This window comes from Acipenser ruthenus, chromosome 7, assembly GCF_902713425.1.
Source record: "Acipenser ruthenus chromosome 7, fAciRut3.2 maternal haplotype, whole genome shotgun sequence".
Taxonomy (NCBI): domain Eukaryota; kingdom Metazoa; phylum Chordata; class Actinopteri; order Acipenseriformes; family Acipenseridae; genus Acipenser; species Acipenser ruthenus.
The window spans coordinates 8,652,551-8,724,639 of NC_081195.1; the positions used below are offsets into that span (position 1 = coordinate 8,652,551).

The 72,089-nt window shown below is 43.5% G+C and overlaps 2 protein-coding genes across 13 annotated transcripts in view; both read right to left on the reverse strand.

Moving 5' to 3' along the window:
* Positions 1-5,420: 5,420 nt before the first annotated feature.
* Positions 5,421-36,558, reverse strand: opn4a (opsin 4a (melanopsin)). 4 transcript variants are annotated; one of them, XM_059026281.1, is made up of 11 exons: positions 36,191-36,558; positions 17,088-17,230; positions 16,667-16,800; positions 14,715-14,918; positions 13,323-13,494; positions 13,028-13,189; positions 12,618-12,725; positions 11,939-12,125; positions 11,450-11,596; positions 8,287-8,355; positions 5,421-7,727 (listed from the first exon to the last, which is right to left on the reverse strand). In XM_059026281.1, exons 1-11 carry the CDS (start codon positions 36,332-36,334, stop codon positions 7,500-7,502), a joined length of 1,698 nt encoding a protein of 565 aa, XP_058882264.1. In that variant the 5' UTR covers positions 36,335-36,558; the 3' UTR covers positions 5,421-7,499. The 4 variants fall into 4 exon arrangements, with proteins under 4 accessions (XP_058882264.1, XP_033881642.1, XP_033881643.1 ...); XM_034025751.3 differs by having other exon boundaries at positions 11,402-11,596; XM_034025752.3 differs by having other exon boundaries at positions 17,088-17,233.
* Positions 36,559-45,034: 8,476 nt separating this feature from the next.
* LOC117415421 (inactive ubiquitin carboxyl-terminal hydrolase 54-like) overlaps positions 45,035-72,089 on the reverse strand; it is a 62,672-nt gene continuing 35,617 nt past the window's right edge. For 6 of the 9 annotated variants that reach the window (XM_034922022.2, XM_059026275.1, XM_034025744.3 and 3 more), the window contains exons 4-22: positions 69,560-69,694; positions 67,246-67,359; positions 66,882-66,964; positions 65,178-65,283; positions 64,759-64,905; positions 64,099-64,248; positions 61,999-62,167; positions 61,411-61,581; positions 60,452-60,628; positions 59,704-60,235; positions 59,389-59,516; positions 59,085-59,243; positions 57,881-58,000; positions 54,397-54,562; positions 51,364-52,367; positions 50,430-50,554; positions 50,158-50,298; positions 49,056-49,227; positions 45,035-48,690 (exon numbers count right to left, since the gene is read on the reverse strand). In XM_034922022.2, coding sequence (XP_034777913.2) covers positions 48,017-48,690; positions 49,056-49,227; positions 50,158-50,298; positions 50,430-50,554; positions 51,364-52,367; positions 54,397-54,562; positions 57,881-58,000; positions 59,085-59,243; positions 59,389-59,516; positions 59,704-60,235; positions 60,452-60,628; positions 61,411-61,581; positions 61,999-62,167; positions 64,099-64,248; positions 64,759-64,905; positions 65,178-65,283; positions 66,882-66,964; positions 67,246-67,359; positions 69,560-69,694 — 4,473 coding nt within the window. In that variant the 3' untranslated portion in view covers positions 45,035-48,016. Of the gene's footprint in view, positions 48,691-49,055; positions 49,228-50,157; positions 50,299-50,429; positions 50,555-51,363; positions 52,368-54,396; positions 54,563-57,880; positions 58,001-59,084; positions 59,244-59,388; positions 59,517-59,703; positions 60,236-60,451; positions 60,629-61,410; positions 61,582-61,998; positions 62,168-64,098; positions 64,249-64,758; positions 64,906-65,177; positions 65,284-66,881; positions 66,965-67,245; positions 67,360-69,559; positions 69,695-72,089 lie in introns of those variants that run through there. The other 3 variants (XM_059026277.1, XM_059026278.1, XM_059026279.1) reach the window with 3 other exon arrangements.

The following is a 72,089-nucleotide window of genomic DNA, read 5'->3' on the forward strand; positions in this document are numbered from 1 at the left end:
TAATGAATGTTAAAGTGTGCTACAGAGGGAGTTACACATCTTAATAAAAAAGTCAAATAAAAAATGCACCTATACGCTGATTACACATGTTTACACTGAAGCGCAGCGTTTTCTCAGAACTATAAGTAACCTCAAGTACACATTTGTAAAATTATTTTGCTAAATCATTAAATCATTATTATTATTATTATTATTATTATTATTATTATTATTATTATTATTATTATTATTATTATTATTATTATTATTAATACAGATATTTGCCTGGTGTGAGTTCTGATACTATTTGTCATGTTGTTGATATTAAGTTTGAAAATAGGTTATGTTAATTGTATTACATTATTTTAGTTATAGCTACCAATGAAATTTTGGTACAGGTATTTTGACAAGGTAGCAGATTTTGACAAGTTAGCAAAATTTGACGTTTATACATGTCATTTTGCTACCGGTAGCAAATTTTGAATAAGTAGCAAAAAATTAGGTTACACCGGTACTGTTGTAGTTTGCTACCTCTGAACAAACAATCCACTGTCCCGTCACCCTCTCCCCCCTCACCCCCCTCACCCGGGGAGAAACATTTCAGCAACTGCTCGGTAGCCTCTCCAACATGCTCTCGCAAAAAGTTGACGAGCCCAGTAGCCTACTCTCCTGCTTGCCTCAAGCAGTGCTACACACATCAACTGCTGACCTATCATATCAGCTTCACACAAACCAGCTCACTGACTAAAACATCCCAGCTGGTGCTTTGAAATAAAAAAGAAGCTGGTATTAATCCCCTCCTACACGCAGTCGAGTAAAAGCACAGACAAAAAGAAATAGTTTAGTTTTTTGTAGTTTGTTTGTTTGTTATTTTATTTATAAAGAATATCATAGCATGCACGGTTGTATCAGCTGGAAAACAGATTTATCCGTTCAGATATGCTAGCTACAGAGGCAGTAGTACTACTGGCACACTGCAGGTTTTCATTGCATTATTAATAGCGCCGCTCGCCTCTCCACTGACAGTGCGTACCTGTTCTACTTGTTTGAAGAGCTCCTCTCAGATCCTTCTGTGTCGCGCTATGGCCCTTAGGTGGCCTTTATCCGATCCCTGCATGGGACCCCGGTGACGTAATCCCATGGGGGGGAGGGGGTGGGCACTTAAGGTGGAATTATTAAAAGGGAAGTCTACCCTGTATTTTGTAAATACTGTACATTGTGTTTAATAAAAAAAAAGTTATATTTAATTTCATTAATGTATTATTAATAGGTTTGCAACTGATTAGCCCACTACAAAATACAGTGCAAAGAAGATCCCTACAAAACCATTTCCATCCCGTCACTTCCCTTGTGATCACAGACGTATGGTCAGATAGGAGCAGTTTAAACACTGTGCAAACGCGCTGTCTAATCGTACCAGCGCGGTTAATTGTGGCTGTCAACGGCGACCCTACACCCTGTTGACAGTGTTATGGCAGGTGTTTCGCATTTTGTGCCTGCTCCTCTATAACTACCCAAAAAGAAAGAAAGAAAGAAAAAAGTCTTCAGTCTGACAGGTAAAGACTGCAAAAATAAACAAACCAAAACGTCAAATATTTACAGTTGTTGAAAAAGAAAACGAGCGTGTAATCTACAACACTGTAGTAGCTGCTGTAGTATTTCACTCTGCACTTGTCTCAAAGTGTCTTTTAACGAGTACTAACCAAGGGTTAAAAATCGATTCCCTTGACCCCGTATTAACAACATCAACATTATGACTGGCCCTCTTTTAAAGGAATGTTAAGATTTCTATTTTGCGAATTCAGGACCAAGGCAAAACACTGTTTTGTTTTTCTTTGATATTTTCTGTGTTGAGGTTCTTTAAGCTGAGTTCAGGAGCTGCTCATCTGTTCTCTATGTCAGCCACGGAGATACTGCATGTAACCCAGGCTAGATCTATCTATTCTTCTTGTGTAAATTCACTTTGTATCATGACTGCTAACCTGGAGTTTAACCCTACAGCCACAAGCTGTCGGATTAGACGCAACACAAGTAAAGTAATTAGCAATCATAAAACAATGATTACCAGTTTATTAAACTGGAAGATTTAGGCGGCAATTGATTTTGCGCTTTATTTTAGTACAGATTGATTTTAAGAGGAACGTTTTTTTTTTGTTTGTTTTACTTATTTCAAAAAATTAAACAGTATACCATTTAGGGTTTAACTACCGTACATTTTACCTGAATTGGACCTGCATGCCACACAGTGTCTTATATTGGAATGGAATCTGTACTTTGAATTTAAAGCCCTCTCAATGTCTAAAAGGATATAAGCAGGCACCAGGAGTCAGGTTTTTGTAAAGAGTATATGTCACTTGTTTTCATAAGCACTTGAGGTGATTTACCATCTTTTTTCTTTCAACTAAAATCACACAGCCATTAATATCATGGTGTTAGCTCCTGACAACTGAACCTCTTCTGGGCGGAGTTCTGACTTCTCAGTGAGATAAAAACATGAGCCGCGTCAGAAGAGAGGGCTCGCTTGAAATACACCCCCAGCACTTCCACCCACTGCTGCTGCAACTCAAAGCAATACTGGGAACTTGAGTTAAAACTCCCAAACTACCAAAAACAAGTATACATACATACATAATAATTAGAACCCTCAGAACTTTCATCCACCATTGCAGGGCACGCCCACACTGTAGTTGACCGTGGACCATTCAGACAGAATGCTTTAAAAAGGTGAAATGGAAGGAAAGCAAACCAACAGAAAGTAGTATTTATTTATTTTTTTGGTGAAACCATCCAACTGTAATTGAGGAAACATCATTGTTCGAAAAAAACAGAACCAATGCTACTTTTATACCAAAAAAAAAATAAAACCTTGAAAATGAATTAATAAGCTTTTCTGAGCAACAACAAATGACTATTACTTCAGCACCTTGGATAGCTGAAATAATTGTTATTTAATGTTTATAGTGCAAAATGGGGTTGGGTGCAATGCCAATAGCTAACAGCAGGAGACAGTGCAGAACAGGAAGAAACTCAGCAGGGAAAGGCTGAACAATGTGTGAGTATTGTAAACATGAGCACTGCGCAATGTATAAAATATTTCACTATAACATTAAATAAAAGGCTAGGATGTGAACGTAACCAGCAGATGATGAGAAATTTTATACATTGCGCAGTGCTCATCATAATTCAACTCCGGAGATCTCTACAGAGACCAGATATCTCCCATGTCATTCAATTGTGGCCTTACAGGTTTGAGAATGGACTGACTGTAAAACTACCAGAGTGAGAGACACCAAGTGTCCTTTGTGAGTGCGGGGTAGGAAGACTGCATATATATATATATATATATATATATATATATATATATATATATATATATATCGAGATGCCTCACGCCAAGTTACAGCAAAGCGCGAAGACTGTGCCAAGGTTGAGGCACATCAGGGGCATGAGTTTCATCTGACTGCAGCAGTAGAGAAGGAAATATCAAGCTGTCTTCAGGTAGCATAACTATAGCAAGACAATGAGTTTAACTAATAGTACTTCGGTCATAAAGTAGCTCAGCTGTGACAACATTATAGCCCATATGTCAGATTAGTCATAAGCACCACTGTTAAATATTAGAGTACAAGTTAAGGACTTGATACAATTTCTAATCTGTTTATTTACGGAAGATGATCTTGAAGAATATGTAAGGGCCAACAACATTAAAAGCACATTTGCTAACCAGAGACCTGGAAGAAAATGGTATGCAAGGTTCATGAAAGATCACCCTGAGCTCGCAGTCAGAAAATCTGAACAATTTTCACGTGCAAGAGCCCAGGCAACATCGGATCCCACCATCTCAGTTATGTAGTCCTTGCAAAGGCACTAAACGAAAGTAAGGTACATGATAAACCAGAAAATATATATAATGTGGATGAGACTGGGTTCATCACAGACCCTGCATCTGACAAAATCCTGGCTCCCAGAGGTTTGAAACATGTCTACCAAATCAGTGGAGGTAGGGGTCGAGAGCAAATAACTGTATGCATGACTGGCAATGCAGCTGGATTAAGTCTGCCTCCATATATCATATATAAAGGCAAACACCTTTACAACACGTGGTGTCAGAATGGTCCGAAATCAGCAAGGTATGCTGTATCGGATCATGGCTGGATAGAGAGGTCACTGTTTGAGGACTATTTTGCAAATCTGTTTTTGACTGAGTCCTCCAAGGTATCAGATATGAAGTTTCCACATGTCCTTATTTCTGATGGACATGCTTCACTTGTGTCCCTGAAACTGGCTCTCAAGGCAAAGGAAAACAATGTGATGCTAACCCATATTTTACAACCCCTGGACAAAGCTGTATTTGGAGAGGTAAAGCAACAATGGAGGAAGAAGCTTCGCTGCCATGCACGTGTAAGTCGTGATAAAATAAAAAAAAGATTTCCCATCGAAGCTGAAGGATGTGCTTGATGTGGCTTTGAAGTCACAAAACCTAATAAGTGGCTTTGCAAGCACTGGGATATATCCTGTTAGTCCAAACAATGTGGACAGAGCAATATCAGAAGACTATACACATTTTACTGATGCACCAACTTATCCAACCTGTTCAACTGAACTAGGTCCAACTCAGTCACCTGCTCCTGCTCATTCACCACCACAATCTTCTTCCAGTTCCGTCACATCATCACAACCAGCAGTGGTCAATTTTTGTCTGTTGCATACATGAGATTGATGCTTTGTTATAGTCCATTCAATGTTCTTGAAAATACAACTCTATGTTTTAAGTTACCAGATGATTCTCAATGTAAATAGTACTTTTAATGATTTCTTATTCAATGCAGGTCATGTAGCCTATATGAAATGTATGTGTATGTATATGAAATTCATTTGTATTCTATTAAAAAAAAACATTCAATGTGTAAATGTTATTGACATCTAGTTTTCATATATATACATATATATATATATATATATATATATATATATATATATATGATATGATATGATATGTATGATGCACCTATTAAGCCCAATCTAGATTTGGCTCATATTTTGGAAGATATTATTATTTTTTTAAGTATAATTTGTTTATATAAAGACTGGAAACAATAAATGAAAGATTAATATTTTATTTTCACTACTTTGTACTGGTAGAAAATCTGTGCTACATGTCTAAAAAATAGAGCAAACTAGATTTGGTGGGCTTAAAGGGTACATTTACCCTACTGTTGATGAAATAATATGAAATCATGATCACATTTGGATATGTCAATTGCATTATGATGAATCAAATATTATATTTATAAAAAAAAAAAAAAATCACTTTAATTTATGTGGCAGGTTGCTGCTGAACATATGTAGCACCCGGGAGGGGCACTCGTTCTTTCTGATCAGGGTGGGATCAGCCAGGCAGAATACCAGAAGGAAGATATAAACTAGACCACACTACTATGTCGGGTAATGAACATCATTTTATTAAATACAGGTGGTAAACTATACTTAACAAACAGGGCAGATCTCGAATACACAGTCACGGGAAGCGGTTTACACTGCCCATTAATTAAAACAATAACTAAACACAGAATTACAGTTTCAAACTAAAGGGCAGTGAGGCTCAATACCTGCACAGAGACGGGGATCACAAATAAAAAACAGCAATAAAACCAATACAGCCCATCTCCAGCACTCCTCTAAAACCCCAATGCCTTTTAAAATACTATTTAAAAACACATACATGACAAAATGGAGACCAAAAGCGCAGGCAGGTAGATACGCCTTTAAATTTGACGGCTCTTTCTTTCCTATTTGTCTTCCTACCACCCGCTGAATCAGAGAGCCCCGCACCGGATGAGTGGGAGAGAGCACAGCTGGGGGTGCGGAGAGAGAGTGGGATCGCCACCCTAGAGAGAGTGCCCCACGCCGTCGCTGCAGCACCCAGCCCTCGCCAAACAGCAGTCAGGTTCCAAGGTTGCTGTTGGGGCTGTGCTAGCTAGCCTCTGCCCCGCTGTTTGGAGAGGGCCAGCGGTCCCAGGAAGCCCAGACCCAGGAGGGACTGCCATCCAGGACTGGCACAGGGGTCTGGGATTGGTGACTGCCCTGAAGCCCTGTGATGCGGCACAGCCCCTGAAGTGGTCGTCACATTGCGTCACCCTCAAACATGCCGCCAGGACCCATCCGTTGCTGTTCTCCGCCCTGACAACCACACTGGCTGCCACACCGGGACCAGGCCAGTGTTTGAGTGGGGGGCAGTGTAACAGCGGGTCAATTTGGGACTGCTTGGGACTGGATGCTGGGGTGGGGTAAGTTGGTGCCGGAGTGTTAGTGTACTGCTGTGAGTAGAAGAGCGTTTTGTGTCTAGGCAGTGCTGGCACGGTGCCTGGGGCGTCACATGCACAGTGCAGTTGTGTGTAGATGGGGTCTGTGTTGGCTGCACTGTGATTTGTGCTTGGTTCTGCCAACCAGCTGTTTGTGTGGGACCGAGGGTCTGAGCGATTGGACAGTGTGTATGTAAATGCCAATAGGGCAGAGGGGGGGGATCACTATTTAGGGGTGTACCGGGTTCAATGTATATATATACTGAACCCTAACTAGTCATACTTTCACTTCAAGTACATAACCGCTATGCTACACAGATTCACATCTTAACCCTTTCAATAGACTAGGCTACTATTTACATTTACCCTATCCAAACGGCAATACATTGCCTCAATATAGGATGAACAGTTTTGCTGTTCCCATAATGTGTGTGTGTGTGTTATAAAGTGAAAAAAGAAGTGATACCTGAAACAAAAACACATTGGAAATGTGAAAAAACGCCAAGTTATCAAAAGTGCCCAGCCATTTAAAGTAGAGATATCAAAAACACAAGCTAAGTTTCAAGAAACCATTGGGGAAACCTTACCCAGCACAAAGCAAATAGGCACAACTGTAAAACTGATGGGGGCCAAGGTTGCCCCAATTGTTTCTTCTCACTTGTATCCAAAACACAAGCTAAGTTAGAAGAAACAAATCAGGGAAACCTTGGCCACCACCAAACAAGTAGGCACAACTGTCAAAGCGGTGGGGGTCAAGGTTGCCCCAATTGTTTCTACTAACTTGACTTGTGTTTTTCATGCATTTCATCTGCTTTTATTGTGCCTGAAAAACACAAACCAAGTTAGTAGAGACAACTGGGGCAACAGCCGGACACTGCTATGCCATTGTTTTCTATGGAGGTCAGCCATTCTGTTATTACTCAATAATGGGCAATATTGACTCAAGAGTTCCATTATTACCTGGTAACACTCCACAGCAATGCCATTAACTCTTTAACACACTGTAAATAATGGGAGTGGTTAACTATTTTAAAACGTTGCCATGTCGGCATGGACAATTTTGCTGGCATATAAAATAGAACTTGTGCTAAGCTGACACGTTACCAGCTTTGACAGTTGTATAAAAATGGTATGCTGCCATTAAATTATAGACTTTAATACTATTATATATACAAATCAAATCCTCTCTGTGCTCTACTCTGTGATTGCCTGACGCGTTCAGGTGCTGTCCTCAGGGGGCGGGGTCTCTGTAGTGTGGGCGGGGAAGACTGCCCCCTGCTGGAGCCCTCCAAGTGCTTCCACGGTGATGGGCGCCACCCCCACACTGCTATTTGCTGTTCCAACTGGGGAGATGTGGCCACTGGCCCTGAGGGCGGGGCTTGGCTCTGAGGTGATGACAATGCTTGGGATCTGCCCACCAGCACGCCCCTCCGTGACATCACCTGCCTTCAGAGTTCAGGGGTGGGGGGAGGGGGGGGGGGGGGGGGGGGAGAAGGAGGATGATTTGCAAGATGGGGGATTGAGAAAGAGAGTGGAAGATGAAGAAGAAGATGAAGAATGAGGGAAAGGAGGAAGGAAAACAGAAGGGATAATAAGAGGTGAAGAGGGTGGGAGGTAGAGAGAAAGAGAGAGAATTGCTTTCAGAATTACATATTCAGTAATGTATAGAGATAGTACATACCAGTATTAAAAACGTCTTGTAATAGATCCTGCATTTTTCAAAGTACAGCCATTCTTTTGGGTGTATTCGGGAGGAGGGGGAGGAAAGAAAGGGAAGTGGTGGGAAGGGTGGAAGGGAGGGAGAGAAATTAGAGGAGAGAGGTGAAGAGGAGAAGAGTGAGGGAGAAGGGGAGAAAAGTGGTGAATCATGAGGAAAATGAGAATTAGAGAGAGAGTTAGACTAGTGGTGAGGACTGGAGAGGGGGAAAGGGGAGCTTGTCCCTCACCTTCCATGAGCACTAAACATGATAACAATGTAACTAAAAACAAGTGAGTCTTTACTTACAGTGGTAGGGGAGCTATGTCCTGATTGGCTGACTTCCACCATCGAGATGTCATTGACGTCAACAGAGTTCTGGGTGGGACGATGGAGAAGAGGGTTAGTTAAACCAGCAGCGGCTTCACTTCAACTCAGAAAAGAACAAAAACACAGCACTCGAACACAGTACTCGAACACAACACTTAAAGTCTTTCCTTCACGTGAGCTGTAGTTTCCACAAATTCATATGAATTTCAATAGAGCTTCATAGGATTGCATAGGAGTAACGTCTGAAAAATTAATGTTTTGTTGTTATTTTGTAATGATTTTTAGTTTTTTAATGGGCACAAATTTCTAAAGAATTCAAGTGGAGCAGCGCAGGAGCAGCAGCTAATGCACTGGAAATCCAAGGAATCTGCAGCCATTATTTTAAGAGTAATCAATTTTATAGTGTTGTGAAACCAGCATTACCCTGTCTGTTTGTTTACTGCCGGCAATGAGAGAGCAATCCTTATAGCCCCGGTAAGCATTGTAAAGCACAGACATGTATGGTAAAGCAAATTAATCAAATATGGCATTGCAAACTACGGTAAATGCGTAATATAATCATGGGAAAAACATGTGATTTTAAGGATCCCGTAAAATATAAATCACACACACAGTAAATTAAGGAATTAGGTCTTTCTTGCAGGGTGTTGACAGCAGCGTCATAATGCCTTCACCCTCTCATTAACTTATTGAAAAGCAGATTTTAAAAAACTGCTTGTGTTGTTACAAATGTCGCAAGCACTAATAGGATTGCTGTGCCCTATTGACAAACATGGCCCTGGAGAGAGTCCAACGAAGAGCAAGTAGACTAATCCCAGGTCTTAAAAGGAATGAGCTGTGAAGGAACTGAACTTATTGATCAGGGGGAGCTGATTGAAGTCTTTAATATCTTAAAAGGCATTGACATAGTTAACCCTAACCAGTACTTTAACACGGACCAGAAGATACCGTTGGAAAGTTGAGATATAGGACAGAGAGAAGGAGACACTTCTTCACACAGAGAGTGAGTCTACCTAGTCATGTTGTTGCTGCTGAACCACTGGGATCCTTTTGAGACCCAACTTGACAAAGTTTTGAGATCAACCAGCTGCAATGAATCGAACGAGAACTGATGTTCCGAATAGCCTCCTCTCGTTTGTAACCTTTCTTATATTCTCGTGTTCATACAGTACGTGTGTGCCTAAAAGCTCCTTATATTGAAGTTGAGCCCAATAAGATTGCTGAATGAAAAATCAGATTCCAATCCGCAGTGGAGCTCCCTATCGCACCTCGGCTCCACAGAGAGCAGCATGTTACTACTACGTGACCATTTTATTTGTTGTGACGTAAAACATTTTCACATTGTACTAAAAAAGAATCTTAATGCAGGAAATCCGTCCCTAAGTGTCCCTCCATCCTGCCAGAAGAGAACAAGAAACAAAGAAGAAAGTGTAATCTGTTTCCGTGGGTACTGGAAGGGAAAGTGCCCTGGACAGATTATCCCAAAGATCATGCAAGATTACGCCTGAGAATTACACTTCGCAATAATCTCACAACAACGGAATTTCATTTAGATACAGTACTGGCCTCGGGTGGCCTGGCCTAAATATGGTAATCACCTGGGACAGGGCTGCTGTATTTAATTATCCAGATTGCGGGTGGAATTAAAACTCAAGGATGGTGCTGTATCTTACTGAACCGCGCTATTCTTTAGAGTTTGGATTGGACTGCTGGGTGCTACAGCTTCTACACTGCCATGTGAAACAGCCCTGTACTTCTTTTAGTTTCTATTGGGTTTTGTTTGTTATATATATAATTATTTTTTGCAAGTCTTGTCAGAGTTTGTGATTGTGAGTGTCTGTGAGGGTGAGTCGTAGTGTGCGTGTGTCAGTTTGTGTTTATGTATCAGCATATTTGTGTGTGTGTGTGTGTGTGTCAGTATCCATACATGTGTATGCATGTGTGTATGTGTGAATGTGTGTATGGTTTAATATGGTTTCATTTTTAATTTCCCTGCTGCTGCATGGCACACTAAAATACTGGGTCTGGTTCTGGCTCAGCAGCATGACTAGGTAGCCCATTCCATGCCCTCACCTCTCAGTGTGAAGAAGAGTCTCCTACAGCAACATGACTAGGTAGCACATTCCATGCCCTCACCTCTCAGTGTGAAGAAGAGTCTCCTACAGCAACATGACTAGGTAGCCCATTCCATGCCCTCACCTCTCAGTGTGAAGAAGAGTCTCCTACAGCAACATGACTAGGTAGCCCATTCCATGCCCTCACCTCTCAGTGTGAAGAAGAGTCTCCTACAGCAACATGACTAGGTAGCCCATTCCATGCCCTCACCTCTCAGTGTGAAGAAGAGTCTCCTACAGCAACATGACTAGGTAGCCCATTCCATGCCCTCACCTCTCAGTGTGAAGAAGAGTCTCTACAGCAACATGACTAGGTAGCCCATTCCATGCCCTCACCTCTCAGTGTGAAGAAGAGCCTCCTACAGCAACATGACTAGGTAGCCCATTCCATGCCCTCACCTCTCAGTGTGAAGTGCCTCATACCCTCTGTTCTATCTCCACTTAATTATTATTACCCTCCCTGACCAGGTCCTAAAGCACTTAATCATTTAACTATACCCAGTAAACTAGGAAAGGAATGGCACTCCAGAGTTGTCTGCCCCTGGTACAAGACTGTCTTTAGATTAGTCATCTCCTTTGTCAGAAATCCTTCAGGAACGGCCCCTCACTTGCTTTGGCCCCAGTTGTAAGCTGCAGCGTGGCAGATGCAAATTTGTGTATTTGGTGTAATTGTAAACATTATTGTTTAAGGCCTCCGGTTTGGTGTCTGGGTTCCCCTTCAACAGGCAGACCAGCCAGCTATGTGGGAACAAGGCTGGACTGCTTACTGGAGGGGAATATATGGTCAGGCTAAATTTGATGCTTAATTGCAAATTCAGCTTGCCCACATATATAAAAGAGGAGCAGGGGGACAGCATCTCCTCCCACTAGCCTGCCTTGATTGCAATGCTACCCTCCCACAGGGTATATATCCAATCCACCCCTCCCCCCTGGCTTGGTGGTAGAGTGGCACAGTTGCTGTGATTTCCGCACACGCTCACGTTTTCCTGCCGGTAGCATGCTGGTGCAGAGGTGGCCGGGCCCGTTACCTTCTCAAAGATTCCCGAGTCGTGGCTCTTCAGCTTTGTCTTGCTGACCAGCACAACGGCCGTGTCCTTGCTGATCTCACAGGAGACCTGGCGACTGGCCAGCCGCGAGTTCATACTGGACAAGTCCGCCTCTGTGTCCGTCCAGCCCTGCCAGGGAGACAATACACACAGAGACACACGCAACAAACATTCAGCTGGGAACAAAGCATTGAAGAATCGCTCATTAGAAAATACATTTATTATTGTTATTATTATTTGATTATGACCGAGTTTCAAAAATTTGGGTCACGAAGAAAAACTCTGGAGGTCCCTGAAAACAAACAGACAGATAGACAGACAGAGTGATGCCGTGGTTGTGGTGCATACACAGACAGAAATTACAGTGATTGCAGACAGTTATGATGTGTTCGTACAGACAAACAGACCAAGAGTGGTGGTGTGTAGAGAGAGACAGACAGACATACAAAGACAGGCAGTTACGGCACGTACAGACTCGCTGTCCGAGGCGGAGGAGAGGCGGGTCCTGCGCTCACGATGGTAGGTGGAGCTCAGATTGGAGGACTGGCTTGTGGCGGTGGAGCGGCGGGTCGAGGGGTAACTGCTGGAGAAGTGCATGTCCTTGCGAGACACCCTGAGCAGCACCCTCAGAAACGGGATATACTTAGCAATCGCAATCCTAAGAATGCAAGGACACACTCATTAAGCCACCCCACACCCCAATTCAAACCCTGTTCACAGGAACTTCAATAGGGAACCCAGAGGGGTAACCCCAAACAAGGGATAAACTTAGAAGTCACTACCCTGGGTCTTTCCTCCCTAGATCTATACCATGCAGTGGAAACCAGATACCGCAAAGACTTGATCTGCTCAGACGTTTCGTGTCCAATGTGAACAATTATGTCCCCTCACCACACCTACAAAGCTAATCGAGCACAAGGCAGTGAGCTACTGGCCCCTGGAGGTCAAAGGTCAGTCCTGCTGTAGCCAATGCAAACTTGTGTTGCTGTGACTGTATGACTTGCCCTGCACACCACATGGCTGTGCCTTTATCAATTAAGTTGTCAATGAAACAGAGTGCGATTACCTCAAATTAGCAGCACGCAAATATAGGGATTTACAGCAGATAACACAGAGGGTGCCTATATTTATAGAGGGTGAATGTGGCTACCTGTATTTGGGGTGGGTGATGGCGTAGATGATGGGGTTGTGGATGGCAGACGCTTTGGCGATCACTGCAGGCACAGAGTTCATGTAGGGAGTCAGCATGTCAGAGTATCTGGAATACAAAGAGAGGAGACAAGATATCAAACCCCTGTATTGGCACTTTACCAAAGACGAGAGTAACCATGGATGGAAATAAGACTCCTATTGCATAGCAGTTTCACCCATTCCAGGTTTTACTATGAGCTTAATTAGCCACAGTGTATAGGTAACAAGCTCAGGTGTATCCAATTAAACTCATAGTAAAACTAGGAATAGATCAAACTGCTATGTAATGGGAGTATTGTTTCCATCCCTGTAAACCATAATGAAAACATGGTTACTCAATGATGCATGCTCTGTATTGCCACGCCCTACCCGGCGAAAGCGGTCAGTGCCACGACGGAGTAGGGAGACCAGGAGATGACGTAGAGGAGGATGACGATGAGAGCGATCTTCGCCATCTTCCACTCATTCTTAATGCGCTGGTACTGCTTCATAGACTCCTTATTGTCATCAGAGCTGATCTTGTGCACCGCCCTGAGGAAGTGATCCGTTAATAAATAGGTTTTGTAAAGGATGCCTTATTCTGTATAAAAATATATCAGGCAGACGCCCAGTTATAATGGGTCTGGAGCTGTATGTCAAGCAGCTGTTAGCCCGTGTGACTCACTTGTTGGTGGAGCGGATGGCCCGGAAGATGAAGAAGTAGCAGTACATGACGATGATGAGGGGGATGAAGAAGATGAAGATGAAGAGCAGCATGGTGTAGGCGCGCACTGACGGGGTGAAGGTCATGTAGTCCCAGGTGCATGAGGTGAGCAAGCCCTCCGGGACGTAGGCACCTGCGGAGCAATCAGACAATCAATCAGACAGGCAATCAACCAGGATCTCTGAAGCTAACTGAACACTAGTCTAGTCTAGCAGTGGTTAAACAAACTCTTTTCTTAGACTGGACCTAATGCAAACATTTGGATGTCAGGTTTCCAGTTTTTAAAAAAATATATACATTTAAGATTATATTTGTAGACGTTTTCATGTTTTGTTTTACAGTATCTTAGGTGCATGAGGTCAGCGAGTCCACTGGGATGTAGGCACCTGCAGATCAATCAAACAGCCCACCAATCAAACAGTCAATCAGTCTCTCAGGCTAGCTAAACAGATTGCATTAGTTAACTATCTATCTCTAGTATCACTGTCTCCGTTTCATTAATGCTTCCTCTGGGATAAAGGGGTTTGCCAATTTTGTGCCCCAAAGAGATCTGTTTAAACAAATTGCCGATGAATTAGATTTTTAATCATTGTGTGTCCAGGTTCCAAACAATCAAGACTGTTAAAAAAGGTAAGATAATATTTGTAGACGTTATTTTTTTATTTTTTTTGCTTGGTTTTATGTTATCCAAAATGCTAATTGTGAAATTGACTGATATTCTCTGGTTGATTTGTTTGTTGAGAATGATGGTTCGTTGCCCAGGTTGAGTGGAAACCCTGAGTCTTAATGCTCTCACTTCACACCCCACTGTTTAAACGCTGCCGATTTCACTACAACACGTATCCTGCAAGGTCATTTGCTGACAGCTCATCTTTCTCATTTTCTCAGTGCTGAACACCCCACTACACTGACATCACGCAAGGTTTTCCTGAAGGATACATATCGCTAACACAACTGGAGCATGCTTTTACTATGGGGAATTGTTATAAGGGAATCCCCTTAGCACCTGTGACAAACCTGTGCATACTACACTGAGGGCAGCGACGTAACTCTTTTTAATCACATTCACGTTTGCTCTCTGGTGGCCAAGCGGTACAGATCTGAATGGGAAAGTTACACTTGAATATCCTGCATGCCCCTAGATCAGGCATGGGCAACTCTGGTCCTGGAGAGCCACTCTGCACCAGGTTTAACAGGGTTACTGAAGTAGCAAGGGACTGCTTTTGGACCTGGCTGGAGATTTAAGAGGTTTACAGTACATGGTTGGAACAAAGACCTGGTCTTGAAGGGCTAGAGTTGCCCATCCCTGCCCTAGATCTTCAGCACTATGAATAGCTACTCCTCCACACTCACTCCATCCGAAGAACGGCGGCAAGCTCCAGCCTAGGGAGTAGAGCCACGCCCCCGAGAGAATGAGGAGGGCGCGCTTCCGTGACATCACCCCGATGGAGGCCAGCGGCCGCGTGATCACGAAGTACCGATCAATAGCAATCACCATCAGCGTGATCATGGAGCAGATGCCAAACAGAGCGCCACAGAACGCATACAGCTCACAGCCTGGGAGAGAGGACATATACCATTTAATAATCAATAATCTATCAGGAATTGCACTAGACACTGGCAAAAGCCTCAATCATCTTGCTCACATGGTTTATGCAATACCTCAGTCAAGCTGCTATAAGGATATCGGTGTCATAATTCAAATGGTTTGAACTGCAGCTAAACAATACAATTGCCTTTTGGATCAGACTCCTCACATAACTGTATTACTTAGTTTATCTTTAGTATAACTACCAGTGCTTCAAGTCACACTACTGCAGTACACAGCTCTGTTTGTACAAATGTATATTCCTTTGACTAGTTCAATTGTTGCTTTTCCTACTCTGTGGAAACACACGCACATTAGCAAATCACACAGAAGCCGGTTGTAAACGCAGTCTGCCATGTAATCAATTAGAGGTGATTGGCCCTTGATCACAGAGCCCGCAGATTAGCAAGCTGTGCTGGTTGCCTCTTGTGGCACAGGTTTTGTTTAGGACTCTGGGTGGTGTTCTCTCTCAGATCACTGTTGACATATTCATTAAGTGCAAATCCGTGAATGTATAAATAGGTGTCTGTGTTCAGTTGTCACCTGAATCAAACCAAACAGAAAGAAAACACAGGACCATAAAAACTAAGTTTATGAACGAGGAGGAGGCCATACGGCCCATCAGTGTGCATCCAGGTCCTATAGTAATTAATTGATCTTAAAAATGAAAACTTAAAGGATCTCAATGATTTAGCATCAAGAACATGGCGAAGTATCCAACGCACTTACAGCAAGCAGGTATATTTCTGAAACACTGACACGCTCACTGCTGCTGCCTGTGTCCTGTTATCAGTCTGATTGGGGCGGCGAAACCACTGATTAGTCTTACAACATTAAGTAGTTTAATTGTACAATGCAATAGAATACAATACAATAAATACAAAGCACTGCCACAGGGTGTGGTTGTAACGCTGATGAAGGCATTATTGTATTTTCCAACTAAATCTTAATTGAACTGGACCATCTGTGCATATTTTCAAAGCTTTCCCTCAAGTCTTTAAACTCCAGTGTTTTTTTAAGAAAGAAATAAACTATGTTAACAAAATGCAAGGTCTCATAAGTTGGTTGTGTTCAATTTTGTAAAAGTCTTGTGAAACTTTCTGCTTTAAAAAAAAGTTAATTAAGTCCAAAAAAGCATTTATCCCAGCGCTAAAGTTTGCCCCCTTTCATGGTAAAAGGATAATCAATGTGTTTGGATCAAAGGGCGACATCATCATCATGAATCAGATCTTCCTCAACGACCCATGATAAACTAATCATTCTTAAAAACGTTCTGCGCTGTCCTTTACTTTTGTTACGACAGTTCCCTCAAGCAGCAGGCATGTAAATTCCTTTTTAAGTTAAATTCTGTTCACATCAATTGAGTCACAGCTGCTGCCACAAGTAATGACCATCCTCTATCAATCATTCTGGGAACATTTAGTGCTGATAGGGGTTCCATTATCTTGTATGCAAAGTATTACTGTGGGGAAATAATCAATGTCCATTTTGCCATCATCGATAATGAGTTGTTTAACCAGAAACGACAGAATAATCATTAATTCCAATATCAGAGCAACACCACCAAGGTAGGAGCTCTGACAAAACCTATTCGGGAAATGCTGTGTGCTTTCAGCCCATAATCTCTGATAGGTTTACCTCGGATAGGTTTAATGCCTAAAGGTGCAGTGCTGTTAAGCCTATATGCAGAGTGAACCTGTTTACAAATGCAGCTCACCCTTCTCTCCGAATATCCATCTCTTGTGCAGGCTGGTCGTGAAGAAGATAGGCGCTTGGGTGACTGACATGAGGAAGTCTGTGATCGCCAGGTTTATAATGAACATGTTCGCTGGGGTTCGCAGACTCTTACACCTGCACCACAGAGAACAGAGAGAACAATGAGTAAGAAAGAGAGATCAAGAGCGAGTGAACGTGCGGTAGACGGTGTGAGAGACAGAGAGGGTGGATGGGAGAAGTGGGAAAGGAGAAAGAGAAGCATGAGTAGGATAGATAGAGAGAGAGGTAAAGGGAGAACGAGATGTTGTAAAAAAAGTGCCTTGGTCCTTGTTTCTTTTTTCAGGTCAAAAAAGTCCCCAGGGTTGACATTGTCTATACCTTTTAGGATTTTGAATGCTTGAATCAGATCAAGGTTGGCTTACCGGCTAAAGGCGTAGATGACCAGAAAGTTTCCCAGCATGCCCGTGATGCCCACAGCGAGGATGACGGCGCCGATGATGTAGTGGGCGTGGTCTGGAACATCCACTGTGGGGAAGGGGTGTGTGGTCTCATGCACTGTCGTCACCTGCTTTTCACAGATCAGAAATACAGAAGATTAGAGATGCAGCTACTGCAGCACAGTCTTCAAGTACTGTACTACAAAGAGTGCTCTCTCAAGATGAGCTAGTACTAGTGTCTTGTACTGTGTGCTCAATGTTTAAGACCTCCTTTTGTACTCTACAGTGTACTGTACTATACATAGTTATACTTCTCTCACTGTTTAAGATCTCCTGTTGTAGGCAACTACGTCACCCTTTCACAGTCCAGTACTCTCCTGTACTGTACAAAGGGAACTCTAGGTAAACTCTAACCAGTGACTTGACTACATAGTAAAATGCTAATGGTCTCTTGTTGTAGGTGACTACCCCAGAGTTTTAAAAGTACTTTTTAAAGACCAGTCCTGCACTGTACGGGTGTCTCGATGTGATCTTAGTTTCTTGTACTGTACAGTCATACCTGTGTTCAATGGTAAAGACCAGATGTGTCAGTGTGTACTGTTGTAAAAGACATCCTGTACTATAAGCATCTCAAAGCAGTATCTTGGGCACAGGGCTCTCTCTCTCTGAAACACTTAGATTGAGACTGACAGGAACCAGAGGAATCCTTCAGCTTCCACCCTTGAGATTAACAAGGAACGCGCAGCTACAAAGGATTGCTATTAGAAATCCAAGGAGGTGAACCGTAAACATTAAAAGTCTGTCACGTCTCTCCGTTGTTTTCCCTGAATGAGAAGGATTGATTTTCACTGATGAAGCCAGTGACCTAGAAACAAGAGGCTCGCTGTGTATTGGTCGATGGGACAGAGTCCAGATTCCCACTCAGTCACAATTCCCAATTAAACTAAGCCTTAAGGGAATAATCCCTTGTTAAAATAAATGTGAACTATAAAATCTCTCCTGGAGACTGCGTTACTGCAGGCAATGATGGGGGCACATAACACACCCAAATTGCAGATAACAAACCATTACCCCAGGACCCCCAACCACTGGCTTTTAACAACAGATCTATGACATAATCATCTTTCGTGATTAGTAAAGCAAACAGCATTCTTTTTTGTTTAGCGTAAGTATAATTTCCACAAACCACAGTGTGTGGTTGAAAAAATCAGCGTGCAGTAAACTCCAGCTCCACACGAAGATAAGCTTAGCAATCTGTCATTAAGTCCTGGCTGCTCTGAGGACATTACATTTACCAGGACGCCATTTTTAAACACTTAGCAGGAGACAGCAACGCATGGTGTATACTTTCTGCATACTGCATACTTTCTTTGTGTACTTTGTTTGCGTTGTTGTTTTGTTTGTTTAAACCTTTTATCTTGCTTTGTTAAAAATCGTGGTTTACCCAAAATCAGCTTTAAATATATATATATATATATATATATATATATATATATATATATATATATATATATATATAAACATTTTAAGAATTAAAAACAAACTTGAATAGAAACTGCACGTCTCTTTCCTGGGTGTCTCGAAAGTGAATCGCTTTATATTAGAAATTAAACATGTTCAGCTGCGATTCCGGAATAAATAAACCTCATGAATATCTTAGACATCTGTGAATGAAAAGGACACATGTCAACAGTGGGGGCTAAAAATAGCACAAGACAAGAGAGCTGGAGGGGGCAAGCTTTACTTAGGTAGACACGGGGACTGAGAGCCACAGTGCTGGGGATCTATAGGGGCTGTCCCCCTACTCTATAGGGACACTGCTAGGTGTCTATAGGGACTGTCCCCGTGCTCTTTTGGGACACTGCTAGGTATCTATAGGGACACAACTAGGAGTCTATAGGGACCATCCCCCTGCTCTTTAGTGATTGTCATATTGTTCTACAGGGGTAGTACTGGGTATGTACAGGGATTTGAGTATAAAGAAAAACGCGTTTGATTCTCAATTAAAGAAACCTCAGTTACAACAGATAATCACCCGATTGCTACTAAACCAAAAAATTATCTTGTGGCAGGGTGACAGCCCTGTGTGTAAATAGCCTGTTGTGTTTAAACAAAGATTAATTATTTTGAATGTTGGCTGGGATGGGTTAGTGCCATCCCTGCCAAATACACATGTGGAATGTGTCTGGGTGTTGACTGAATAATCAATCAAGTCCCAGCCACATGGTATAAAAGGGATGCTAAATCCTTTGTTTGGGGAGGTAGTTTAGAGAAATGCTGAGAGTAGCAGGCAGTGCTGTCATCTATTGCAGCGAGATAGCAATGCTTGGGTGCAGGTTTCTTTTTGTTTGTGTTGTTGTTTCGTTTGTTTAACCCTTTTGTTTAGTTTTAATAAAAGTGTGCTCTGGCGCTTAAACTGCAGCCATCTCGTTGCCGAATCTCCTTCCCGAGGGCAACAAGCCTTGCCCCCCGCGCTATCCTTTCACAGATCCCATTAGCAGTGCATGTGAATAAAAGAAGGTAAAATGAACTGCATATTTTTCACACAGGAGGTTGACCTCAAAGAAGAGAGATGTCAAGTGATACACTTATTAAATGTCAATATTTACAAAACACGCTCAGTAATTCAGGTAAAGACAGACCCACAGTGCCTGTATTACTTTGGAATCTGAAGAATGTGTATTTCTTGAGGATCAGAGCTGTGTAATATAATGGTAACGTGGAAGCAATTGAACTTGGAGGCTGAAGCTTGCCCAAGCATGCATGCATGTGAGCGGTGCGTCAGCATCACATGAGCCCTGGTAACAAAAAGAAGAAAAAGCCAAATAAAGAAACACAAATATTTTTAAATGAAAAGAGCCTAAAGTGAGAAGACAGCGCACAATAATAAGGCTACATTACTTCAGAAGTCACTTAACAGCCCAGCGAAGCACAACAATCTATCCCACTCAGGTCCTCTGGTTTCTGTTTTGCTAAACTAAATATTTCTGATCGATTTGGTTTTCAAAACTGAATGTTATAACAACAAGTAATTCCTGTTGAGCTTCATTCCCAATGGGAATCCAAAGAAAGCGAGAGAGCGAGAGATAGTGAGAGTGAGAGTAACATACAAACAGACTGGGAATTATTAAAGATATTAACCGTATCATCATCATACAAGCAGGTGCACATGTGTGAAATGGCCCATCACATACAGGGCTACTGTATAATCCATTTACTTTCTGTGATGGGGCACCCCCGCCGCTGGGTGTATTTTTGGTTCATTTGGTATAGTTTGGTCATGTATCATGGGGGAGTTAATGTATGTATATTGGTATGTGAGCATGGGGGTGTGGGTTTGTGTGTGTGTGTGGAATAATGTGGAGCAGTTTTATTCCCTCCCTGTAAAAACATGTGGGAATGTGACTGGAGCCGTAAATTTAATTAATTATTAAATGATTACTTAAGGATCCATCACAACCTTTACAAGCATCCTTTCTCTTTGGGGAGAGGGAGCAGTTCAGTCACCATGCCTCAAGCCTGCCCTGGACTGGAGGGAGCACCCTTTCTCTTAGGGGTGAGGGAGTAGTTCAGTCTCCATGCCTCAACCCTGCCCTGGACTGGAGGGAGCACCCTTTTTCTTTGGGGAGAGGGAGCAGTTCAGTCACCATGCCTCAAGCCTGCCCTGGACTGGAGGGAGCACCCTTTCTCTCTGGGGAGAGGGAGCAGTTCAGTCACCATGCCTCAAGCCTGCCCTGGACTGGAGGGAGCACCCTTTCTCTCTGGGGAGAGGGAGCAGTTCAGTCACCATGCCTCAAACCTACCCTGGACTGGAGGGAGCACCCTTTCTCTTTGGGGTGAGGGAGCAGTTCAGTCACCATGCCTCAAACCTGCCCTGGACTGGAGGGAGCACCCTTTCTCTCTGGGGAGAGGGAGCAGTTCAGTCACCATGCCTCAAGCCTGCCCTGGACTGAAGGGAGCACCCTTTCTCTTTGGGGAGAGGGAGCAATTAAGTTGTCATGCCTCAAACCTGTCCTGGACTGAAGGGAGCATCCTAAAGGCTAATGTCTTATTTCCTGATCCTATAATTTCTTCCAAAGCTCTTATTAAATTGCAGCTTGTTTTCAGGAGTGTGGGCTTGATTCTCAGTTTCTATACGATGAAGAGGAATAAGAGAATGAATCACAGCGTCCTCGTTCCCAAGGTCTGTCGCAAGGTAACACTGGGAGGGGTGCTGGCATTTGACAGACCTGACCCTTTCATTATGCAGCAAGTAAAGACTGTTAAATAAAAGAAAACTGGAGCTATTATGATGCTCAGAGTGATGCTTTTCATGAAGTCTCTGCACAGTGTGAAACCAATTAAGAACAAAAAACACTTTGAAGCATTCTTAGTAATCAATAAATGGTTTCACCTTGGTTTCCTACATCAGTCACGCAGACAAAGCTTTTCCTGCTGTAAAAATATACGGCATTGAGGTTTACTGCATGGTAACAAAAATAATGTAACAAGAGGTACCATGGCAAGTCACAACGGTAGTACATACCTGTTAATTTGCCGGACTGATAAATTCAGGAGACGGGAGGCTCTGTTGTATCAGCTTGGCGGTGTCCCCTTGTTTAGCAGGTGCTGGGTGGCTGCCTGGGCTGGTGCTGTGTGCTTGGGTCCGGGGGGGGGGGGGGGGGGGTCATCTCAGACTGACTCTCTTAATTCCAAGCAGTGCTGTTGACCAGATGACCAGAGTCCACAGCCTGTGGACTGTGTAATGACCTGGCATCTCAGCTTATTGAACTGAATGGAGAGGCAAGGGCTGGACACAAATCGCTAACCTTGCGGTCCCTAGTTTCCCACAGTAAAAGCATACCGTAGCAGTGTAATAAAGCACAGTGAATGCGTAGTAAAGCATAGTTAAGCATTGTAAAGCATAGAGACCCAACACACCAAACCACCCACACACTGCTTTATCAAAACAAGACATCTGATGCTGCAAAATACCCTGCATGCAAAACCAAGGCTTCAGCTGGAAGGGGAATAAAATGTATTTCAAAGTCTTGCTTCATATCACCCCTCGAAGCAGCGCACTGAAACAAATAAAAGCGACCCGCAGAGTTGGGAACGCTAGAACACTTGTCATTTTTTATTATCCACAGCGAGGTCCTTTGGACACTTCTCTTAACTGAACTGGACTGAACTGAATCATAGGCTGAGAGCTGAAGTCATTTCCTAACATTGAGCGTCCTTTACGGAGATAGCTAGATTAGAGATTCTAGCACTTCCAGCTCATCTCCATCTCTCTCTCTCCCCAACCTCAAAATGTTCATCCACAACTTTTAAAACACCCAGTAAAACCCTTGCTCTCCAGGGGCTCTCCAGGGGCTCTCTAGGGGCTCTCCTGGGGCTCTCCAGGGGTTCCTGAGTGGCACATCCGGTAAAGGTGCGCCACATGGAGTGAAGGATGCCGTGGACGGGAGCTCCCAGGGGGCGGCACACAATTGGCCGAGCGCCGCCCAGGGGGACTAGGGCTTAGGTCGGCCAGGGTGTCCTCGGCTCACCCCTGTAGTCTGGCCGGGCACCTTGGGATTGCCTGTAAGCTGCCCAGAGCTGTGTTGTCCTCCAACAATTGGTGACTACTAAATTTATAAAAAAAACTCTCTCTCTCGTCTCTCAATCCGGTGGTAAGGAACATGCACGCAGCCATTATAAAAATCACAAAAATCTAACATTAAATAGTTTTGTTTTTTTTTTACTATCAAAATGTGTTCTGGTCATGGGGAGATTGGTTGTTTTCTTGTAAGTGATTTGTAGAACTGTTTATTTCCACCTCTCATGCAAATTCAGGTGAGCTTTTTTTCTGTCTATTTACATACCAAATTTACCCCCCTCCCCTCGATAAAACCCTAAAACCTGGGAAAACATGTAATGGCACAGAGTTTCACTTGCTTTTATTTATTTATTTATTTATCTTTTTAAATGAACAGAAAAATCATAAATTCCCGAAAATAAAGGCCTTATACTGTATACTGGATTTTTCATGATATCATGTATCCCAATGCACTGATACACAACGAATTGTAACATGGATGCAGTTTGGGGCTGATCCTCTGATACTCCAGTGCAGAGACTGTGTTTCAGTGATTCCACTGTGCCCTGTCACACCATTCCCTAATCTTTGCTTTGTGCTGTGAATGTGCCGAGAGTCTGACTTGCGTTTCCATGCCTCTTCAGAACAAGGTCGCAGGAATTCAAAGCAAGGTTCCAGACCAGTGTTACAAAAACCCAGTGACTGCAGATCACTGGAGAGATGAAATGCACTTTCAATCAGCCAGACAGCAAGTAAGGACTGGGAATCAGCATATATCTGTTCAGCATAACTAGAACTTCACCAGGGTTCGAAATTTCAAAATATACGGGTGAAGGGGAGGGGAGCTATGGCTCCTCTGTTAAAAAAAAAAGCAAAAAAAAAAAACAGGTTTGAATTAATTATTGAGGCTTGAATTGAATTACTGAGTGCTTGCAGATCGCTGGAGAGATGGAATGCAATGTCAATTAACCAGGCAGCACGTGGCGTCAGTGGATATCTGTTAAGTATAACTTGACAGGGGTTTGACATTTTAAAATTCAGGGAAAGGGGGTGGAACTATGGCTCCCCAAATAGGATTGTGTTTTTAAAAAATCTTTCATTTCTGAAAGCAGGCAAACCAGGCCACAACAACAGTCAATAAACAGCACTTAGAGGATTAGATATGTTTTGGCCTTGATTCAATAAAATAAAATTAATTTCTCAAAACCAATACATCTTCTATCCAAACAGTGAGGCAGGTGAGGTCCTGGGGTCCCCTGAAGGGGTTTTCAGGGGGGCACACCTGAAGATAGACCAGGTTACTCAATGCTGGCATTCAGTATGTAGTTTAGTTTATGAGTGAATATGTAGTTTGCCTTCTCTTAAACCATAAGAGGCTGTGTGGAGGAGGCTGTGTGGTCCAGTGGTTAAAGAAAAGGGCTTGTAACCAGAAGGTTCCCGGTTCAAATCCTGACTCAGCCACTGACTCATTGTGTGACCCTGAGCAAGTCACTTAACCTCCTTGTGCTCCGTCTTTAGAGTGAGACGTAATTGTAAGTGACTGATGCATAGCTCACACACCCGAGTCTCTGTAAGTCGCCTTGGATAAAGGCATCTGCTAAATAAACAAATAAATAATAAAATAATAAGAGACAGGATCAGCTGTACACATTGACTTAATATAAATCATATTATGATAAAAAAAATATATATATATATATATATATATATAACACAAAACATAGTTAATGCCATTATCCATGGCTTTAGACTTTTTTTTTGCTAGTCGATAGACATTTTCCTATGTTCTTATATACCTACACACCCCAGCATGGTACCTTAATGTAATTCTTAACAATTTTGCAGATTACCATTCTGTTACCTTACCTACAAGCGATTAACCTTGCTTGCACGAGAGCATCGCTTTGCTTCGCCATGGTTTACTACACTTTACTATGTTTGTACTGTACCGTAGTACCGTATACCCACACTAGTAAATTTCAGTCAAGTCCTTTAGAGAAACTAATTCCTGTTGCTGGGGATATTTTTTATATTATTCAAAAACATTTTTCTCACGTGCCGTTTATTTTTACAGCAACCGTACCTCATATCAGAGGCCGCAGAAATCAAAAACATCATAAACATCTTAACAAAAATATGCAAAACCCCACAATCATTTTCAATTAAAGGCCTTATGGGAAGGAAGTAAGCTTGTTAATAAGTTTATAGCTTAGCAAGCGGGAGAGCGGGTTGGAGTTTTGGGTTTTTTTGGGTTTAGTGAGGTAATGCTAGGACTAGCCCATCAAAGCAATGGATTACACAAGAACCTAAGAAATGCGACAGGGGGTAGATAGGTGGCACAGATGGATGATTCATGATTCAAATCCGGTGACTCAGAACACAAACTAAACGAGTTTGGTGGTCCTAGCTTTGAGATCATTGAGGGTTGCCAAAATAAAGACATTAGAAGCTGTTTGAACCACGTATGTTTTTAGTGTGTTGTTTGTACTTTGCGATTGTCGATGTATTGTTTTCCAGGATCTCCTTGTGAATGAGGCCTTCAGTAAATCTCCTGATTAAGTGAATAAATAAATAAAGTAATAAAACACACAAAGCATTCCGATGTGTTTTCTTCTTCACGCATTGACAGATTTTTTTACATGTATTTTGTAATTACATACGACAAGATTTACTATTAAATGAAAACGAATGAAACAATACCGGTAATTCATACTATTCCTAATTCACACCTTCTAAAATATCACCAGTATGAGTATTTGTGTTAAATGTATCAAAACTAGATACTTACTTCCAATAAATTAAGCAGGAAATATGTTAGTTCATAAATTACATCATTCAATCAAAATATTTTGGAAGCTACCAGGCATTTTTGTGAGTATTTTGATTATAAAATAAGTCAGCTGTAAAGAGCTTCATCATTAAATGTGATTTTGGATATAAAATGAACTGAAGCAGAACTTCAAAGAGCAATGGCCCTTCTTGGAGCTGGTTTACGAGCGGTGCATCTGAGGACACCTTCGATCAATTCGAAACGGCAGATTTGTGGAGATGGGGGCTCAAATCAATGGACTTAAAGACCACTGCCAATCACTTTCAAGCTTAAAACCACCCATTCAAATTAAATTGGGGGTTCCTGAATGAGTGTGTTATGTACAGTGCGCGCTACTGCAAAAGCACTGAGAAATAGAAGGCTGTTTGCACATTCCTAAACTGAACTCCAGCAGACAACAAAAACAGCATCATACCAAAATTAACAATTACTGTAAAAGGCTCAATAGACATTCATTACTTCTGCTATTATACAGTGGCACTGACAATGATGCAGGGAGTTATCCTAAGGTTAATAAAAAAAGTGTTCCCAGGAAATCTTGGTAAATAGCTAACTTTAATTACTTAAACTAAACTAAAAAAGTGAAAAAAACCCAAACTAAATCAATGACTTTGAGAGTCTTGTTTAAAGACTACATTATAGGGATATGTGCAATATTAAAGTGAAAACAAAAGCCTTTATCTTAATAATATTCTCTTTTCCAGATACATACAGTTAGTACGCCTAACCAGGTGAACTCACCTTTAGAGGACTGGTCCCAGTAAAAGTAATTAATACTTGAAAAAACATTCTAAAACTATATTGCACACTTCAAAACTAAAACAGCAAGCCTGCTCAAAATTGGTCCAAATTTGAAAATGTTTAGCACGTTTAAGAGAAACGGTTCTGCCTTACAGTTATCTCTTTATAATACAGTAAATATTTTGCATTGTGTTAAAGATCTATTTCTGCAGCCTGACCAACCCCATCCAATTCTTTTCAAACCAAAAAAAAAAATCCTATCCAGGTCATTCTTCTTTTAAAGAAAGAGAAATGTACTATAAGATGATTAGCATGAAAAGTATTCACTTCAATCGAGCCAGCAACACTTTTTGTTCTGAAATAAAACTCTGGACGACTTTGTTTGTCAAGTTTACTGGACGGAATCCAACAGGCGGATAAACTCCAAAATGTTAATTTAATGCAAAAGTATTTTAAAACGTTGTCATCTAGTGTGCCTGATCAAAAAAATACAAATCATTAAAATGTGTCAATTAAAGGCTGTAAACACTTTAGAAATGCCTCCGGCTCATCTTTAATTAAAACAGAGGAGATGGAGACACAGGAGAGTCTACACTCTATACAGCATACACTGTACAGACCCATCCAGTATCAGCACCTCTCCTGAGTAACTCGGCAAGGCAGAGTCTCCACAGATCTCTCTGTTAGCCATAATTGGTACTGAAGCAGGGAATATGTCTGTTTAAACAAGCTGCCAGTTGGAATGTGTATTCTGCATTAGATTAGCAGATTACGAGCCATCAAACCCTTCAGTGTAATTGAGGCTGTGTTCAGTGAGCACAAAGATCAGTGCAAAGCTCACTCTCATTCCTGAAAGAGACAAAGAAAACACACACGCACAAAGTTTAATGTTGCGAAACTTTTTTAAATAAATGAACAAATAACATGCTTTACAGGGGTGTGCTTATACGCGCTCTGAATTGTTTTTAAAAAGTATTTTAAAAATCGGCAGGTCATCAATAAAGCTGCTCATTAACGTATTGATTTCAAAACAAGAAAAGCTGTCCTTCACTCACGTTTACAATTGGGTAGTGCCATACCGAGGTAAACTGAACTCTGTCTCCCCCCGCAGTGAGATTTTCTACCAACATTGCTGTCTGAATGCAATAACATACATTGGAAACAGTTCTGCGATAGTTTGGATTATTATGATGCGAATTGCCCTCTTCCGAAAGGACCGCCTTCAAGTGATACCGCTAGAAAATCTGTGTTTTTAACAGCATGGTTTTTGTGAGCTAATCTATTTCAACAGCAGAGTTTTACAGCAGCCAGGTATAGATAGATCGATAGATATATGATAGAGATTGATAGTTAGCTAGATAGATATTAATTTAATTCTGGTGTTCCGACTTAAAACCAGCTCCCAGCGTAACATACAGGATAAATTCGGTCGAAATTCAATTAAACTCTTTTTGAAAAATTGCAACTCTGTCTTTTGCCAGGTGCACTGTCTGACTGTCAGCAACTCCCAGTGGAATGACATGAATCAGTTTTAAAACACTTTTATCACCTAGTCTGGCAGGTTTATATGAATGCAGTTTTTTTTTTTATTCTTATACCGGGTTAGAATCCCAGTGAGGTTTGTATCTCATTATCAAGGTTGTCCCAGAAGACAGTGAGGAAAAAAAAGTTTGTATATAGGGGAACAGAGAGCTTTGCAATACCAGCGATACACTGCAGTTTGCTAACTTCACACAAATCCAGGCTGCTTGATTTATTTTTTCCCTGTGATTATAAATGGAAAGGAAGTTTAACATTACGTTGAGGCTGTGCAGAGAAATAAATAAGTAGTTTGAAACAGTCTGGGTTTTACATTAATTCTGTCAGCTTCATAATAGACCCATCACAGAGCTACACTGCGTGGGCTTAATTAGACACAGTGGCAGACTAAGAGCACAGTAAAATCTGGACTGGCTCAAATTGTACCCTCAGAAAGTGACACCATGTCAGCAGCTGGAGAGCCTGAGTTTCAGTCATCAGAATGTTCTTCTTTGTCAGAAATCACTGACTTCTGTGTGTTGATGACTGTTACATTCAAGAATGGAGACGCATCTCTCCGTCTTGCCAGGTAGCAGAGCTCTGTGACCAGTGATCAGTGATAAGTGTAGATTTTAAAACATGTTATTTCTGTTTTCCAAAGGCTATTGCAAACCGGAGCTTGCAGCACATTTACACTGGAAAATATCTTTATAAAAAGAATAAAATAAAATAGAAAACAAAAACAATAATAGCAACATCAGATTGTAAAGTGAATGAAAGGTGTTTCTGATTAGCTGGGGAATCTCTTGGAATGAACGGGTCTCAAGGCAGGGTTCTAAGGGGGGAGGGAGGTTAAAGCTGTACTCTAAGTAAGGGCTTTGGTGACAATGGAATACATTGTATTCTTTGTTAAGCCAGTGCGACAATGTTAATCAGCTTTAAACATTGTTTATATAAAAACAGGTATTTTTTTCCCTTAGAACAATTAATTCAATCCTGTGGTCTGTTTAAAAGGTGTTGGAAATATTTAATGTTAATGCCTTCGAGGGGCCTAGGCCTTAACGAACAATTAAATAAATGTACAGGGTTTTATTCGGCTTGTTTTGACATTTCTCCTGTGAATTCAGTGTGATTTGCTGTTCTTTTTTCTTTACATTTTAGTTAAAATAGAGCGAACACGTGGTGTTCATATCATACACACCTGCTGCTGTAGGTATCTCTGTGTGTCTGTGTGCAGGTACCTACACACAGACACACAGAGATACCTACACACAGAGATACATGCACAAAGACACACAGAGATACCTGCACACAGAGATACATGCACACAGACACACAGAGATACCTGCACACAGAGATACCTGCACACAAACACACAGAGATACCTGCACACAGAGATACATGCACACAGAGATACATGCACTCAGACACACAGAGATACCTGCACACAGACACACAGGGATACCTGCACACAAAGATACATGCACACAGACACACAGAGATACCTGCACACAGAGATACATGCACACAGACACACAGAGATACCTGCACACAGAGATACCTGCACACAAACACACAGAGATACCTGCACACAGAGATACATGCACACAGAGATACATGCACTCAGACACACAGAGATACCTGCACACAGACACACAGGGATACCTGCACCCAGACACACAGGGATACCTGCACACAAAGATACCTGCACACAGACACACAGAGATACCTGCACACAGAGATACCTACACACAAACACACAGAGATACCTGCACACAGAGATACCTGCACACAGAGATACATGCACTCAGACACACAGAGATACCTGCACACAGACACACAGGGATACCTGCACCCAGACACACAGGGATACCTGCACACAAAGATACCTGCACACAGACACACAGAGATACCTGCACACAGAGATACATGCACAAAGACACACAGAGATACCTGCACACAGAGATACCTGCACACAAACACACAGAGATACCTGCACACAGAGATACCTGCACACAGAGATACATGCACTCAGACACACAGAGATACCTGCACACAGACACACAGGGATACCTGCACCCAGACACACAGGGATACCTGCACACAAAGATACCTGCACACAGACACACAGAGATACCTGCACACAGAGATACATGCACAAAGACACACAGAGATACCTGCACACAGAGATACCTGCACACAGAGATACCTACACACAAACACACAGATACCTGCACACAGAGATACATGCACACAGACACACAGGGATACCTGCACCCAGACACACAGGGATACCTGCACACAAAGATACCTGCACACAGACACACAGAGATACCTGCACACAGAGATACATGCACAAAGACACACAGAGATACCTGCACACAGAGATACCTGCACACAGAGATACCTACACACAAACACACAGATACCTGCACACAGAGATACATGCACACAGACACACAGGGATACCTGCACCCAGACACACAGGGATACCTGCACACAAAGATACCTGCACATAGACACACAGAGATACCTGCACCCAGACACACAGAGATACCTGCACACAGAGATACATGCACACAGACACACAGAGATACCTGCAAACAAACACAGAGATACCTGCACACAGACACACAGTGATACCTACACACAAACACACAAAGATACCTGCACAGAGCTACCTACACAGAAATACACAGAGATACCTGCACACAAACACACAGAGATACCTGCACAGAGCTACCTACACAAAAACACACGGAGATACCTGCACACATACACACAGAGATACCTACACACATAGATACCTACACAAAAACACACAGAGATACCTGCACACAGTCACAATGTGTTCTTTACTGTGGTCAACTATAGCTGCTACAAGGATTCTTTATCGCTTCATTACATGTAGGGCTTCTGATTTTCAGGTAGGCAGGTAAAAACTCTTATGACAAGCAACAAAAAAAGTTTGCTTTTTAATAAACCTTCATTTAATTGGATTATTAAAAAAAAGGAAAGGAAAGACTTAACTTGTTTTCAGAAAAAAAAGGATCCAGCTCATTCTTTAAGAAAACACCCTGAGTTTGATACAGGTTTTTTTAAACACTACACACAGGTGAAATCATGTTTTTAACCCAATTTAAAGAGTGTTGCTACAACTGTTTATATATATATATATATATATATATATATATATATATATATATATATACAGCTCTGGAAAAAATTAAGAGACCACTGCAAAATTATCAGTTTCTCTGGTTTTACTATTTATAGGTATGTGTTTGGGTAAAATGAACATTTTTGTTTTATTCTATAAACTACTGACAACATTTCTTCCAAATTCCAAATAAAATATTGTCATTTAGAGCATTTATTTGCAGAAAATGACAAGTACAAGGTTGTCCTGGAAGAAAACTTGCTTCCTTCTGCTCTGACAATGTTCCCCAACTCTGAGGATTGGTTTTTCCAGCAGGACAAGGCTCCATGCCACACAGCCAGGTCAATCAAGGTGTGGATGGAGGACCACCAGATCAAGACCCTGTCATGGCCAGCCCAATCTCCAGACCTGAACCCCATTGAAAACCTCTGGAATGTGATCAAGAGGAAGATGGATGTCACAAGCCATCAAACAAAGCTGAGCTGCTTGAATTTTTGCGCCAGGAGTGGCATAAAGTCACCCAACATCAATGTGAAAGATTGGTGGAGAGCATGCCAAGACGCATGAAAACTGTGCTTGAAAATCAGGGTTATTCCACCAAATATTGATTTCTGAACTCTTCCTAAGTTAAAACATTAGTATTGTGTTGTTTAAAAATGAATATGAACTTATTTTCTTTGCATTATTCGAGGTCTGACAGCACTGCATCTTTTTTGTTATTTTGACCAGTTGTCATTTTCTGCAAATAAATGCTCTAAATGACAATATTTTTATTTGGAATTTGGGAGAAATGTTGTCAGTGGTTTATAGAATAAAACAAAAATGTTCATTTTACCCAAACACATACATATAAATAGTAAAACCAGAGAAACTGATAATTTTGCAGTGGTCTCTTAATTTTTTCCAGAGCTGTATATATATATATATATATATATATATATATATATATATATATACACTGTCTATATATATATATATATATAAATGGACAGATCTCAAACCCCAGTGCACTGCAGCAGATATTTTGAAAGAGCTTTGAAACGACTTTAAAGTTATAAGTGTAAAAAGTTGTCAGGCTGTTACCAATGAAAAGAGAAATGACAGATGCATTATTTAAACAGTTATAGCAGCACGTGGGGACGGGTAACGCTAGATTTTTTTATGAACCCTGCTACTTACTCTTTAACAAATTACCCTTTGGGGTGACATCCTGGCTTTATCAGGTTTAACCCTAAAATCCCCCCCCCCCCCCCCACTCCCCCCACTCCCCCCACTCCCCCATGCTCTACCATGTATTTAAATTATCTGAACAGAAGCAATAGAATTTGGATGAATTGAATAGAGAGCTTCTTGTTCTTCAATGGAAGGCTGTACTGACGATGTCTGGTGCATGCTGTATGGCGTGTGCATATAAATAGCTGACTCGGAAAGTTAATTTTGTGAATATTCTATGTTATATAACTCTGGAGGCTTTTACTTGACAGTAGACCCACAGTATTGGCACTCTATTGACAGCCAGCTGGGAGATGTGCACAATGAGGTCGGTATGGATTCCATTCATATTGATTCGGGTCATCCTGTCAGCCTGGTCTCTTACGTTTAAATGAGGGTGCGTGAGTTTTCTTCAGTATCATGCTAGTTACTGTAATGCACCCTGTTCACAAAGCTCCAATACATTCACACTCTTTTGTATTATTTTTAATGAACTGCTTTCCCCAGTGGATGAATACAAATAAAACACAGCTAAACACATCCACATCTTCATTGACATTTCATTCCAATAATGCTCCCCACAGTGAGACAGGAGCAGAGATTAAGGACTCGTTTGGCAGATAATTACTACCACAAAAATGGTCCGTGATTTCTTGTAATACCCTCTGCGGCAGGTTTTATTTCCTAAATACTGTAATGTGCCATTGGATGTAACACTGAAAAGGGTCAACAGTTTGACACGCATATTTTGCTGGGGGGAGTTGTTTATAATGTGTTCTCAGTTTGCTCTCATTACTGCGATTACTGGGGAGCTGACACACATGCCTACAGATAAACAATGTATAAACGGTTCAAGCCCTCATAATCTCGAGTCAGTGAAACGTGTTGCAAGCAAGGGGCTTAAAACGGTCAGCACGGAACCAAGAATCAAGCGTCTGGGTGTCGCCCTGTTCCGAGCGCTGTAGCACTGTATGTTGTGACCAGTCAACTCAAAAAAGTGGGACTTCCCAAATACTCTAATGGCTTTAATTATGAGAGCCTGGGGATTTTAATGGAAAATATGAGAAAAATTGCGTGTGTGTGTCTGAACTAATAGACTCATTCAGCACACTCGCTAGATAATACCTCTCATTTGGTGATTGACGCCATATGATGTGTATGTTTTGTTGTCCTAAATGTGGGTGACATCAAAGAGCCTATTACCGTAGCCTATCAGATTGACTTTAAAGCCAATACGTGTGCGCTGTTGCTAAACGCCGCTCTGCCTGTCCAAGACAAGCATGTTGCTGATGGCTTCACTGTGTTGGATCATAAACAGCTGAAAACAACAGCACTGTATTGCTCAGAAGCATCTACAGTGTTATTGTGGCCCTTGTTTACTCATGAAACTATAAATCACCCCCCTGCAAATAAACGTAAAAGAGCAAGCTTGCCCAGCAGCACCCCAATTCCTTTCAACACCAATACAGGATTCCAAAAAAAAGAGTTTTCTGCAATGGTGAGTGACTGCTGAGCCTGGTAGCACAGAGACAGATTTTCAGGTAACTGCAGCGTAACAAGCAATAAACTGCAGCTAACGATGATTGCTGCTTTCTGCCGCTGTGTGTGGAAGAGTGCACAGAGTACTGTGTTCCTCCCCTTGATGAAGCAGCTGATAGCTAGGAGTACCTGAGCCGATCCTTAAATCAAGCAAGGCTCTTTCGTTAAGCGTGTTTGTGGTCGCACGCTTATTTCAGTTGATTGCATTAACTGCAAAAGTAATATGAGGATGGGCAGTCACAACATGAAATGGCATTGAAATCTGCACCAATATAATTGATCCTGGGATTTGCAAGCGAGGAGGATAAACAGAGGGCCTGGGGAGCGCTGGGTTCATAATAGTTTGGACGCATTGGTTATTTTTATTTTTTATTGGCATTATCTGATTCAACAGTAATATATGGTTAAACCACCATAACTTCACCCTACCCCTAACCATAACTTTAGCCACATGACTATAACCCAAACCCTAACTATAACCCTAACCCTGACCAACACCCTTTCTCTGTGTCTCTCTGTGTGTTTTTCTCTGTGTTTCTCTCTGTCTCTGTGCTTCTCTGTCTCTGTCTCTGGGTCTCTCTCTCTCAGTCTGTCTCTCTGTGTGTTTCTCTCTGTCTCTGTGCTTCTCTGTCTCTGTCTCTGGGTCTCTCTCTCTCAGTCTGTCTCTGTGTTTCTCTCTCTCTGTGTCTCTCTCTCTCTTTCTCTGTGTGTCTCTCTCTCTCTCTCTCTCTCTCTCTCTCTGTTGCTTGCTTTCCCCAGTCTTTTACTCTGTCTCTCTCACACTAGCCTGTCAAATTCTGACTCAAATTGCCAACACAGAAAATTATATATATATATATATATATATATATATATATATATATATATATATATATATATATATATATATATATATATATATATATACACACACACACAAGATGCTTCCCCTCATCACGCTGGCAGATAGATGACAGGTTTGCTGTCAGGGGCTGCGCTCTGGAAGGTGCTGTCTGCTCTAATCCCTGAATGGTAGTTCTGCAGTTTCCCCTGCTTTCCCCATGGTTATAATAATATCCATGTACCTTAGTTTACGATGGTTTGCCATGGGCTTTACAGTGCATACCTACACTATGCTTTACATATATTTAATATCTATCTGAGAGAGCCCTGGAAAATATCGGCTGTTAAGTTGTGCATTACACTGATATATTCTGTTTCATGTGATTACATTGCACTACTGCATGTCCGTCGACTTTTTATTAACATGGAACTGAACTTCAATAAACAGGTAAGTATCAATTCAAAAGATATTTTTTATTGATGTCACAATTTTTTTTTTTTTTATTTAATATGTATAAACACATTATATTACTAAGCTATAAGGATCGGGTTTAGATAAGATCAGATCACTTTGGTTAATAGTACAGTCCAAGTAATATTAGACACATTTATCAATCCTACTACTTATCACTTCACCCATAAGAGCATCACATTGGTCGGTGGGCAAGGGAGACATGTCTTGCTTGCTTGCCTGCCTAATAAATATCTTGTTAGCCCTGAATAAATGATTTTAATGAGCAAGCTGCCTCACAAGCACAGTGGTACCTGAAACATTATCACTCTTCTAGGGGTTGTGAAAGAAAGGGAGGGTGGGACATTCATTATCCCTTAACCTCAATATCGAGGTATCCTTGAATACAGACCTGTGCAGTGACACCCTGAATGTTTTTCCATTTATTCCTAACAAAAGCATATACACAGAGTGGGGTATCACCTCTTCATTTGATTTCCACATTATTCACTGCCAAGACTGGTACAACATTGTGTGATACACCTGCCAAAACCTTTGAAACTCAGAAGGATTTAATAGGGTTGATCTTGGCTTCTTCACTCAGAATTCGCTCTTTCAGATTAGATTGTGTTGCACCATGCAGTGCGTTCAAGGATTTTCAATTCAACCTCAGTTTATCAGAAACACACAACTGTCAGAGCAAAATGTGTGAGGGAAAAGAGGAATCCTGACAATTCAGCGTGATCATTAAAAAAAGACTTGCTTGGAATGAAGGTATGTCAGCATCTTTAACACATTCGAGGCACAGCAGGGATTGAGAGACGAAGGAGCCACTACACTCTCCCTGTCTGCTGTGCCAAACAGTGGCTCCACTAGCAAATCAGACCAAAAAGAAGTTGTGTGACTCGTAGGAGTTTCACTCTTGACTTTCAGAAATCTAAATAAAAAATGGACAAGTGACACTGTCCTGCCTCAGTATACTAGGCATGTGAGGGAGAGAAGGAAGGAAGAAAGAAAGAAAGAAAGAAAGAAAGAAAGAAAGAAAGAAAGAAAGAAAGAAAGAAAGAAGGAAGATTAGAGAGGACAGAAGGAAGACAATAAAGGAAGGCAAGGAATTTAAAAATAATGAAAGAAAATAAGAAAGGAAAAGGAGAACAAGATAATGTTAAGGATAGAATGATGGATGGAAGAAAGAAAGAAAGAAAGAAAGAAAGAAAGAAAGAAAGAAAGAAAGAAAGAAAGATGATGTACTCACAGTGGGCATAGTGGGCAGCTCCACTAGCCTGTAGGCACTGATCCCCGAGTCGTTCCACGCAGACAAAGTCTCCAGGATCTGGGTGCAATTCCGGTCCTGCGGAGGACAGGAGATCCCCCTAGGCACAGACTGCAACGCATTCATGCTCCAGACTCAAAGAAACAAAACAAAATGAACAAAAAATATCTATCTATATAACTCTGTGACCTGGGTCTGTATCTAAACACTCTCTTTAGAGAATAAATCAAATGCAATCCCAGCTGCTGCTGCTCTGTGATAAAAGTTTCTTAGTCTCTCTCTCTCTCTCCGTGCAGCCCCAGCAGTAAGATTGCTCAGTGCGGGAGTCCTATCAGACCAGAGGACAGGCAGCTCTGAGCTCCAGCCCTGCACCCTGCTGAGGTATATATACTGTGAGTGTGTGCATAGGGGTTGGCACATGCTCAGTGCAGCCTCTCACTCCGGTTGCATTTTTATTAACAGGGGGGGGGGGTGTCTGGGGGGCTGGGGTGCATCAACAGCACCCCTCTCTTATTACTGCTGCATCCTTTTTGGAAGTGCCTGATCTAATATCACTGTGCTTTATCTTCCGTCCTCTGTTAATCTCCTTCTTGCAGTAAGTTCATTATTGTCGGGGTTCATAATCGTATATTTACTGTATCTTTAGATACTTTACTGTATCTATCCGTCACTCTCTGTCCGTCTGCGCTTCTGTTTTTGTCTGTCTTCATGTCTGTGTGTCTGACTGCCTTCTTGTCTGGCTGTCTGCATACCTGTGCCTCTCCCTGCCTCTCTGAACCCATTCCTTCTCTGTTTTTATTTTTTTCCTGAAAACAAGAGGCAGTGTTGTCTAAGTATTTAGGGCGCTGGACTAAAGACCACAGACAGGGATCGAGGGCAATTAGCACAGAGTCCTGGCAAGGCTAAAGAAAAAACACTGAAGTAGGCCATGCAATGTAAGTCTAGACTAATTCCTTGACGGTAGTTTTTTTTTTTTTTTTTTTTCTCAGCTGTTGTTGCCCCAGTTCGTGATGCAATAGTCACCCAAAGCCTTTCCCAAAAGTTTGTGAAAACACAGTGAGAATCCAAAAAGGGAATGTGGAGCAAGTTACTGTATATTTTCTTTTGCACTTTATTTTATTTTCCATTCAGAACCTATATCCAAGCTGTCAATAGAAGTGCTTAGAAAGCCTTATAGCTACCTTTAATAGGATCGCCTCAGACAATGATGTTTGGAGCATAATCATCGCTTCGGGGGGGGGGGGGGGGGGGGGGTGAATCCTTGTAGGAAAAAAACATTTGCAATTTTAGACAATGACTCATCCTGAGCATATTTAAAAAAAAAACAACTATTTATTTCTCCAGAAGAAAAAAACCCAAACCATTCTATGTGTTTGCCCTTTATTTTCTTTTTTACACGTGGGGTTGTGGACAGACTTTCATTTCTCCTAAGCTGTTTCTGGGGTTGCTGCGCTGAGGGAACATAGTTGGGTATTCTAAATTGCGAAATTACTTGGAAAATAATAATTAAATAAATAAATAAATAAATAAATAAACAAACAAACAGGTAGAGATCTGCCAGGGTCATTGCAGCAGCTGAGTCTCCGATTCTCTTACAGCTCACTGTGAAGACTCGTTCACACTCCGCGATAATGCTGCTTTAAGCCATTGCACAGCCAGATAACTGAGAGCCGAAGGAAAGTTCATCTGACACCTTTGAACTTGCCTGTACAGAGCACTCACTTGTTATAGCAAAATGATCTTGTCTTATGAGTAAATGGAAGAGAGCTGTAATTTCATGTGTCAAAATGTCCGACCCCTCTGAGAGAGTATGTGCAGCTATCCTCAGAACAACTTAGAAAAATGCCAAATAACAAAACACATAACCGCGTTTTTTTTTAAAGCTGCTGTAGGATGGGAGCGCCACACTTGAAATGTAATCTTAGTGGAACACAGCGCTAACCCTCCGCTTTGTAATTTGGAGGCGTTTCTCTGAATCAAAAATCTATACAATTTCTTGACAGCTCAATGTGTTCGAATTATGTTACTGGTTGCCAAGGTCAGTGAAGATTGTCTGAATTTTTCTCCCACTGCTCTGAACAAGTTAACCCTGAATTGATGGACTGAATGATTGATTGATTTCAGATTGATTGAGGAGTCTTTGTCCAACACATTAAAGCTTAATAAAAAACATCTTCCATATATTCTGCTCCACAGATTTCCTTAAAGAGTTTATTAAAGATGCATTGAAAATTAAAGAGTGCTGACCAGTCATGTGGAAATGTTCCCTTGGGAAGAAAAAAAAAAAAAAACATGTTCCTTTTGGATTTGATCATATGTGATTATTTGACTGTGCGTCCGAAAACTAGAGAATTGTATCAGCGTCAATCTGAAGTTTATACCCTCAAGAGAAACTGCACTCTCCCACAAACAAGTTCTGCTTTTATTATGAGATTGAACTCCTTAGTGCCTCTGATACGAGTGTAGCAGCCATTATCCCACAGGCCCACACGTGGGTGCCTTCTGAACGCTAACAGGACTTCAGAATCCCCAAACTTGCCTTAAACAACAGCCTGTAACACTGGGCAGGCTGGTTTGATCTTAATCCAGTTCATTAGTCTCTCAGAGTTTCTAAATCAAATGGAATCAAATTAAATACTTCAGTTTGTTTTATTTCTAGTTTTTTTGCTTTTACAGCTCACTGCTATGCACGTGTTGGCACATTCTCCGAGTTGGAATGCATCAGTCTTAGATAACACAAATTATCTGTGCATAAAATGTGACATGTGGCTGCATTAGAGAGATTCAGACAAGATATAACAAGTTCAATAGTCCTCAATATTCCACTCTGGATTTTGGAAGCAGACAGCATTTCTTCTCCGATTCTCCCGCAGATCATCTGAAGTTCTGGACGAACGCCTGCCTCTAACTGTCCACTGCTGTTAACGGATTTAACAGCTCTGTGGGCCTGTGTGTTACTACTCCTTTGTTTGTAAAGTAAAGTACCTTGCTCAAGGGTACAGCAGCAGTGTCCCCACCAGGGATTGAACCCACGACCCTCCGGTCAAGAGTCCAGAGCCCTAACCACTACTCCACACTGCTGCCCTATGTACCCTTTTACCTCCTTGTCATCTGTTTGCCAAGGGGGGAAAAGTAATTTCAGTCTGGTGGCTTTGGGGATTGGAGACTGGACTGTTCTTTCATTGAACTAGTCCAGGGCAGGCTTGATGAATAGAGACTGAACTGCTCTCTCCCACTAAGAGAAAGGGTGCTCCCTCTAGTCCACGGCAGGCTTGAGCCATGGAGAATGAGCTGCCTTCTCCCTAACTCCCTAAGAGAAGGGGTACTGTCAGGGTGATAGCTGCCAACTTGTTCTACGCAAATCCGTATTTACATTGGCATCTCTCTGATAGGCGTTTGTATCAGATAACTATAACAAACACAATTCCATATTAATGTATCAGGGTGGATGAAGGCTGTATGTGGGCCCGGGCTTTGCTGCCGATTGCAACGCGCGTTGAAGAGAAACGGCAATGCACAGATTCCCAAGGCTCGTTTTGGGTCTTATATAATAAAAAAAAAGTTACCTGTAAGGTATGTAAATATTCTCTCTGTGAACGCCCATGCTATCTCCTCTGTATATAACTGCAGGACTCCCTGTATATTTAACTACAGGAGTCCCTGTGGTTGAAGCAGGTGTTTTTACTTGTTTAAGAATGGGAATATGGTTAATGTTTCGTTACAAGAGATAAAAGTAATGTCTGTTTTTTCTGTTTTAGTTTGATTATTGCTATTTGATACCAATTTGGCAAAAAAAGCCCATTAAATGGTTTGTGTGTATACATGATTACTACAGCCTAGTCCTAGAGTAATGGACAGATCACTGACCTACATAGCTTACATCCCTATCTGAGCTCAGAGTATAGTGCAGAGTCCTTTCCTGGTTTCACACTAGCTGGTATCAGCTAGTCTGTGTTATTGACACCAGGGTGCTTTATAGGGTCAATACTCCCAGTGCCTCAAGCAAGGCACACTAATTGGGTTGATAAATTAATTCATGGAAAAATCGGAGGAATTAGCGGTCCATGCAGAGTTCACCTCGGTTCTCTCCACTCAGGAAGAGGCTGCTCAGCCTTACCAGGATCGCCCCCTCCTGCCAGCGCCACAATCGTGCACGATGAGAAACACGTTGGTCTATTCACCTGATCTAAACAGTAGAGAATATAGAAAATATAGCAAAGTGTAATGAAGCATAGTAAGTGCATGGTAAAGCATAGGGAAGCATTGTAAAGCAGATTAATAAACATGGCACACTAGGATAAAGACCACCAGCCACTCTGCAAATCCCTCCCCGCCCTTGAGAAAAAGCCAAAGGAGGAAGAAAGAATCAGTTCAAACGATGTTGCATCCTTGCAGCCACCTCACTAGAAATGCTCTCTTTTTTTGTATTTACTGTTATGACAACGTTCTTATAATTAATGTGCTGTGTTTGGCTTTACCTGCTATATGTTGCCATGCCAATACAGTCCTTTTGAATTGGAAGCTGGAAGCGAGGTGGTCACCTCTGAATTAGACCAGCTCCTTTCATTGTTTGTGAGATGCATCAGAGCAGTGAATCAGCAGCCTGGCAGTCAGTCAGTTTCGCTTCGGGATCCAGAGGAAAGAGGTTTGTGGTCCCACTCCCTGTTCTAGAACCGGTAATCAAATCAACAAATAAAAAGAGGATTTGAGACTCTGGACATCAGCTCCTTCACAGAGGCTTACTTAAATAAACCACTGGTCTTTCAGGAGAATTTCATCACAACAGGCTGAGGGCTATGGGGACGACTGAGGTCACTCCCTCACCTTTAACAGGAACCGAAATCAGACACACAGACAGACAGACAGACAGACAGGCAAGCAGAAAGAGAGAGAGACCATAGGGTTTCAGCCTCTAGCACTGCCACTCCCTCACCTGTCATGGGGAGAGACAGGGTTTAACCTTTAGCACTTTCACTCCCTCGCCTTTCATTAGAACTGACAGACAAGCAGGCTGGCAGACAGGCATTGAAAGGCGGGGGACTGACAGACAGCAAAGGAGATTGAGGGCTTTCTGTCTCTCTGTGAATCCATCACAGACAGACAGACAGACAAACAGACAGACAGTATCCAGCACTGTCTTTGAATCCATTTATTTAGCAACAGACCAGCAGACAGCGCCTTTGTTGCATTGCGTTTTGCTTTCTGGGAGTCGCTAACCTTTCTTTCCGTGCTATGCAGTACAGTCATTACCTGCCTGCAGACAGGAACATTGAAAATAAAAGCAGCAGGGAACCCTGTGTGTGTACCCACAGTCACACACCCCTGACCAGGGTTTTTAATATACCTTCTTCGAGCTGTCTTCAGTTGAGCATCTATCGAGGCGTCTAGCTTTCACAGGGAGAGAGGGAGAATTGCGAGAAAGAGGAGAGGTGGGGGAGGCCTCTGTTCTCGCAGAGTTAACAGATCGTTCCATTATGACATAGAATGAAAGTTTAATTTCTGTCTGCTGAAAATTTCTTGCTGCGAGCAACAGCGGGAGCCCGGATTAACTGCACCAAACAAAAGAAATACAATTTAAAAAACCATCACAAAAAATACAATATAACAATCTAAACACAAAAGCAAAGTCTGGCAGGCAGACAGCACATTTAGATTTCATTGTCCTTCATATGCCTCGATGACCCTCTGGTCAATTGCTTGTAGCTAACAAAATAATTCCATAAATCTTCCACATCAGCTGCATCCCTCGCAAAACGTGAGATCTTGCATGTTAAAGACATTCTCAGTTTCCAGTCCTTCTCAGAATATTTGCTTTTGAAAACCTTTCCTGCAGTCTTCAATGAACTCCTATTTTTATTTTATTTTTAATCACAGGGCTCAGCCTTGTACCTCTTACCCAGAGTCACATTAACGTTGGATTTCTACATGGGTAGAACGTGCTACTCTTAATTAAAAGTGGAATCAAGGCTCAACGCCCTCCCAGCTTGTGAGGGATCCCCTCTGAGGTCATGTTCTGCACGTGTGGCTGGCAGGGAGGGGGGCTGGACACGCTCCACATTCCCTGTTGAAGATCACTCTGCTGGGGTCCCACGAGCTGCCATTCTCTATCAGCCTTCTCCACAGGCTGCCATTAGGAGTTATACAACAGGATGCAAACTCGGTATGAAGTCAAGGTAGCAACGTGCGCTCGTCTGTATAGTCTCGATTGGGAGAGGTCAGCCCCGGTTACACCGACCATTAGATCAGGAGAGTTCACAGACAGCAGGTGTGGGCTCTGTACTGCTGGGCTATCAGCTCGTTCCAGAGCGTGGTGACGTCACAGCATTGAGAAAATCAATACAATTTCTCATCGGAAATCATACAATACTATATAATATAGAATAGTCAAGGATTTGACAAAACCCCAGCACATCTTATTATCTTGTGTAGAGACGTCAACTTGCAAACTTTTGGTTACTTGAACACAGCTAAAACTGCAGGAAATTGAAAATAAATAAATAAATGAAACCACTCTGTGGCACTGCAGTGCCCTGCGGATGGGGAGGGGGGGTCTCTATCACTGACCCCCCCCCGCAGGTCCTGGTTCCTACCTGGATTTCTAAAGGAAATGAAATCCAAGGTTGGGTTCATCCACTCTTATTCCAAATTACTGTACTCTACTTCATTAGGAAATACTTTAAATAATACATGAGAAAGAGAGCGAGAGAGAGAGAGAGGAGAAACCAGGCTGGCAATAAAGATGTCACAACAAGATTTTGGGACCACCAGTGCACTCTGGGGGAGGGGAGGGGCAACAGATGTTCCATTAATTGATTATTGATCACCGTGTCTTATTTCAGTTAAACATGAATTGATCGGTCAATTGCCCTGGTGCCCCACCTGTATGTGCTATTACCAGCATAGTTTTGTATTTGTATTTGAGTCACGTGTATTTTCAATGATTGTTGTTGATTATTGCCTGTCCGATGAAATCCCCATCTTATTATCATAATCCCTGATAGCCGCGTCTGCTGTAAAGTTCACCTGGAAACACCCAGGGATGATGAGTGAACAGTGAAACCATCAGGATTAGCCCTGCACTTGGGTGTGGGGACCCCTTATAAAAGTTTCCCACAGTAACAGCATAGCAAAGTGTAATAAAGCACAGTGAAAGCGTGGTGAAGCATAGGTAAGCAGTGTAAAGACTAGCAAGGTATGGTAAAGCATATTAATAAGCATTGCAAACCAGGGTAAATGTGCAAATGCATACTAGAACCACGAGAAAACTGCAAAAATACTGTGGTAAACTCTTCTAAGGGCCCTTCTGGAAACTGGTTGCTGTTGTTTACCTACTTAAAGAAGTGCTAACAAGGGGTTTAAAATGTCTAGCACAGAAACTTATTACAACTATTGAACCAGTGAGTCCCTTTATTATTGAATTGATAGGTTCTGAAACCCGGTGTGTGGAATAGACCTTAAGGACTGGAGTGGTGCAGCCCAATCTCGAAAAGAAAGATATAAGAAAAAGTGCAGCAAAGAGACGAGTGAAGGGAAGAGTGAAAGAAAGAAAGCAGACAGCTCATTGTGCAGTCTAGGAGTACATCATCAGCATCATTATCATTATTATTATTATTATTATTATTATTATTATTATAACTTTATTGCAAAAATACAGGTTCCATCTTCCAGCACAGCATTTACAAACACATTTTGTTTTGAAATCCAACTAGTAAATGAATGACCTTTACAAACATATTGATGAAATCTCCCTATTCACATTTCAAAAGCATCTGTTAATATATGTACACACATTTACATACATAGCTCAGTATATATATATATATATATATATATATATATATATATATATATATATATATATATATATATATATATATATATATATATAAAAGCATTCTGTGTAGACAAAATTACAAGCTTCAGTACTGCTGTTGGTCAGCAGGGAGCAGAGTTGTACAAACTTTGCATTCATCACAAAAGACATACAAAACATAAAGGTATTGATAATGAAGATAACGGTCTTGCCATCTGTTTAAAATCTTTGGTTAATTAGAATTGAGTAACCCATAATCTGCCATTGCTATGTGATGTACATCATGATGCTCCTCTCGCTCCCTGTGCAGCAGCAGGGCTGCAGCTTACAGTGTAGTCTACTTCTTTTAAAATACGAGAAAGTATAGCCCCAAATATCTTACATTTCTTTGACGTAAATAACAACAAACCTTTTTCAGTCTGTTGGTCAATGCTCCAGTCCATAAATGCATACTTTTTTTATATTCTATTTATATTTTATAGAGATTTTTAAATCAGGCATTTCTTAAGGGCACCTGAGGAACCCTTCTGCTCTACTCTAAAATACAAACAACAACAAAAAACCAACAACAACAAAAAAATAAAACGTAACTTTTGTGTACATGTTTTTGCTCGACGTTTACATCTCAAAGTCTCTTTTTCCATACACCCTGTTCTGAACATGCCAGGAGTACAAGTCTCACTGTTTCTACTCAGCTGCCTTGTTGCAAAACTCTTAAAATAACATTATTTTCACTTTCTAAAATACAACGTCAGCCTCCGCTGTCAAAAATATTAGTCTCCTAAAGCACAATATAAGAATTAATTTTTTAATTCTCCAGCTGTTAAACACCTGTTTTAAAACAAACACACATACAAACAAACAAACAAACAAACAAGGCAATCTGTTTTAATAGGTTATTCTTTTTGTTTTTAAATCTTTAAGTAAAGTTAGACTATAATAGCTACACTTGTAGAAGCCTCGCTGCCATGGAATGAAAATGCAACGCAGCAAAGGCGGTGTCTGCTGGTCTGTTGCTAAATACATGTAACCCCCCATTTATTTGAGCAAAGATAAACCAGGCTTTCATTTTTTTTTTTTTTTTTTGTAAACCTTAAATTGATCTCGACAATATCTGGTCTTGTCTTTTTGCAGGTTTTGTACGTCCTGTTTGTTATGCTACAGTGCTATTTATCTTATACATCTATTGTAAAGTTATGCACATCGATATTAAAAGCTACAGCATTGTTTATTGCCCGTATATATGAGCTCTGCAGAGGAAACAGTACAGTGGGTGGAAGCGCTGTGTCTAGAGACGGTGGAAGGTGCATTGTTCAGGACAGGAGGTTATTCTCCATAGCAGGGCTGAGTCAGCCCCTTTAGAGCTCTGGTTTGTTCAGTTAACTGTGTTTCCATTGCCCAGAGGTTAGTGTGCTGGGTGTGTGTTCAATTCCAGTCCTGACCGCTGTTCTCAGTTAAAAGCCACTGTTCAAACAGAAACCGCTCAACGTGGGATTGGGATGCTTGGCAGGGTCTGGTAAAAAGAGCCATTTTTACAACACTCTGAGATCTTTCCTCTTGCCTCACACCCAGTAAGAGTTCCTGGATCTTCCCAATGAAATTGGGAGAAGTTCAGGAAAGGAAAACTGGGTCTTTTTAACTGCACAAGCGGGAGCGCTTTTAAAACTGTGCTGTGCCAATACTAGCGCCACAAACGTGATTAATAAAGGAACCCTACACAACCAATCACTCGGCACAGCAAAAGAACGAGCTACTGTAAATAAACAGGGCTTCACTTGGCTATGCAGCTAGCATGGATTGATGCGATACAGCTATTGCAGCGTGGGCAGGTTATTTACAACAGTACAAACACATCTTCTAGTCTTGAGCTGCACTTGTTAGTTAGAAGAACTCTTCATCCTTCTCCACCCGACTTTAAATCAAAGGCTGAACCAGGGTTCAAAAATCCCGTAATCCAGCCACCCACTCCCCAATAAACCACCAGATTAACCCGTATGTCCAGCTGTTTCCCAGTCCTCCCCACACGACCTAGAAAGGGTTACCCAGTAAACAGTGTAGCACTCCCAGTAGCTGCCTGTCTCAAACTGAGGGAATTCAGTTTCCTACACTAGCCGGGCTCAGCGGGGTTCTGTGTGTTAATGTCACAATCGCAGTGTCTGTATCTCCACATAAACCATTCCCCAGCTACAATGTTATAAAATTATGAATTACTACAATTTAAAACAGTTATGCGGAAGACTTATTTATCGTTTTTTATTATTGATATTATTAATGGGGTTTTTTGTAGGTTTTTATTCCTGAAATATAAGAGCTACACCTTGCCAGGCTTACTAAAATATGTACAAGGTAAACACAGTGATTTTGTAAACGTGTATATATGAGAATACAGTTTAAACACAGACAAACACACTCCCTCAGTCAGTAAATCTGCAGCTGTGAGGAATTACAACAACACAAAAATGCTTTCAGGTACAACACAGCACACATTACCAGCAATTAATAAGCAATTATTTAGTAACTATAGTGCAGTTAATGTAGCTATAAAAAGTCTGTGTAGTCTGTGTAGGTTGTTTCTCCGATTGTAATTTTTATGTATATATATATTGGATTCGGGCTAAAGTGATGGGTAGGGCAGCAATTTTTTTAATTTTATTTTTAAATTCTAGAATTGGCATTTTACAACACTAGCAAAGGGTAACAAGATTTCACATACCCCTGTATAGACGCACAGTAAACTCTCCTTGTGGTGATCCCTCTATTCAGACTGCATTCTGGAGATCTCGCTCCCTCTTAAAACAGGAATGGCTGTAACTGCTATATACACCACCAGTAAATGAAATGACCCAACGATAACAGTACAAGAGCTTTTACCAGCAGTATAGCCCCTGCCCATGAAAGCTGTGGGGTTGTGAATGCTACTGTATACAGCATCTGAAATGTGCACATCTTGGACTGCTATTAGGAACTTGTATACCAGTATATTCCAATATGTACCCAATGACGGTACAAGACGCACTATATGATAAACTATTACTAATGTTTTACATATTGCAACACACTTGGTAATTAATGCGTAACTCACTGAGAAATCCAGCTTTATTATTATTATTATTATTATTATGAACTCTTTAGAAACTTGTTCTGAAAATAAATACACCAGCTGGATCACCTATGTTAGCGTCATCTCTAATACACAGAGCAATGCAGCAGTGGACTTTTGGGATTTTCTTGATCATGTAGAGCATGTTGCACCCCAAATTAAATGTGTGAATATATATTTTATTTGTATTTATTTATATAGTCATTCTTTGGAAAAAGGAAAAAAAGCTGCTAGTCGAGCAGGCTGTTTCCACCAGTGAAAGTTACACAGAGTAAAGTGCTAGCCCGAAACATCTACTCGACTAGTGTCTGAATCAATGGCGTGTGTGTTTGAAGCTATGAATAAATTCAGGTTTCACACTGTCCAGAGTCCACTGCTGTTTTAGGTACAGTGGAGTTCCTGGGCTTCCTCCCTTACTCCTCAGAGATACAGAGTTTCCTTTAGCGGGATTCCATAAGTGGAGCTGATGAAAGTGACAGCATCCTGGCTCGAATGGAGAGTCAGTCCTCAGTAGTGAACTGCAGAGCTTCCACAGCCAAAACGGAGGGCACAGACATTGCAATTGTTTGGTTCAGTGTGACTTTGTCTGTGGCCATGGTGCTGGTTATAAAACAGACAGCCGTTCCTGTCCAGTCCTAACTCAGCAAGCCCCCCTCCTTCTCCTCAGACCCCAGCTCTGCTGAGACAGGCAGTAGTGAAACGTGGAAGTAAAATAAAAAAAATAAAAGAAACTACAATAAACTAAAACATTCACGGCTTTAGCCAAAATGTTTTTATGTCTTCTTGACATGGGAGTTTCTTGTGCAGTGATGCATCCCTTATAAAGGCTTTATATTAGTGTCTGTCCCCTCCCCTTCGATAGAGGCTATCAGGATGACACACACAGGCATGTTTCTCATCTCCCGGAGCGGAAGCGTGCCATGTAGGCTCCACAGTCCTGGCAGTAGCCGAGGCTGGGCTGGGCTGGAGCCTGCTGGCACACGAAGCAGCATTGCTGGGCAGAGCTGGCAGGTAGGAGAGCTCTGGTGGAGCGGGGGCCGGGCCTGCTCCCAGTCAGTGCAGCGCGGGGGGGTGCCGGAGCGTGTTTGGGGTGGGAATGCTGCTGGGGGGCGAAGGGGCTGCTCCTCCAATCTTCGTCGGGGGGCACATCCATGCGGCGGGGCTGAGAGTAGGAGAGGGAGGGAGGGGGCAGTGCGAGGCTGCGGTGGTGGCTGTGGAGCTGCTGAGTCTTGTTCAGGCTGGGTTGAACGAGGCGCCCCAAGCTGTGGCTGCTGTACGGCTCCGGAGTCCAGCATCTCTGAGGGGTGTGGGAGGGGGGGGTGAGGGGGGCGTGTCCGAGGCGCGGGGTGTTCGACCGGCTCCACTGTCTGCTGGCTCCGGGGGGGAGTGATTGGCGGTCTGAGGGAGGGAGGACGGTCCTGTCTGGGGCCCCTGACAGGACCGGGACCCTTCCCCGGGTAGGGGCCCGGGGAAGGGTCCCGTAGCTCAGGGTTGCACTCTTGTAGTTTTCGCGGGAGAAATCTTCACCCCGGTCAAGCACAGCCAGAAACTTCTCGACCTTCGGAGCTCCTGTAATGAGGGGGTTAGAGAGAGAAAGAGAGGAAAAAAGGGGGTTCGAGCTGGTAAAGATAAAAAACATAGCAGACATCCACAACACCAACATTCACGATTAAAGGAATACTAAAAGAAACGTTTAGTAAATTCAGTAACATTTCATTTTCAACACTGTTTCAATTTTTATGTTATCTTCAGAACAAGCTTATAATGAAAACAGCCAAACTATTGATCAACCTCACATAAATAAAACACATTGTGTTGGTGATTTCCTTCACAATCCCTTTTTTTCAGGGTGATTTAAGGTGAATGAAACCCACACCCTCCTCTCTGCAGTCCTGGAGGACCCCTGCAGGTGGCGCTGTGCCCTGATGATTTACCTGGCAGTGTCCGGCGCAGTGGCTGCTGGGATAGGTGCGGTTGTGGGACGGGGTGGTGTTGGGGGTCAAAGGAAAACACAGGAGGATTGAGGGAGGAAGTGATGCGGGGAGAGGTGTTAGCGTGACGCGTGATTCTGGGGTCGGCATGCTGGGTCCAGGCGACCTGGGGCTCCTTTCCAACAAAAACAGACATGGAAAACAAAGAACGTGATGAGAAACATGCATAGGAATTCTGCAATGGTGACTGACAGCACGGCTCCAACATTCAGTGTTGCTATGTGATGGTGTGTGTGCAGGAGGTGGCCATGGTGTGATAAAGGGAGAGCCTGAGTGTGAGTGTGTGCCAGATACTCACAAAGTTGCGGGATGTGGTGCTGGGTTTGAGAGTGTGTGTGAGTGTGAGAGAGTGTCTGGTACCCACGAAGCTACGGGAGGTGGTGATGGGCTCGGGGGTGTGTGAGAGAGTGCAAGAGTGTGAAAGTGTGTGATGGAGTGTGAGAGAGTGTCTGGTACTCACGAAGCTGCGGGAGGTGATGATGGGCTCAGGGGTGTGTGAGAGTGTGTGATGGAGTGTGATGGAGTGTGAGAGAGTGTCTGGTACTCACAAAGCTGCGAGAGGTGGTGATGGGCTCGGGGGTGTGTGAGAGTGTGTGATGGAGTGTGAGAGAGTGTGAGAGAGTGTCCGGTACTCACAAAGCTGCGAGAGGTGGTGATGGGCTCGGGGGTGTGTGAGAGTGTGTGATGGAGTGTGAGAGAGTGTCTGGTACTCACAAAGCTGCGGGAGGTGGTGATGGGCTCGGGGGTGTGTGAGAGTGTGTGATGGAGTGTGAGAGAGTGTCTGGTACTCACGAAGCTGCGAGAGGTGGTGATGGGCTCGGGGGTGTGTGAGAGTGTGTGATGGAGTGTGAGAGAGTGTGAGAGAGTGTCCGGTACTCACAAAGCTGCGGGAGGTGGTGATGGGCTCGGGGTGTGTGAGAGTGTGTGATGGAGTGTGAGAGAGTGTCTGGTACTCACGAAGCTGCGAGAGGTGGTGATGGGCTCGGGGTTGTGTGAGAGTGTGTGATGGCGTGTGAGAGAGTGTGAGAGAGTGTCCGGTACTCACGAAGCTGCGGGAGGTGGTGATGGGCTCGGGGCGGCCCCCAATCACAGCCCCGCTCAGGCTGCGTGCAATGCGGCGCAGGTTGTCAGCGCTGTAGGATTCATCATCGTACTGGGGCAACTTGCGAGACTGGAGAGACACCGGCTGAGAGACAGACAGAAACAGTCAGGATTCATACAGAAAGACAGAGACAGACAACTGCATCAGGATTTATACAGACACACAACTGCGTCAGGATTCACAGACAGACAGACACAGACAGAGGGTTTGTGTACCGTGGGAATGTATGTGCGGGGGCTGCTGTACGCGTTCCTCTCGATCTCCGCAGTGGGGGTCTTCGATCGAGCCGGTAAGGTCGCCCCAGAAAACAGCTTCCGTGTCGTGACCGTCGCCATGGGAACTGAAACGGACAGACAGGAAAACAACGAGTGATCACAGGTTGGTTGTTTTTTTTTTTTTTTTTTGTTTGTTTTTTTTTAAATTTAGATAGAGTTCATACACATTGTTTTATTTTAAACAGTGAGAAAATGAGACCAAACATTTCTTAAAAACAGTCCCTAAAATGTGGAATATGAGTACCTGCACACAGGGCTATGTACAGGTACTCATATTCCCTTTGAGCGGTTTTAGATTTTTAGGTATTAAAAAATGGATTAAAACATGTTAATTACTGAAAACAAAACAAAGCACTCCCCAAATTTGCTTCCAATCGCCTTTTAAAAATCAATGTGGAAGTTAGTTGACATTGATTGGTACTCAATTTTAAAGGTGAGGGAAGGGCAGCTTTTCATTTCATAACAGGCTTGTTTGGCTTAATTTAATACCTGCAACAAAAACTTCTTAAAGGTAATTATTCTGCACAGTCCTTGTATACTGTACACACCCACAAGCTCAGAACTATAAAACACACAATGAATACGTATTAATACTAAAAGTAATCATTCTTTAACAAATATTTAAACCAGATTCTCAAAGCTATTTTCTCCAAATATTTTGAGAAAAAACCCCACCATGTACAATTCTAAAATGAGTAAGAATCCACTTGAGATCATTTGCATTAAAAGTCATGAGTTGCTTATTTCTGGTTTGGTATCTTTAGTGGGTGCATTTGTTAGTTTGTTTTCCATTTCTGATCATCTTGCTAATGACAATTAAAGTTCAGAGCTTTGAGAATGAAGCCCTTTGTCTTAAGATCCTACTATACCATACCTGGCTTAGTACAGGCCTGCTGACCGGGGCCCTGCAGAGCCCTGGAGCTGCTGTTAGCCTGCAGACTCGCCTGGTACAGACACTCCAGCTCCGAGAGCTCCTCGTCAGGGGGGGAGGGTGGGCGGTCCCTCTGGGAGCTGTAGTAGCGCGTGACGTTCTCCGCCCATCGCTCCACGGGCATGGCAGGGCAGGGGGGGTGCCGGGGGGAGGGCTTGCCAGGGATGGAATTGGGTTGCTCTGCTGGGGTGTAGAAGGGCATGTCTGCCCCATCTGGCCTGTCCAGGTTACGGGAGGACCAGTTCCTGTGGGTAAGGGGGGGAGGAGGAGGAGGGGGAGAGGGGAAGGGAGCCAGCCTGGGACTAGAGATGGGGAGAGGGTCTGGGTCTTTGGGTGTCTGCTGCCTCACTGGAGACCTGGGGGAGTGTGGGGTGCGGGGGGAGTGGGGGGAGCACGTGGCCCAGCTGGGGTACCCTTGGGGTGCATACCCTCTCTCTTCCACAGGTAAGGTGCTCCTGTGCTCGGTTGTGGGTCTGATGGAATGGGAGGTGGAGCAGGGAGCTGTGAGGGTGTGAGGTAAGTCATAGTGGAAGGAGCCCTCGTGAGGGTGAGAGGGGGGCAGAGGCAGCTCCTGCTCCTCTTCCTCCTTCCCCTCACTGCCCTGCCTCTCCCTGCTCTCCAGGGGCAGGCTAGGCAGGGACAGGGCATTGTGTTTGTGAATGGGCCGTGCCCGAGTGCCGGGTAGCTGGGTGACGCTGGAGAGCTCTGCGCTGTCCCAGCGGTTCATGGAGTCTCCCCCACAAGCTTTCTGCCTCTCCCAGTGCCCAGGGCTGGCGGGAGGCGGCAGATGCTCGCAGCTGCCCCTGGATGCAGGCTGGGTGGGGTAGGAGGATGAGTGAGGGAGGTCCGAGAGGACGGGGAAAGGGGAGGAGTCTGCTTCCTGATTGGAGTCCCGAACCTCTTCCCGGCATGATGTCAGCAGTACTTGGAACGGGATAGGCTGTTCACTGAGAGAGGGAGGAGAGAGGTGTCAGTGCTCCGGCATGCGATACAAGTAAGACTACCCACATAAACACTCTACAGCATCCCTCTACTCCAGGTTTAGCCAGGTCAAACAGAAATGTTTTTAAAAAGGATGTTCATAATATTGGTTCAACTGATCTATTTGGAACAACGTCGCATCAAAGATCTGCCCTGGAGGGGACAACGCATTACAGAGGTGAAGACGTTATCTCTTTCTTTCTTCTAAAACCTGTTTGCTTTGGTTCCAGATCTGGATCCTCAGTACTTCCCAATGTTGCTATCTGACATATTTATTTATTTATTGAAATATCAACGTGAGTGAATTAGAATAAGCACAATTTTCTGTCATCATGCCTGCCAAACCTGTGAATTACAGTATTCCTTCGAATTTGTGTCTTAAATTCGAGGGCGTCTTAATTATGCATATGGAGGTAGTTTGCGGCCGTCGGCTATCACACATAGCATTAGCTATGTGCTGCTTCTCATTTCCAGTCCTGATTACTCACACCTGTTTTTCTCCCAGTTTGTGAACTGTTGTCAAAAAATACGGGGGTCTAATCAGCTGTACTGTTTGTTAGAAACGCTTCTCTTTGAATTCCTCAGGAAGCTAATGACGCTTCTTTGAAAAACGGCTGCATGTATGTCATGGATGATTCAAGATTGGGTGGTGGCGTCTTTGTTTGTCTTTTCTGGGCAGTCAGTCACGTTGCTGTTTGTGGACTCGGGTAGTCACACCTTTTGTTGGCGATTTTAATACACACATCACTGCTGTACTCGAATTTAAGACACAGGCTATTTTTGAGAAGCAAAAAATTGTTCAAAAAGTTTGTGTTAAATTCGAAGGAATATGGTAACTGAATTGTTGAATTATCGAATTGTGAACTAACCAGGGTGCACTGTGCTTTGATCCCTGTTGATCTGAAACCTGGATTCTGATGGGCAGGCACATAGGAACAAGGCCACAGAACCCTCCTGCACAAACAGCACACCAAACTGCAGAGTCTGGAGTAGATAAACACAGTCCTGCAGCTGCCTGATTCCAGCTCAGCCGTTTCACTGGACTACAGCGATACAGATCTTATCGTAAATGGAAAACATCTCCTTCTAGTAACGTTTACATTTGTTCCTCAAACTGTGTGTCTCTTTAAACCGGCTTTCTCTGAGGGGTCTGGAAGAGTCTGGACAGACTTAATCATCCAATTCGCGAGGGTGTCCTTAGTGCCCCTAACTGGAATTAAGACTGTTAGTAAACGGGGTTGCCACTACTAATATACAGCTCCCAGACCAGTTAAGAGTTCGAGTTGTATGCTGTATGAGCTACTAAGCTTAGCAGAGATTAAAAACCCTATTGCTACTACCACTGCTAAGGATAGTAGGTCGTACAGCATGCAGCCCTTAATGTTTTTTTTCCTCTTCCAATTACATATAGTTATTTATCTTTGTTGTTCCCATATAGTGCTGAAGGAACCGGTTAGTCACGCTCAAGCTCTCCACAGGTGAGGGTCATCGGTGTTGATCAGGCTAATTTACCATTCCAAGTGAAACAAGGGAAGAACCAGCTGCTTGGGTTTGTGTGGAGTGCTGTTCTCTGCAGAGATCATGAAAAGCAGCCACCATCACAAACCCAAGCAGCTGTTTCTTTACTTGTTGCACTTGGAATGGTAAAGATCAACACCAATGACCGTCACTGGATTGTCAGCACCTGATTTCTGTGAAGAGATCAATCCGAATAATCGAATAACGGAATAATGGGTTCGCGCAGCACTAGTTCCATATAGAAATACTTTCCCTGCAGATCTGAGTGCTGTGGGCTAGCTCACTGAGCACAGTAACAGTAGGCAGTGGAGACACACTTGGTTTAGCCCGTGATAGAAGCAGGACATTGTACCATACATGTATGAAAATATCCCTCTATAGTGTCTCTTTAGGAGCGCAGACAGACAGCCTATTGGTTCGGATGAGCCCGTTATCCCTCCAGGGTCTAGGTTCCACACACAGACACAGTGCCGGTACCTTTCAGACTGTGCCAGAGCGCCCTCGTGTGGCCGCGATGGCTCTGGCGGCTGCATGCGCTGCTGTAGGCTTCGAGCTCTCCTCATACACTTTTGCAGCTTCTTATCAGCCATTGTCCTGTTATGAGTGTTAGCACTGCCCTCATGCATGGCAAGTCTTAGTTTGGCTAAAATGCAAAGGAAACAAAAGCAGAAAATAGAAAAACGAAGGACAAAAAAAGCAGAAGAGGGCTGAGTTATGAGTGCATGGAACAAATGTACGAAACGCACACAAAATATAAGATGTTATAAAAGTATTAAAAAATAAATTAAAAAAAAAATCAAACCAAACAAGAGGTGTGTCTCTTCACGGGTTAGACGTGTGAGGCTGTTAGAGAGGCGTGTGAGGCAACCCCCACATTTACTTATTTGTTCATGTTCTTTTTTCTGTTTACTGTATCCCCATCGGTTACTGCGTGTATAAGTGGACCATGTTTAGTTTCCTATCTATGTATCTACTCTATAATGCATACATGTTTTTCAACTTCTCATACCCCACAGAGTTGATCTAAACAATTTTAAGAGGGGCTATGTACAGCAGGATGAAAACAAAAAAGAATATACATGTATACAAAATGTGAAATCAAATAAGCTGCAAAGCCAACATTATTATTATTATTATTATTATTATTATTATTATTATTATTAATTTCAAGCTGGTCCTCACCCACTCTCTTAAACTAGAAGAGTTCAGTTCAGGTAGTAAGGAGCACAAGTACAACATATTCTCCTCTTTCATTCAACATTAGTCATTATATACTTCCATCAAGGCGGTACAAGTTTAAATGTGTATCTGGTAGAGAAACAGTACAGAAAGGCTACCCCAGGCTTAATAATGAAAGAGTTTCAGTGCCTTTTACTGAAAAATAAATATCTGCATATCATCTTAGTTTACTGGGATGCAGTTATCTTTCCTACACTGCAAAAGACAGTCTGACAGTTTGAGTGGCGTTTCCTAGACCTGTATACACACCTGTATCATAAATGAATGTACAATTAAAACATATGTATACATACAGACAGATTTCCTATGAACTACTGTTTACACAATAATTATGTTCTCAAGAAATGCTATGTATCCTTGCACCCCCTCTAGTGGTTGCAGCAGGTAGTGATATTATTATTATTATTTATTAGCAGACGCCCTTATCCAGGGCGACTTACAATTGTTACAAGATATCACATTATTTTTACATACAATTACCCATTTATACAGTTGGGTTTTTACTGGAGCAATCTAGGTAAAGTACCTTGCTCAAGGTACAGCAGCAGTGTCCCCCAACGGGAATTGAACCCATGACCCTCCGGTCAAGAGTCCAGAGCCCTAACCACTACTCCACACTGCTGCCCATGAACAGCTCCATTGGCAGTTCTGACTGCAGCTGCTATAGATTTTATTAATGAAAACAACAAAAAAAACTACAAAAAAAAGTACCTGTTTGCTACAAATGAAGTGCAACTCCAGCATGCGCGACATATATTAAAACAACTGTGATTTACAGCTTGATATTTTAACTCCCTCTGCTTTTACAGTGCAAGCAGGTGTTCAGTGACCTACAGCTGATATTTATAATCCTGTGATTCTGATTCCGGCACCAGCAGCCTCTTCTCATTGCAGCACGAGTAGTTATTAGCAGCGACCAGGCAGGCACACACAGTCCCAAATAACCAGGGCCCAGTGTGTCCCTGTTGAGTCTCGTCACTCAGTCATGGGAGAGGAACTACAGGAGCTGGAGTGTGAAGGTCGCTCCTTGTTTACCTGAAGGGAGTTGTCTGGGCTGCTGCAGTAAAAAGGGGAGGGGCGAGTTACGCAGCGTCAGGAGCACATCGTGTGCAGAGGTGGCACTGGCGGGTAGCAGGAGATTTCTCCAGCTTCACTTGAGTTCAAATGCTTCTCTCTCTCTCTCTCTCTCTCTCTCTCTCTCTCAAAAGGAGCCTGACTTCTCCTGTCTCTTGGCCATTCTATTTCTATACTTAATCAAGAGGAGTTCTCTTTTAAGAGTTTCCCAAGGTATTTTTGCAGTTTTATCACGTCTCCAATGGTTATACTATGTATTTACCATAGTGCACCATGCTTTACCATACCTCGCTGATCTTTACAATGTTTACTAGTGCTTTACCTTGCTTTCACTGTGATTTGTTAAACTTTGCTGTGGTTTTACCAGGGTTCTGAAGTTCTTAAACCCAGGACTGGATTCTAGCCTGGCAGCTGCTAATGTCTAACCCTGCATTCCCAACATTCACGTCAATACTCTGGTCCAGTCTCCAGGACAGCTCACTCTACATGTTCACCTGGGACTCGGACTGTGTGCAACATTAGGGTGCGTCTCAATGCACAGCGTGTCTGTGGCAGGGCGGAAGCCCTACACATGGGAAATATGTAATTTTATTGTATATCTTTGCATTATTTGTTGTCATTTGATTTAATTAATTGTTTAACTGCTGTGGCGCTCCGCCAGGGACGATTACCTGTCTGCGTGGAGCAGCAGCTGAAAGCAATGAGCTGTTCCAGCAGGCAGGTGGGTGTGTCTCGGCAGAGCGTTTAGTATAAAAACATAGAGATCACTGTGATCGGGGCTGCTGCAAGGCCTGCCGTTTTCACGGCACCTTTGATTTATAGTTTGTTGTACTGTGTTTTATTTTGAGTGTTTGTACAGTCATGTATCGTCCTCTGTGCGCTACCATCGCTGGTAGCGTCACATGACATTATTGTTTACTTTCCAAGTACAATCCATTTTGAAATAAAAAAACAAGAAGTAAAATTGGCGTATCAACGTCAATCTCTCTATCTCAGTCTCTTCTGTGTTCTCCTCGGCCGCCTGAGGCAAGTAAACCAGGACTCTACTACAGGGTCCCATGAACTAGGAGTGGTGGATTTCAGCCCCGCTTGCTGAGCACCATTTAAAGGGCTACTGTATAGCACCTGTGCTTTCCTGATGTTTAAGTACCTGTTAAATGTGTGTTCTGTGTGATTCTCTACTGCAGAGAATTAACATTACAGAACGATAGAGGACAGGATATTAAAAATCGGAGAAGAAATTAATTAATAGAGAAATGCAGTTTAAATCCCTTTCAGCTCGAGTCCCGGTTCCAGTGTAGATAAGACACACACACACACACACACACACACACACACACACACACACACACACACACACACCTGAGTTTGTTCATAGTGTTCATGAGGACTTTGCACTTTGCAGATCAACATAATAATGAAAGTAGGGCACTAAAAGTTTCTTACATTCACAACATCTGTTCAACATGACCTACAGTATGTCCATATAAAATAGGTTTTGTCTGTTTTTTTCTATCACTTTTTTGACCCCATACACCCTATGAATGAGCTGACACACAACACAGAGACACACACAGGCAGGCACATGGTTAACAAGCAGTAGCAGTAGTTTAGCAGTAGCAGGCAAAGGCAGGTTAGGGTTACTTACACACAGCTTTGTTACAGACAGACAGCGCTGCAGCCAGGTCCTCCCCCTGCTCTAGCCGCAGAGACTGCTCTAAGAGCGAGTCTGCCTCCTGCAGAGACCTCTCAAAGCTGTCATACTTCCCTGTGGATAACACACCAAACAGGGCTTTAAACACAGCACAGTCAGGGGCAGGTGGGGCAGGGCACACCAACAACGCGTTGAGTTAAAGTGCATACTGCTTTCAACTATTAGACAACACCGCCCCCAGCTCTAACCACTAAAACACACTGCCTCCATTCCACCCAGTCCCTCAGCCCTAACCATAGTGCCACATTGCATCCCTCTCTCCCAGTCCCTCAGCCCTAACCACAGTGCCACATTGCATCCCTCTCTCCGTCCCTCAGCCCTAACCACAGTGCATCCCTCTCTCCCAGTCCCTCAGCCCTAACCATAGTGCCACATTGCATCCCTCTCTCCGTCCCTCAGCCCTAACCACAATGCCACATTGCATCCCTCTCTCCCAGTCCCACAGCCCTAACCACAGTGCCACATTGCATCCCTCTCTCCCAGTCCCTCCGCCCTAACTCTCCCCCCTCCTCTCTCCTCTGTTACCCTGGTTCTGTAGCTCTCCTCTGTTACCCTGGTTCTGTAGCTCTCCCTCCTCCTCTGCCCTGTTACCCTGGTTCTGTACCTCTCACCCCTCCTCTCTCCTCTGTTACCCTAGTTCTGTAGCTCTCCCCCCCTCCTCTCTCCTCTGTTACCCTGGTTCTGTAGCTCTCCCCCCTCCTCTCTCCTCTGTTACCCTGGTTCTGTACCTCTCCCCCCCTCCTCTCTCCTCTGTTACCCTGGTTCTGTAGCTCTCCCCCCTCCTCTCTCCTCTGTTACCCTGGTTCTGTAGCTCCCCCCCCTCCTTTCTCCTCTGTTACCCTGGTTCTGTAGCTCTCCCACTCCTTTCTCCTCTGTTACCCTGGTTCTGTAGCTCTCCCCCCTCCTCTCTCCTCTGTTACCCTGGTTCTGTACCTCTCCCCCCCCCTCCTCTCTCCTCTGTTACCCTGGTTCTGTAGCTCTCCCCCCTCCTCTCTCCTCTGTTACCCTGGTTCTGTAGCTCCCCCCCCCTCCTTTCTCCTCTGTTACCCTGGTTCTGTAGCTCTCCCCCCTCCTTTCTCCTCTGTTACCCTGGTTCTGTAGCCCTCACCCCCCCTTTCCCCAACCCCTCTCTCGTTACCCTGGTTCTGCAGCTCGTCCAGGTCCAAGTACTTGCTGGGTCTGGGGTTGAAGGCCATGGCCGCCTCCCTCTCCTTCTCCTTCTTTCTCTGTAGCTCCTGCTCCCGGGCCCTGCGAGCCACCTCCTCCTGCAGCTCGTCTAGCTCACTGCGCCCTTCCCCTGCAGGGACCGAGAGAGAAAGAGAGAAGATGGAACACACACACACACAGCTCCTGCAGAAGGGCTGCGCGTGAGTAAATGTGTGTGTGTGTGTGTATGGGAGTGTTTATGGGGGTGTGTACAGTGGTGTGGGTCTCTCTCTTACCCAGGCTGGCCTGACTGGCCTCCCAGGGCTGGCTCCTCAGCCCCTGCAGAAGGGCGCTGCTGCTCTTGGATTTGGGGACACTCCTCCAGGATGGGCCGGAGCTCAGCTGCTTCTTAGAACTCGCATCCCTGCAGGACAGACAGACAGAGGGCTACAGGGAATACAATCTAGGTAGAGCAGACTAGGTAGAACAGGGCTGTTCCCTTTCCCTTCCCTTGCCTTCTCCCTCTTTGTTCCTTCTTTCTTCCCTCTCCTGTAAGAGCTCTCCCCCTCCCCTGTTTCAGTGCTGTTCCCTCCTTCCCTCCCCCCTCTCACCTGTATGAGCTGGCAGTGGACCCCTCACTCAGGGGCAGGTCCAGACTCACAGGGCTGCTGCTGTTCCTCTCGCTGCTCTCATATCCGCTCTCCATCCTCTGAATGAACCTTGCCCCCCTGTCCAGGCCTCTGATTTGGGGAGGGGGGGGCTTGGCTGTGCCGAGGGGGGTTGGTGGCACTGGCCCGGCTCCGGGGGGCTCCTCTGCGCTCTCCTCGTGCAGGGCCATGGAAGCCCCCAGCTGGGTGTAGCCTGCCTGCCGGGGCCTCTCCCTACTGAAGAGGCTGTCGATGTTCAGAGCCTCTCTGCGTGGGCGCCAGGCAGGCCGGTACCGCCCCCCGGATGAGCTGGATTTCGATTCGCTGCTGGTGCTCTCCACCTCCCAGTCAGCCACGCCCCTCTTGCAGGAGGAGGCGGGGCTGGGGAGCGTGCGGTTGTGGATGATGTTGCTCATGGTCTCCTTGAACTCCTTCAGCCGACTGATCGAGGGCTTGGGGGCAGTGCGGGGCACCTGCTGCTCCTTCAGGGTCTCGCCTGTATATACAGAAAAATTGTCCATATTGTATGCATCTTTTAGATGAACGTACGACCTTCTGGAATTATTTGGGTAGCTCTAAATGACAGTGTTCTTAAAAAAGTTTACAAACTCATTCTAGGTTTTACATCTGGTAAAGAGCAGTTTGAACCACTTTGGTGTCCAAAAGGATAGAAGGGCACACACTCCCCCCTCTCACGCCCCTCCTCTCGTACCCTCGCTGTGGTACCCCGCTGATGATGCCTCGTCCCCCCTCGCTGCTCGACTGCGCTCCTCAGATCGTCGCGGCCGGCTCAAGCTGCGCTTCCTGTCTCCAGCCCCGCCCTTCCTGTCCATAGTCCCACCCTTCCTGGTTGGGTAGCGCTGAGTCAACTCACTGTCCGTAAGTTGGCCTAGAAACAGAACATGGGGAACACTGACTACTGCTCCTCATGGAAACATGGTCTAACTTCAAAACCAAGACATTGTGTGTGTGAGCAAATCTCTTGAAGGTACTGCAGGTGTGTGTGTATTGGTATGTGTAGGTATGGGACAGCGTGTCCGTGTGTTACCTGTGTCTACACTGCTCTGTGAAGCTCTGTGTGACAGTGCGTCAGAGTGTGTGTTTATTGGAGTGTGTATTTCCGTGTCCACGCTGCTCTGTGTGTCAGTGTGTGTATTTCTGTGTTACCCGTGTCCATGTTGCTCTGTGTGTCAGTGTGTTACCCGTGTCCACGCTGCTCTGTGTGTCAGTGTGTGTATTTCTGTGTTACTCATGTCCACGTTGCTCTGTGTGTCAGTGTGTGTATTTCTGTGTTACTCATGTCCATGTTGCTCTGTGTGTCAGTGTGTTACCCGTGTCCACGCTGCTCTGTGTGTCAGTGTGTGTATTTCTGTGTTACTCATGTCCACGTTGCTCTGTGTGTCAGTGTGTGTATTTCTGTGTTACTCATGTCCATGTTGCTCTGTGTGTCAGTGTGTTACCCGTGTCCACGCTGCTCTGTGTGTCAGTGTGTGTATTTCTGTGTTACTCATGTCCACGTTGCTCTGTGTGTCAGTGTGTGTATTTCTGTGTTACCCGTGTCCATGTTGCTCTGTGTGTCAGTGTGTTACCCGTGTCCACGCTGCTCTGTGTGTCAGTGTGTGTATTTCTGTGTTACTCATGTCCACGTTGCTCTGTGTGTCAGTGTGTTACCCGTTTCCACGCTGCTCTGAGACGCTGTGTCGTTCTCGGGGTTGCAGATGACAGTGCCCTGGGAGTCGGAGGAGAAGTGGCTGGCCATTGACTCGTGGTGGGAGTGCTTGAAGCTGTAGCTCTCCGTGGAGGAGTCTGTGCGAGTGTCACTGGAGATGGAGGGCTCCCGGCCTGAGAGAGAGCAGCAATCATCATCATCATTGTCAACATCATCATCAAAGAGTCACGGAACACTTGTTTTAGTGGTGCAGTACACAGAGACAGACAGACAAGAGAGCTGCATAAAACGATTATTCTGATCAAGCTCACCACAGGCGAGGGTCACTGGTGTTGATTGGGCCATCATTCCAAGCGAAACAAGAAACTGCTGTTCTCCTCATAGTCTAAGAAAAGCAGCAATCATCACAAATCCAAGCAGCTGTTGTTTCACCTTGAATGGTAAAATTACCCCAATCAACACCAGTGACCCTCATCTGATTGTCAGCACCCGACTTCTGTGGAGAGCTCAATCCGAATAATCCAATAATCATTTTGTGCCGCACTAACACAGACAAAGAGGGACATAGAAAGACACACACACACTCGTACCCGAGTCCTCACTGTCGTAGTAGGCCTTATTGTAGTGGTCCAGGTCTATCTGAGAGGGCAGATCCTGCACTGACACTGGCGTGCCTTTGGGGTCAGCGTAGAACAGCAGCAGGGGCTGGTAGTGGCCCTTGATACAGCGGGACACCACGTCCTTCCACTTGGGGCCGATCTGCAGGAAGAACAACAGCGATGGAATTAAAGACTCCTACTACATAGCAGTTTCACCCATTCCAGCTTTTGCTGCAAGCCTGATTAGCCATGGTGTACAGGTAAAAAACTGTTATTAACCAGAAACTGATCAAATTGCAGTGCAATGGGAGTCTTATTCCCATCCCCAATATTCCCAATTTTAGCAGAGCTGGACAGTGAAGTGTCAGGAACTGAAGACAATAATCCTCTGATGAGTCTGAAGATACTGACACTGAATCTCCCATGGTGGAAAATCCAACTCTCCCCACCAGCCCATTGCTTCTAATGTGGATGAAACACTCAAATCAAATGATGGAAATGTAACACGTATGAATCAAGGTAGGGTCTTAAATTCCAATGTCATCAAAACGGTTCCTGGGTCAACTAGACATGCAGTTCTGCACTTTGCTCAAGCTTCATTCAGTCCCTTCTCTAAAAATTTAGGTACAATACAATTTTGGTTTCTGTGTAATAAAATGGTCATATAACTATGATGCACTATATCGTTGAGCTTATTATAATTAAAGTATACATTCATTTCTAAAGAGTAAAAGCTATGCAAATAACACATTTTATCAATTAAAGGCTGTTTCAATTTGTTTGAAATTGCACCAGGTCAATATGGCCCTAAAACATAACAGACGTAACTAAATTCTGAACATAATCGGAGGGTTAAGAGAAATGCTGTAGTTTATATTTAGGCCACAAGGTGGGGCTACTGTATACAACAACATAACAATACTGGAGTTGAATGTACATTCATGTGCAATCTTTCTGTTTCTCATTCCAATAAACCTGAATGAACCCTGTTAGTCACCCTCTTATTATCACCACATTGAAATGCCTCGATTGTCAGAATGTAATGGGAGGCAATGAGGCTCCTGATCACAGCAGCACTCAGGGATGGAAATAAGACTCCCACTGCATAGCCGTTTGATCCATTCCTGATTTTACTGTGAGTTTAAATAGACACACCAGAGCTTCATAGCTATACACTGTGGTTAAATCAAGTTTGTATTAAAACCTGGAATGGGTGAAACCACTATGCAATGTCTTATTTCCATCTTTGAATTATCACACTTATATTAAATCGCATTTACCAGTCATACAATTGATTTTCACTCCAATTAATATCAAAATAAAGGCATAAGAGGATGGGATGGATCGCTCAGCCTTAAAATGGGTCAGAGCTGAGGCTATGGTTTTGACAGCAGAGAGTTTAGACTGGAGATGGATTCAATACTCGCCCCAGCCCTCCCCCTCCCCCCTCCCGCTAGGAGGCACAGACAGAGACAATGGTGGGGATTTCCTTGTTTTTCATCCCTTTGTAAAGCTCGTGTGTGTCAGCTTAGCGTTGAAAGCTGCTTTGTGTGCACTGTCCCGGATCCAGAGCCTCGCCTCCATTAGCAAGCTAACCCCTGCCAGGAGAGCTCTCTCTGGGGGAGCTGGCAGAGCTGATCTGACCTGCTCAGGAATGCAGACAGACCCTTATAAAAAGTTGAACACAGTATTTTTGCATCGTTACCATCATTAATGCTAGTTTGCTATGTTTTTTAATATGTTATGTTTTTTTTAACAGGTTCTTCCTCTTGATGGTGTCACGAAAGCCACAGCTCCACAGAGACTGTCAATTGTGTTCTATTGAGCAGCTTCTGTTTTGTGCTGTGGATTACACTGGTACCCACTCTCTCGTCTGTGTGTCCAGGGGGCTAGCTTGAAATCACTTACCAAGCTCATTTCAACCTCAAAAGCCAAATTCGACCCAGGCATCCAGAGGTGAAAGGCCTGTGATGCCAGTGATATAGCTTGCTGTCTCTCTTCTCCCCACCCCTATTCCTCTCTCCTCCCCTCTTCCTGCCCTCCAGCTCGTGCCTCCCGCAATGCCCTGTGCCCCCTCCCCCTCGTCAGTACCTCTTTGACATGCGCGTCGTCGAAGTACATCCAGCGACGTATCTTGGTCTGGAAGAAGAAGGTGGAGTAGTGCTTGCCGTAGTAACACACCATGCCCACCAGGTAGAGCTCTAACTGCTTCGCCTTGTCATCCGTCACCCGATAGAACAGCTGTAGAGAGGGAGAGGAGGAGAGGGGGCGATAGGGGGCAGAGAGAGAGAGAGGGGGGAGAGACAGGGAGAGAGGGAGAGGGGGTGATAGGGGGCAGAGAGAAAGGGGGGGAGAGACAGGGAGAGAGGGAGAGGGGGCAGAGAGAGAGGGAGAGACGGAGAGAGGGAGAGGAGGCAGAGAGAGGGGGAGAGACAGGGAGAGAGGAAGAGGGGGCAGAGAGAGAGAGGGGGGGAGAGACAGGGAGAGAGGAAGAGGGGGCAGAGAGAGAGAGGGGGAGAGAGAGGGGGTAGAGGCAGGGAGAGGGGGAGAGGGGACGATAGGGGGTAGAGAGAGAGAGGGGGGGGGGAGAGAAGATTATATTAGGTATTGTGTTACAATCAAATATCTGTGGCAATAACTGCTGTCCTGCTAATGATCCATGGGTATGGGATAAGGGAAAAGGGAAGAGGCAGGAGCTGTGAGGAGAGGAGGGGAGAAGGGGAAGGAGAAGGATGGGGAAGCTGTCCTTACATCTCCAAGGCGCAGGCAGGTGCCCAGGCTGTGGATGACATCCTCTGCCAGGTCGGAGTGGTCAGAGTCCCAAACCAGGCCAATGGTGATGATCTCAGGGGAGTTCATGAGGACACGACGAATACGCAGCTTCTCTCCGCAGTTACTCTGAGCAAGAGAGAGAGGAAAGGGGAGGGTTAGTGTGAGTGGAGAGAGAGAGAGAGAGGAGCAAAGCCAGTCTATACAAACATTATTAACTGACCAGGCCTGACCCTGCTGCTGCTTAGCTTTCTGAGATCTGAGGAGATCACAAGCCAAGAAAAATACTGATCCTTCCTCTCCCTCCCTCCCTCTCTCTCTCTCTCTCTCTCTCTCTCTCCCCCTCCCTCTGCCCCATCCTCCTTCTCTTGCTCTCTCTGCCCCCCAGCTCCTGGACTAACCGGGCAGTTGCGCAGGTCTCCCATGGTGCTGGCGTTGCGGAGCAGCTCTCCGTACATGTCCGGAGTCAGCTTCTCTCTGCCCTCCAGCATCTGGATGGCCTGGTTACTGGAGGGAAACACAAAAACAACGGGATTCAATGCTGCACTGTGTCTGACCTGAACCTCCGCACGCCTGTATAACGACGACACCATTCCACTTATATAGCGCCTTTCACGGCCACAACACAGTTTTATTAATTTCATTTAAAAGTCAAATAAGTCTTGAGGAAAGATTTATTACAATCCCTTATTAGAAGTCATGTCCCTATTGGCACTTATTAGCAGCAACTACACTTCTAATTTCACCCTTTTTCTTTAGATTTAATAACCTGTATGTTTCTAAGTGTTCGGTGGCTGCCTCTAATCAAGTTGAGAGTGTATTTTCTGTTGCACTTACAGGCCTGACACAGCAAAGAGTGCGGGAGAAATACACTCAAATTGGCTAAGGGTAGCCACCGAACACACATACGTTACTGTGTTGCAAGGTCATCTGGGGCTGTAGGTATAACTGCACTTCTCCTTGTTGCCCTTACGATTGCCCTGGATTCATGCTGCATCACTGTGTCACAATAAATGAATGACTATCCATGTATATAATTGACACGAACCTTTTCGAAAGTGCTTTTTTTGTGTGTTTTTTTTAAAGTAGAATGCTGATTTCTGAGTACTGTACTGCAGTGCCTTGTTTTCAGTACCTCTCCCCTTCTCTTTGCATTATGTTCTTTAAATGTGTCCTCTGAGCATTCATTCATTCATTCATTCATTCATTCAGTCACACACACACACACACACACAGCCCTGTGGCAGCATCATTGCCCCTACATGTAAATTCCGCAATGATGTTTATTAGATCATATCTGTGGCAGCCTTGCCTTTAAATGAGAATTACAAATTACGTTTATTAGATAATATCAGGTAGCCCTTGCTTTAGGCAGTTGGGGAGAGTGGAGGGCGATCTGCTCAGATCTGCTTATCTCAAATTCAGCTTCTCTCTCCATAACACTGCTCTCAATTGCAGCAGCAGAGCAGATACAGACACACACACACCCCCACACACACACACACCCACCCACACCGAGAGACTCTGACACTGACATGCTCAAGGTAAAGGTTTTCCACCGTTTATCATTTTTGAGGAGCTGCATGTTACAGAATTGAAATGCAGTGGGATGCTTTTTATTAAAATATTTTTCTGTTGTTGTCTCTGAAATCTGTCCTGTTTTCTCAGCTTCAGTTCTCTGGCCCCCCCTTGAGGAAAACCTCTTCTATGATAAACGACACCCTCCGTGTGATGCATAAACTTTACAGTGTAAATCAATCTGTGCAGTCTCCCCCACTGTTTCTTACACTCTCAGACTGTTTTCGTAAGGCACCGCCCCTCAAACTCAAACTGGGGGAAACTTTATTATTTTTTATTAAAAGCAAACAGAATACAGTTTGTCTTTTATAGATAGAGGGGGAGGGCACCTATCTGCTACTACCCATAACAAAGTGTTGAACCGTTTCATTTCACTGCAGAGCAGATTCTCAATGTAATTAGTGATTGGGAAGGGGGAGGAAAGGAGGAGAGCACGAGGAGAAGAGTGGAAAGCAGGTCCCTCTAAAAAATCTCGAGGAGTTTGGGTTGATGTTGTAAAAGCTCTGAGAGCGGAGTGCTGCACTCACCACAGCGAGGTCGTAGAGATGTAGTGTACCATCTGAATGAAGGGCAGGGGGTCCGACGTGGCCCCACAGCTGTTACACACGCACTGCAGAGGAAACACAGAACATCATGGGCACCACACACTACACACACCCTGGAACACACACAAGCTACACTAACCGGTTGCTCCATTGTTCAGATCAAGCTCTCCAGGGGGGAGGATCATTGGTGTCGACTGGGCCTAATTTACCATTGCAAGTGAAACAACACTGCAGACCAATAAACTGATCTAGTCTTCTTTTTCAGCACAGTCTAACACTAGAACCATTTCATCAGCTATCCCAGGGTAGCGCAGCGCTGAAGGGGGAACAGGGCGTCCTGGTTTACCTGCTCAAAGAGGGTCATGGCGAATTTCTGGTGAGGGATGCAGTGCTTGGCTGTGCAGATATCCTCCTTGGTCTCGTCTGAGATGTGGAAGTGAATGCGCATCAGGATGTTCTCCTGCAGGAAACGAGAGAGAGAGAGAGAGAGAGAGAGAGAATAAGACTCAGCCCTCCCTCTGTAATTCACAATGAATCTGGACAATTAACTTATTCATAGTCTTTACGATTTCACTAAAAGGCAAGATATACAGGGAGCAATCTCATTGGCTAACAAGAAATGGATGACTCAGAAATGCAAACATAAAAATTAAAGTAAAAGAAAATAATGATCTTGAATTGATTATTTTTTTATTTTTATTTTTTTAACGGTATTATCCCTAAACCACTGTGCATAAATATTTCATTTTACAATCTGACTATAGTTTCAACATTATCATCCACCTGTACGCATGCGTGATTTCCACTCTGATATGAGGGTGGGTGAAGCAGCGTCTGGTGAAAAATTGATACATTTCTTGCTTGCAAATAAAAACAAAGGAAGAAAACACAAAAAAAGTCTACAGAAAGTGCCAAGCCATGGAAAGCTATACCCAGTCCCTTTGGATCATTTTGATGCTGGTTTTAATAAAAAAGTTTATCATTTAGGTATTATATCACCCTACTACGTCCCTCCCTAAGTGAATTGGTTGTCAAGTGACTCTGAGTGGTTCTGAAAGTTCTAAGCTGTGTTGATGTGGTGACATATCTGCACAGCTTGGAACCCTTGTTAGCCAATGAGATTGCTCCCTGTATATCTTGCCTTTTAGTGAAATCGTAAAGACTATGAATAAGTTAATTGTCCAGATCTTGAGGTTAATGTTTTTGATGTTGTAAACATTTTAAATGGCACAGATAGTTAGGCTGAGATGGGAGGTAAATGGTAAAGTGTTAAACATTTACAGTGCAGACTATTTTGGATTATTTCTAATAACTTTGCCTAAGAAAAAGCGAATATGTGTGTTTCCAAAGAGAATCCCACATACTGTATTTTGACTCTGTGCATATCAAGACCTGTAATTCAAAGTTTTAAGAATTACTGCTTGGTATTCTGTCCTAAACTAGCAGTGTGTCAGTCCCAAACTGTTGTGACATAAATTATATATTAAAAAAGCTGGGATTAATTAATAATTTATTGCAACTGTGGTAGCATTCAGTGGAGCGAAAATTGTAATGGGGTACTTGGGGCTGAAACCTACAGACAGAAGGGGTACAATTTTAAAAAAAGGTTGAAAACCAAGAGCGTTTGAATATGGTCTAAAATCCGCAGGCCTGGCTGTTTAACTTTGCTTCGCCTCATGCTGAACAACACCCCTAGGCAGGCAGGATATTGGACCGTATTTGCCCTGTCATGTGTTATTGCTTTCATTAATCAAGCACAAACGCAGGAAACCTGATATCCGCACAGGAATTGGTCACCTTGAGCTGAAATTGCCCTAAATCTCTATTGCACAGCTGAGCTCTCTCTACAAAGCTCTACAGCGTTGTAACAGCCTAAGTCAGTCCTTTGCCCCTGGCAGGTGTATTAATAATACACAAGCATCTGCTTACAAAATCCAAGCACCCAAGTACACAAGAGATTCTTAGACTATGGCTCTGAAATATATTACTAAGCAAGCACGCTACATCAGGGAAGTCACAATAATAAATAATATCACGAAAAGGGGCGCTGCAACACGGATAGTGCTGTCCCTGAACTGAATATCTGTGATATAAAATAGTTTACAGACTGCTATTTGACTGAGCTGTACTACAAAAACAAGCTGCAGCGCAAACTCTGGCCTTGTTGATTCAATCTTCGCCTACACGCTGACTAACCAGGATCGGCAGCTTGGCGGTACCAGGATTCAAACAGACTCACTCAGCTTTTACTGCGCGAGCGGCTGGGGGACCCCTGTGCAGTGCTCCCTCTTTATAACACTGCAATCGGGAGCCACAGTTACAAGGCTGTGCTATTTGCCTTCTGCCTTATGATGAAAATGAAAGTTTGTGGAATGGGGCAAAAGAGATCCTTGACCATATTGTCTTGTAACCTGTTCCACGGCATAAAGGGCTGCTGAGGTCAAATATAAGAAACTGATGCATGGAGAGGGCATGCATGTTTCGGCTAACGCCACAGAGTCTCGCATTTTTAGATTTAGTTTTGAAGTTATGAAAGTGCCAGGGGAATTGGATTATGCCAAGACCACAGCGCTTTATAACCTGTTCTGCTGCATAAAGGCCGCTTTATAAAGAGAGGGCGCTGTGATTGAGAAGTGGAGGGAGAGCAAAGCATTGCTTACGAAGCACTCAGCAGCGTCGTCCATGATGCCGAGCTGGAAGCGCTGCTCGTCCTGGAAGGTCTTGGCCAGGGCGCTGCGCAGGGCGTCGGAGGGCAGCACCTTCTCACTGCTGAACTGGAACTGCGCAAAGATGCTCTGAAACACAGGGCAGGAGAGGAGAGGGGTCAACACACTGCAGAGGAGGCCAGAGCCGTCCCCTGGGGCTTCCTATATCCCTTATAAGAGTTTACCATGGTATTTCTGCACAGCATTTTTGCAGTTACCATGCTTTTCCCACTAGAATATGTGTACTTTACCCTGGTTTGCCATGTTTATTAATGTGCTTTACCATACCTAGTTATTTTTTACTATGCTTAATCATGCTTTCACTATGCTTTATTACACTTTGCTATGCTTTACTTTTATAAGAGATACCAGGGCATCATCAGACAGACAGCTTCAATACCCTTCATATGATGTATATTACAGTCAGTCCGCATAAAGTTGTGTTGATCCAGTTTATTGAAAGCACTGTTTTATAGGTCAAATGTAAACATATTGCATTGTGGGACATTGCTGGAGTCATTTTAATATATCTCAGCATGCATTGCCCATCAATTAATGACATACAACTTTGATCCAATTTATTTCATGAGCAATGCTTTAGATGTCCTAAAATATGTCCAAGTTTACAGATCTTGTGCAGTCACTGCAAGCTTGTTGGAGGTGACGTTTCAAAATAAAACTAGACGAGTCTGAGCCTGTTTTCATTTCTTTGAAGAATTTGGATCGGCTTGGAATGTCGATTCTCATGGTCAAAGTTGTTTTAAAGAAATTGGATCGACCACCACTAAAGCCGTTTTATATTGGGTGCTTAACTTAGGATTTGTCTTGCTTGTCACAGACTCCAGTTGCCCCTAATCTCTGAATACCTTTGCTAACATTATTGGAGGGAGCAGGTCTGGATAAAAAGGGATTCTCATTTAAACAGGTATTCGTAAAAACACCCTTTCAGCTAGACGTGGATTAAAATGAAAGACAGACAGGGATTAGCGATGTCAGGAAACAGCTGAAGAACAAGATCTAATGCATTTGGAGAGAAACGTGTTTTATGAATCTGTGTAAAAAGTAACCACAAATTTTCAGAACAGCTAATATATTTACACGGGATACGACATAGGTATATGCCTGTACAGTACTGTACATTTATACTAGGGACCAGCTTAGCAAAATCCAATTCCTGATAATTATATATTTGCACACCTTGATTGAAATCAATGTAAGAGTTAGTCAGAGGGGTGAGAAGACGACGAGGTAACTGTGTTCAGTGCTGTTCCATTCCAGCTCCTTTAAAGGGAGTTTCTAATGGAATGGCAGCCTGGCTGGCTGGCTGGGAGTCAAGTGGGACCGGGCCGACCTGCTTTTGAAGTCAATGAGACTGACTGTAACACAGCAGCAGAGTCAGGGATATGGACACTGTCCTCAATAATGCATGACTTCTTGAGGCACAATCACAGGAGCTCTAGAGCCATTAGAACAGAGCCTGTGTTAATCCTGGGCTCTACGCGTGGCAAGTCTACTGGTAGTGTACTCAAGGGGAAACACAGATAAACTAGGTTTACCCATGTCTCATTTAGGGAATATGGAGTTTATCCACTTCTCATTTAAGGAATTGACTCAGTCCTACTCTCCTGTGATAAGCAAATCCTGGCTATACTAAGGGTTAAAGCCAAGGCAGGTTCCAATGTATTATATAAATATTATATAACCCCCAACCCCCACGACCGCCACACCAGACATGCATGTAATCTACTACGGTCATCTCTGCACACCCTCAGTGCTGACCACGCCACTGCCTGGCCAGGAACACCAAAAAGGAAGTTTAGCCACTCTCCTTTTTTACCACGGCACTACTGGAGTCTACTGTACATCATGTGCTTGCAAACATTTATTTAAAAAACAAAAAGCTAAAACGCTGTTTTGGCTGTGGTAGGATATGAGTTCCAAGCATGGTTTGACAATGGGAAAAGGAAAGGGTTGAATCAGGGTAGAGCATGTTCAGATGGAGAAGCATATCTCTATATTATGTAAAATGTGACAGGCGCACTTACATAATCTCCCACTTTACCACCCCCTCACCCTCCCTCACACAGGCCTGTCAAAGACAACATCCAGTTACATTCTACAAATACTCATTTATCCTAACATCAATATCCAACAGGAGCTGGAGGACAAGCTACAATATAATAACACAATGCAGTAAACCCACTTTTAAATGGCTGCTACAGAGAGAAAGAGAAAGAGAAAGAGAGGGAAAGAAAGACACAGGGGAATAAAATCCTGGGTGTCCCTAAACTTTCATGGTTTACAGCATACACAGAGAGAGAGAGCGAGAGAGCGAGAGAGCGAGAGAGAAAAATGCACAGACTGCTCACTCTGCAATTAAATCTGTTTGTCCTAAAATACCTCCAGCACTGAGATACCCTGTGTTCAATCCAATACTCTGCACTGTGCCTCAGTACAGTACTGAGTTCTCTATCCTAGACTGTAT

Bases quoted from the DNA above. Each gene is read 5' to 3' on its own strand.
- opn4a (XM_034025750.3), bottom strand. From the start codon at position 36,334: ATGAATGCGTTGCAGTCTGTGCCTAGGGGGATCTCCTGTCCTCCGCAG. The intron at 17,234-36,190 runs GTGAGTACATCA...ATCTGTGAAAAG, and splicing joins AGCTGCCCACTATGCCCACT to CAGGTGACGACAGTGCATGA. The intron at 11,597-11,938 runs GTACGTGCCGTA...TCTCCCTGGCAG, and splicing joins CCGCCTCGGACAGCGAGTCT to GGCTGGACGGACACAGAGGC.